At 37.0% G+C, this 72,089-nt stretch overlaps 2 pseudogenes; both read right to left on the minus strand.

The window, feature by feature from the left end:
• Positions 1-629: 629 nt before the first annotated feature.
• Positions 630-19,502, minus strand: LOC149262564 (developmentally-regulated G protein 3 pseudogene; annotated as a pseudogene).
• An 8,888-nt stretch (positions 19,503-28,390) lies between these two features.
• LOC149262565 (developmentally-regulated G protein 3 pseudogene) lies at positions 28,391-31,112 on the minus strand (annotated as a pseudogene).
• Between the last annotated feature and the right edge of the window lie 40,977 nt (positions 31,113-72,089).

Raw genomic sequence — 72,089 nt, forward strand, 5'->3', positions numbered from 1 at the left:
CAAAATGAATGTTCATTCAAGCATCACAACTCTGCGCATGAGGCCTATCGAGAGAGAAGATCTTCAATGAAGCAGAATAGAAACGGTTGACATGTGGCTATGAATACCGGCCCGTAGAGGCTTCATCTTCTTTTCGGTCTTCTGCTCACATGTGGGCTTGTGGGGTTTGTCTTCTTATTTCCAACCTCAGAATCGAGGACGCTTGCTGTAATCATAGACAGGTGCAGCTATAGCTTGTCCTTGGGCCGCTGGTTGGAATGTAGCTGCTATACCGACAGGTTGTCAAATCTGTGTTTGTTGTGATGGTTTGAGAGCTGTAGCAAAATGGAGTCGATTTCTAGTGTCCAACGCGTTGGAGAGAAGTTGATCTAATTCATAGACAAAGAGAAGTATCGCAACATGCTTTTGAATTTCTGAAAATTTAGTTGGATTCATTTTCTAGATTCATGATCCGTTGAAGGCTGAAGGTGATCAATTATTTTCTTTCTGTTGAAAGCTTTCCAGTGGGGTTTACGCAGGCACCAATGCTTCTGGAAATTTATTGCAAGGATTTAACGCGTTTCCATGTTAAGGTTATGTTGGGCAGAGACAAAGCTGTTTCGTCTGATTTTCCAAGGATTGAAAACATTCTAAGTCCCCGTTGAAGTCTTTAATGTAGTTGTCAAAGGGTACAAAGGAGGCAGAGAGCTAACGCCACTGGACCATAAAGTCTCAAACGTGACTGTGGACCTATGAGAAGTTTTGGACACAGTTGAGCTCTCTTTGATGACCCAGCCTGCTACAAATCGTTCACCAAGTGGAGGCAGTGCAGATGCCTTTGACATCATTTTTTCATATACTTTCTGTGGAAATAAAATCATATCTCCAACATTAACATCACCTGTGCAATCAACCACAAATGAATCCATTGGATATTTGCATTTCTCTGCCATATATTCCCACTTTGCACAGAACCTTCTAACTGATTGCATGCCATGTACCGGACTGGCCACCCAGTCTCTTCCATTGAAGACTTCTCCTTGCAGTTGGGTACTCCCCAACGGTGGCTTGAATTGTACAACACTGGGAACTGAAGAATACAAACCGTGTTGTCTTACAGTTCTGTTGGAAGAATCACCAACAAAAGCAGCGATTGGGGAGAGCAGCTAGTGCCTGACCGTGAGTCTGCTGCAACAACATATATTCCTGCTGCGTTCTAAAGCGCCCTTCTTCCTCCATACGCTGCCATGATGGCTGCATTCTATTGACTTGCTGATGCAGATCAAAAACAGAAGGCTGGCATGATTGAGGCTGCATGAATGGTCCAATTGAAGGATCAAAGTAATAATGCTGCTGCAAGTTGCTGTCAAGAGACATAGAAGGATTTTCCAAAAACTGATAGCCTTGGATTCCAGGCACTGGAGGTGTTGCTACAGAATTCACTGGAAATGACTACTGGAAGTCGAGTGATCCCAATGAAGATGTTTTAAATGGAAATCCCAAACCATTCATGTATGTATCTGTGTGATAAGGATTTTTGTTTCAAAACTTTATTCATTGTCTGAGTTTCTGTAATGGGCAATATTCCAGTCCCTACGCATTGAACATCGCCATTGCGGTGATGGTTTAACTGGGAGGATTGATCAATACCATATGGCACAGTTCTTTAGGAGCTAAAAGAATTAACATCCACATTCAAGTGCATTGGCAAGGTGATTTTCATGTAATTATTTTATGTAATTTGGAGAGATAAGAGATAAGGTGTGAGAGGATTATCATAAAGGTTAGAGATAAAGTGTGAGATTCTCATTATTTGAGAAGACTCCATGATGACCTTTTCAAAGCGAAAGATGATGTACTCCAGTAATTAATAAAGACATTTATTTTGGGTGCTCGTGTCCTAGATCCACCTGAAATTGAATAAGGGGATCTTAGGTACACTGTGGGTTGTGAATATGCTTGCATGATTTGAGTCAAATTTGTAAAACACTCTTTTTTTCTTATGCTTCAACAAAACAACTACACACACATAAGAAAAGTTTACATATGCAAGTCATCAATCAAGCTCTTGAAATTAACACTCTTGTAATCACTTAAGTTCATAAACACAAAGCGTCACATCATCGACTTGATAAAAGCAATCTTTTGCAACAACATTTCACAACAGCTAATTCATGCCATCAAGTTAAGGACGCTACACACTCAAGCATTTCAAGTCCAAACAACATCAACATTATGAACACTTTCTGTATCACTTGCAATGTTTTAATTGAATTGTCCAGGTGCATTTTCGGTTGTAATCGACACCCTCATTTGATTTGTTAAAGTGCATCATTAAGTCAAGTTAGTTGTTACTTGAAAATTGAATTTATCATTTGTCATTTGGGTGCATTTTCGATAGTGTTCAACACCCATCATTTTTCAACACATTTAGTGCATCACTAAGTGTAGTAATCACGCAAGATTTCAAGACAACATGTGTTTAAATCAAGTACAACAATCATCAACAAGCGAGCATGTCATTAAAAACAATCAAACAATCAAGTAAGCAAGCGTGTTTATAAAATAATCAAGTAAGCAATCATCATCAAATGAGCGTGACTTCTAATCTTCAAGTAAGGATCAAAACAAGCATGTGTCTACAGCAAGCGCACTAAGATCAAGTGAGCGTGTCAAGTCAAGTGTGACAGTTCAATGCACAACAAGCGAGCCTGCGTAAACTTCATTACAATATTCATAATGTTCCTTTCAAGCAAAGTGATCGTCATCAAGCGAGCGTCAAGTTAACAATTCAAGCAAGTGTTTAAAGCATCAGCAATTAGCAAATAGTACAAGCGAGCCTGTCATTTCAGTGATCAACTCAAGTGAGCAATTTTCAAGCACGAATTATACACCAAGCAAGCCTGACTTCAAAGTAAGCAAGGAAACATGTCGACACATATTTAGTTGTCCCAAATTATTAACAATTTAATGTTATCATCAGCCGACGACATGGTGCACATCAACAAAACCACTCTTGCTGACATTCAAGTGCATCTTCAACATGCACATGAAATGATTGAGTTCCTTCAACTAGAATCGCAACTGCAGAGAATTGAGTTGCAAGAGAAGCATGTTGCTTCCAAGTCTTTTCCAGATACAACTAATCATTCGAACTCATTCATCCAACCAGATTCAAGTGTTGAAGTTGTTCCAATGCAACTTTCTCCAAACCCATCATCAAGCCATGGGAAGAAATCCAAAGTAATCGAAATCAACGCAACTTAGGATATGTCGAAGATGACGACAACTTACATATCCCTGATTATTAAAATCCCATTCAGTTCATTAGTGCCGGATTACTTGAACATATCACCTCAGCAAGTTCTCTGCAAGTTGCAGACAAACATCAATGCACACAAAATGAAAATGCAGACAAACCGAAATGCATGCAAACTCAAGTTGCAGACAAATCGAAATGTTCTCATTGTCAAAGAACCAGTCATTTGGAAGATCAGTGTTTTGATCTCCATCCTTGTAGCCATTGTGGCAAGTCCAATCATACATCAGAGAAATGCTGCAACCAACGATAGTCAGCTAGATTGAAGATAAATTATTCGTGGATTGATCCCTGGGAATGGTCATCCACAACCAGAAGGTTGTACAAGTTTTACAATCGGATTCACTCACACATATTGCAGCCAATAGTCAAATGACTATGGTACTCTCGTGCAGTTGAACGGGGGAGTACAACAATGAAACTCTCCTACACCTGAAGGGGGGGAGTTCCGATATCAAATGCAGATGATTGTCTCTCCTTTCAGCTGACAAAGGGGGGAAAATGTCAATGAAATTGACAAGTGGTTGTCAAACTGAAAGTCTCGACAACATCAACGAAGTAGCTAGTGGGCATCTTCATCAACCAGTGGGCGGTCATCATCAGAAAATATGCCAGTGGGTGTTCATCGATTTTTGTCAATGGACACCGGATGTTGATTTCAAGAAAAGGATAGTTGGATCCTTTTGCAGCTTGGCATGTGATGGAGTTGTCAAGCGACATTCAGAGATGAATCAGACATGCAGCTGATTCATGTTCTCTTCAGATTTGAGTTTTTTTCAGCATCCAGCTTTGGCGGTTTTTCAGGCAAATGTTTTTTGAGGATCAACTTGAGGACTTGGAAGATGGTTCCTTGTTCGTTTTGGATTTATCATTGAGGGGGGAAATGTTAGCCTCACTCTCTTAAAAAAATCAATAATAAATCCAATTATTAAATTAAATCATGAGAATTCTTCAAACTAAGGAATCTAGTTTGGATGAGAGATTCTCTCCAACTAGCTCTCCTAAATTAGTGTGTAAGTTGAGAAATTGTCTCAACCAAGTGAGTCTAAGATAGACACACTTTCTTAAGACCACTTTCTCATGTATTTAAATGTATTATTAAATTATTTGAATAAAGAGAGAATTACATGAGCATGAGAGGCCACAGGATGGCTCTCTGCCTTTTCCACCAGTTTTGTTCTGTGTGTTAATTTGCTGTGCATATGATTTTATGGCTGTGTGATTTTCCTTCATGGGCATATAAACAAACTTACACATCCCCTCATACTAGGTTGTATAATGAGCCCCTTGGCTCAATTAACCACCAATCCATTTTCCTTGGATTATAATACAACCATAATTTCTTAAGCAGAAGTACAAAACCATGGTCAAAACCACCATGCACCACAAATTATTTTTAGCAAAAGCTGTGTGTCGAAAAATGTTAAAAACAAATGAAAAAAACTACATTTTTTTGTTTTCATAGTTTCACCCCCGAACCTTAGCACAGGGGAGAAAAACAACCCCCCTAAACAAGGTGGGGGGTGGGGGGAGGGGAGGGTTTGTTGTTGCCCCCCTTATGACCCCCCTGCTGCACATCACATATTTTTATAGTGCATAGGGATTGTCGTGCAAAGAATATAACACATCCAACAAGTACCTCCATAGATACCCCTTATTATCCCCTAGCTACACTACATTTTGATAATGCCATGTTGGAAGTCATGAATCAACTAGGATTCAAAACCAAAAAGGCATACTAGAACATGTTCGGTGTTGATTTTCTCAAGAGGTTAAATTATGCAATATGCATTAGGGGAGTTTTGAGGTCTAAAATGGGCTCCTAAGGAAATTATAAGACAATATTGGAAATAATAAAATAAGAATAGATTACATCATAAAATTTTAGAGGGAAAAAAGAAAAAACACTCGTTGGATGCATAATTTGATTTATCATCCAAGGAGTACCCATTTTGCATACTTTCGAAGAACCATGTTACACGAAAAATGAGAAATACATGAAAAACATGATTGCAATCATGTTTTTTCATGTATTTCTCATTTTTCATGTTGTAGGGTCCATCAAAAGTATGCAACATGGGTAGTCTTTGGATGAGGAATTAAATTTTTCATTCAATGAATACTCCCACTCGAAAGTTGAGTAAAACCTTAGGGAGATAAGTTGAAAAAGTAGTTTTATTATTTTATTATTTTTAATCTTTTCACTTTTTTACTCAAAAAATGGCAAATCATCCCCCATGGTTGACGCCATCATCTTGAATCCTATTGGTTCTTATAAAGTTTATTTTGTTTGTACATTTTTCTAAGGAGACCCATTTTAGACCTCATAATTTACCTAATGGATTAATGATTTGAACGTTAGGCTTGGATTATATCTCGATAGAGCAACCTGTATGGAAGTTGCAATGGTTGATGTTCAAGTGATGAAGCTAGAGCTAGGATTAGAGTTGTTTTAGGGGTTATTCTTTCTTCTCCTCTTTTTTGTTTGATCCTTTTCTCATATTACCTTGAATTTGATTGTACTAACAATGTTGTTAAGTATGAAGAATTAATCCTCAAGCTCAATATTGACATGGTAATAAAGTTGTGAGTGTTTGGGGATTCAAATTCAATTATTTAACTGGCCAAAATTTATCTTTGGCTTAAAATTAAAAATTAAAGCATTATCATAGTGTAGTTTTGGATTCCTTTAAAAATTTTAAACGCAATTTCTATTTATGCTATCCTAAGAGAACAAAATATGCAGGTAGATGTTATGGTAATTTTAATTGTTAATTTTCGACCTTCTACTTCATATTTCTTTTGCAAAAATGAAGTATAGGTTGTATTTAGACCAATTGTATTGGATAATGTTGATCTTTGAGAAGGCTTTGATGATCATGCACAAATTTTAAGGTTCTTGATGAATTGAAAAAAATTATTTTCTTAGAAAATAAATTGGCAAAAAGATGATGACCCAAGAAACAATTCATGCACAATTGGGCGTTAGAACATTGTGCACTTGAAGACAAATACAATTCCAAAAGGCTTGATGCCATTTAAAAGAATTTTTGATAGGAACAATAGAGAAAAAATACCACTAGGACACTGATGACACAAAATTCAAGAAATTAATATTGTCTCTAAAATAATCCCAAAGTTAATTAATATTAACTAAGCATGCAATTTGAACAAAAAAAAGCAAATTGAAGCTTTGATAAGGGAATTAAAATATGCTTTTCCTTTTTTCCCTCTCCCAAGGAAAAAGTCATATGACTTTATTTATAGAAATAGAATTAAATTATTAAATATTTTAAAGCATATATGTTTTCCTAATAAGGCTTGTGGCATATGATACCTATAACTTCTCCCTTATACATGAGCAACTAAAAACTTTATTCATGGTGATATTACATTATTCCTTAAAAAATGTTTCCTTCATTTTTTTTTGGAAATTATATATTTTTCTTTAGTGCAAAAGGTATTAGATATCATTCCTTATTTGTTTCAATCACCACCCATGACACGCACTCACTTGCGCGCGCACACACACATGGAAAAAATCAACCTCCCTTTGAGCACAAGGTCTAGAGTGAGGTTGCTGGTACTAGGCTAGCCCACATGTATATTCACTTAAGAGTTCACAAGGCTCAAAGTTTATACAAAAATATTCATAGGAACAAAGTCATTACAATAATCATCATGTTGGTAATAGGGATTTGAACTTGGGTGGGGAAGATAACAATCATTTTGACCAACCACCCGAGATAACCCCAATTGACACCGCCCATGAAATATACTTGGGAAGTGACCCAAAAAGTATGTTGTATGAGTAAAAATTATATCCAAGGATCATGCAAATATTCAGATTTTTTCCTTCCATGATTTTTGAAGACTTTCTGGACTCCTCTATTCATTGCTTACCTTGCTTTTGATAAACCATTTGTTGTCTTATTTATGTACCTATAAACATGTTCAAAGGAAATCTGAGTGAAGGCTGATTGTAAAGACATAACATTAAGAAACAAATGCTATTGTGTAAAAGTTCTTAGGACTAAATTTTGTTTCATCTAGTGACTTACAAGGAGTGAATCCATAAATATTTGAATATGTGTTAGTCCATGTTCTCGAGCTAGCACCAAAACCACTTAGAGAGACATTGATTCACATGGGTTATTTGATGCTTGGCCAACTCTAGATTTGGAGGATATACTATGGAAGGAATAAAGATGAAGGATTCCTCTTGCCCCACCCTTAGGAGGGTTTCTTTGAGAAGCACCATTAAATAATTTTCATGGAAAATATTTATTAATTACTTTTTCAACTCATTGTTATATGTTGTGTTCTTTTCCTTAAATTGAGGAAATGTAGATACTATATTTAAGTTTGGACAACATTAGAGGTAAATCATATTTAACTTCAAACAATTTTGAGTTTTTGGCCAACCATACTCCCCAGGAAAGAGTGAAAGGGAGAGATATATACCTTCTACTTTCCCTATTGGTGCACCAAGTTATTAGAGCCTACTCATTCAGGTTATTCCTTCCACTTTGTTCCAATATTTCTTTGTAAATTGGCATGAAAAAATTAGATACGAGTTTGTTTCTTCATCTTGTGTCCCCCAAAATTCCTTTTTTGAATATTATCCTAGTTTAAATCTTTGTTATTTAGGAGTAACTACATGAATATTCTATATTTTGTTTAACAATTAAATATTATAGACTCGTTTACACTACTAGACTTGGATATTCTCTTTTCCCTCACCAACTATAACTTTATGTCTACTGCTTGGCATGTAACCCCTAGTTGGATTTAATCAACATATAATTTAATCCTAATAATATCTCACTATAACATAATGGGCTATAAGATTTTAATATAAATTTACCAAGTAACTGCATCCTCCTCCCTTAGATTGATCTCCCTCTAGGATAGATAATGCTATTGCTATATAGTTGTCCTATCACATCTAGCAAATTTTCATGAGTGTATAAAAACCATTATCTCTTATATTTTGAATCAATTATGGAGGAAATATATGAAAGATACTACTTATAATCCATTCATCTAGCCCAATTTATACTTTTTATTCCTTTCCTAAATGCCACACTAGTCGATTCCCAACCAGAGGAAAAGTTGTAATGATTGCTTTCCATATAATTTAGGTGTTTTGGATTCTCTTAATAAGGTTTCTTATCCTTCCAACCATTATTTACGGAACTACGACATTTTCCTTGATGACTTTATTCTATAATGCATAACCTTGAATTAGTCTCCATAAATTCTTTGGAGATAACCCCTTAATGAAAATGAAGATATTTTTTAACCCCCATCCTCCTTGAGCCTTTGGTATTTATATGTTTTCAAAGAAACCAAAATAATTCCTTTTTTTACCTCGCTTTCTTGACCAAATAAATTTGTAACTTAGACACTCGATCCTTTGTAACACTCCTTTGGTTATCCATGTGACGAACATCAAATGAATTGGAATGGGCTTCTAGAATTGCTTTCACGAAAACTAGTCGATCCCTTTTAGATAGCCCTCAATTACACAAAGTATTTATTTTTTCCCTCTACCTTTTTTATCAACCATTGCTAGACCCCTTTCTATACGTGTTAGCTTTTAGTTGAAATCCTAAATATTTCAAGCTAATTTTTTGTTGTTGTAAGAAAACGTATTTACATTATATTAACAGGAAAAAAATGTACATAGTTTACATCCATGAGAGTATTCTCCGCCTCGCTACAAGATGAAAATATATGCCCCAAGAAGGTGAAACCAGAGCTCAAGAATTTTACATATGAATTGGTAGTTATCAAGATGCAGAGCATGAGACCTGACATCTTTCTATCGAGCATTTGTAAACTAAAACTGATGCGGAACAAAAAATGCACTAGTGACCCTCATGGCTCTGTGCCACTTACTTGCAAACAAAACCATAATAGAAATTGTGTGGTGGTTACCACTGAGCCAAAACAAGCTGAGGATTACCAACCTAAGGGTCTTCATGGAGCTAGGGTATTATAGTTTATCACATTGAAACTGCATAGTCGCCTTGCTGGAGCCACATTGAACTTGAGCGCTGCCGTGAGCCTATATGTTGCTAGAGTATGTAGGAATTTCCTCCAAGATGTAATAGTTGTAGGAGCTCAGGCAGGGAGGTGAGTTGGGGGGAGCTTCAACCACTAGAGTAGTGAGGAGATGAGGAGTCGAGTCGGTAGAAGAGGGGTCATAAGAGCACTGGTAACAGGAGGAGATGAGGAGTTGACTAGAGGGGAGTGAGAGAGAGAGAGAGAGAGCGGGGGAGGAGGGAGACAAGAAATTTGGAGGAAATTTGATTCTGAGATCTATGGCCAGGCGCTTGATAGAGGAGAAAGAGTGGCTTTGGAATGTAGATAGCTCAACAATCCAACTAAAGGATTTCAATTTCAAATGACCTCTCTCCTTGAGCTGGAGAGAAAGTAGGTTTTGGAGGGTCTAGAATGTCAAACAACCTCTACGAGTATCTTCCTCCTCCAATGTGAGGGCCTCTCTTTTGATGGAATCATGAATGCCATAGTCGAAAAGGGTTGCGATAGAGGCTTCATCAAAAGTTGTGTGTGGATATCCATGACCCCTACCACTAGGAGGGCATCATCCACTGCCTCTATTGCGATTCACCATATGGTGGCAGAAGAGAAATGTCACAAAGTCGGAGCTGGGGGAGAAGGAGGGAACCTTGGAGAGAATGACTAGGAGAAGTGGCCTAGAGGCCATCATCTTTGTCTCTTTATTACTGGAGCGAGCGAGCGAGAGAACCAGGTATGGGGACTGCATGTGTCAACAAGAGAATTTAAGAACCATGGATTTCACTTGTTGAAGGAGTTTCTCTAGGTGGTAATCGCTGCTGATGGATCTAGGGAGTTGTGCTGATCCTCCCACAAGCACTCGAATTTGGGGGATTTCAAGCTTACTTCTTATTTAGCACCATTGAAGGAAAATAATTGGTTGAAAAACACTTTGTAGCTCTCAAGGATACCCAAAAGGTCATTATTTATTTTCTTGTGTTTATCTTCATGTCTTTATCCATGTAGAAAAGGTTAATGATTTCATTGAGCTTCTCACCTATTCTTGTAGAGCCTTCATACAAAATAAGGATAATGTCAACAAAGAGTAGGTGGTTGACGTAAAATGATTTCCAAACATTTATCTCTTTGCAGCTCCCATGCTTGCTAGATTCCTTTAGTGATTTTCTCAAACCTTTTGCAATGAGAAGGGGAAGTATTGGGGTTGGGATTGGGGTGGCGGGGGGGGGGGGGGAGGGGGGAGAAAATTGAAACTATTTTCTAAGCCCTCTTTTTGGAATGAAGAAGGAAGATGTTGCACTACTTATAAGGATAAAAAAATATAAAATTGATACAATTCATTATCCAAGAAACGAAATGGGGACAAAAACCCAGACGAATAAGGGTTAACCTTATATAGAGCCAACACACCTTGTCATATTCTTTGGATAAGTACACTTTTATTGCCATAACTTCTAACTTTTTAAACTTAGTAGAATGTAATCCATTTTGTGCAACCTCCATTACCTTTTGAAATTTTCTTCCCTCCAAAAATCCAAAATATTCAAGAATTTTTGAGATAGGATCCCTTTCAACCTTCTAGAAAATATCTTTGATATGATTTTATAGATGCATTTACATAGTGATATTGGTTGGAAATTTTTAACTAGTTAGCTTATCAATATTAGAGATCATGGCTATGAATATTTTGCTAAATGCTATTATAGTTTTTCTATGGCTCTCGATGACTCAACCACCCGCCCACTAATAAAAATTGAGCCAATTTTCAATGGCCCTTTGTTGTTCTTGCAATGACGTTTCACCACTACAACGACAAAAGGAGGTTTCACTAAGTGTTATTTTTGGTACAATCATACTATCAACGTTTTTTACAATCATTGTAATTTCGACGCTTGTTATTCGTTAATAAACTGATGGAACAATGGTTTTATGATCTCATACAATTGACGATAATAGTCATCAGTCTACTAAAGAAAGTGGAGATCCTTCGAAGAAACCAATCATCGTAAGTCTGAAAAGAGTTGGATTTGGTCTACCAACAACCTCATGCACAGTCGTCAGAAGACCAACAAAATAAGAAACATCGGTCTCTACCAACGAAAACATACATCTTTCAATGAACTTGTAATGTCAAGCATGCTTGTCTTGCGATAGTTATATATTACCTATCATCATATGACCGATGGGTCTGTCTTGTCGGTCTTCCAGCAACGTCAACCTCCTTCGTCAGAAGATCGACGAGACAAAGTATTTAAAAAAAATTAATCCAAATCTTTAAAAAATTAAACAAGATGATGTTATGAAAGTAATATCATATGTTAATAGTTTAATTATATAGGTAAGAATACAAAGACGATTGAAGAACAAAACATTATGCTACATAAGGTCTTTGAATTGATAGATTTTAGTTGAATCCATTATTGCATGGAAATGAAAGTATGGCCAATGGATGGGAACATTTTAGTGATCCAATCTAAGTATGCATCGAATATACTAAAAATATTTAATATACCTGATTGCAAGTTAGCACTACATATAAATGCAAGGTGAAGTTCCATTGAATTACAATTTATTGAGTAATAATGCTCCTCCCTATTAGAGAGAATTAGCTCTGTCAATGATAATTGGGAAGTGAATCCACATGTTGCATGTGGATCAAGTCCGAATCAAGTCCTTTTAGAGACTAGAAATGGGCACTCTTTATGGAAAAGAAATGGAGGTACCATCCTAGTCACACAATTTTTGTGGGTTTTTATGCATATAGAACAAACATATTGTTAGTAATAACATATCTTTAAATACCATTCCGATAATCTTATCCCATTGAAATACTAGACAATAAAATACTAATGCCATCTCTTAAGTGGATAGGAGGTGGAACTTTAATGTCACCTTGTTCCATTGGAAATAGTGTTATCAAGTTCGAAGCTAACTTGAATTTTTATGGTCCAAACCAAAACCTGAATTGAAATTGACATTGGTTTCAACCAATTCAAGACAAAACCAATAGAACTAGCCAAGTCCAACGCAAACTGGTTTTGCATCAACAAATCTAACCCACGGTGCCTTAAGGCCCCCAAAAAAAAAAGAAATAAAAAAGGAAATTATAGTCTATATTTACCAAACCTAGCCGAATAATTAGTCTGAATGACCCACTAGAATATCTAGTCAATTTGACCCATTCATCCAAATCTTGGAAAAACCTAGTCAAACCTAGGTTCACAAGGTCAAAACTGACCTATTGGTAATTAGTAATCAAGTAATCTCATACTCAATAAAAAAATTCCTTATTTTGTGCGACTTGCCAAATCAAAGCAAAGTCAACTCACCAGTGCATCTTTAAATACAAATTTGTGGGTCACTTTGAACATTTTGACTCATTGCTTCAAATTGGAGAGGTTTTCCAAGCTTCTGTTTAAAACAACAACATAATAACTATATTGTGTAGAACACTACTAAGGTTTGAAGTTGAATATTATACTAGGGCTCATGATCCACTATCTAGCTAAGATCATTCTTACCAACAAAATAATTTATGTGAGATATAAAGGTATTGTGAAGTAACTTATCTATTCTAGAATAGGCCTAACACTTTCTCAATTGTGAATATTTAAAAATATGTTAACAAATTTGTAACCCACCAATTTAATTGTTATATATCAAATTAGATCTCCAATTTCCAAGATAATTCACCTTCAAGATTTGTATATCTCCATTTACCAAGAAAATTCACCTTCAAGATTTATATGATCTTCATTTACCAATGTTGCTCATCTCCAAGTTGTTCTTAGAGTCCTTATTTGGTTTTTATGATGTTATGTAGATAAGTGAAGTCTTGTTAATAATGGTCATCTTAGAAACTACAAATGAAGATGGTAAATAATTAGGTCAAGAAATAGATGTAGAACATTTATCTAAGGCCAATTTTCCTTGGTCATAACAACCTTCCACAAAATAGTTAGGTTTGACAAGAGTGTTTATATATTAATTGAATTCACCTTTCTATAAAAATATTCATGTCAAAACCATAGTACAAACACGTTTTACCATTCATTTTTTGGTAGGTTGGAGATGCACACAAAAACACAAATCATAAAAAAATCATTGGAAAGGCTACCAACATTCATTCCATAATAATAATACAAGATCCTACGAGGAATGAGTTTACAAAAGAATATTTAAAGAAAGAAAGAACGGACAGAAAAAAATAAAGCAACAATGTGGAAAAATTTATATAGTAGCAAAGGAAAATTGCTTACAAATCTTGAGGAAGTGTTGAATCATTAATGCTTGAATATAAAAAAAATGAATCACCACTTTTAATGCTCAAAAACTTGAATGAATCTAGGTCCGTGTATTCATTTGTAACAAAAACTATAACAATGGTGACACAAGCTTGAACAACCACAACAACTTGTGAAATGCATATTAGTATATATTGGTCTTAAAGATCAACATCAACCAACTTTGAAAACAAACAGAGATTTGAAACAAAGTTACCAGATCCTTGTAAAATGGAGTCTATTTTGGAAGCAATGCATGGTATGCATCTTCACCTTTGCTGGAATATTGCTCGCTATAGCGTATGGTGTCCAACTATCCAATGCCATGGACAAGGGGCTAGATAAGAAATAAAATACCCTTTCTGCATAAATTTTCCAAATTACCCTTACCAACTCTATCTTGGTGTTTATCAGATTGGGTAAAAGGCTAGTTAACAAAAATATGAATGAAGTGGATGTTAACATATACTTCTAATGTATAGAAAATTGTACATAGATGAGGTGTTGATGAAGTAACAAGCTCATATTTCAATACGGTAGTCTATGATATGCTTATACATTAGGGACTTGTGATTACTATTCATAATATGTAAGCACTCATATTACATACAACTATGTTCCTTAACTGATCACGTGTTCATTATGCTTAGATTAGTGATGAGTATAAGTAATGGAAATCATAGGTAGTTATAGAGCTTCATATCACAATATAGAGTTTGAAGTAAGATTATACAAGTACTCATGTAAGTTAATGGTTGTACTTCATCATTAGGGATTATTATAACCATGCTTTAACATAACTTAAGCAAGGGTAATCATACTAGTTTATGTACATAACTCTAATTGTGTTACTAGTAAGGGTCATTACTGCTCTGTGGAATAGTTGTAACATGATGCTTCTAAGAGCTATATGAGTAATAAGCCTTGTTTAGGGATAGATGTATTATGCCTTATAAGTATAACACTGTTTATGAGTTGAATGGTGATAAAAATACTAGTAATACCATTATAATCAATATAGATATGCTAGTAATCACTGGTACTCAGATCAAGAAGTTTGTGTACTCAATACAACAATAGAATCACAATACTATATCAATGATATTGGATACAATGTAATCATAGTATGTTAAATAAGACAACCTAAGCTCCGTGGTATCTAATTTGAATCACCACTTGTATCATAATAACTCCTATCGATTTCCCATATTCATATTTCAGATTCATTGGGTTTTCTAGTCCTTTTACTTGGATGTGGTAAATATGGGTAAATAAATACCATTGTATTCATAAGATGATGGCTATTATACTCGTATATCTTCCTTGTTTGATCAGTTCCATTACTTGATTAACCGTGTTCACATGAACTAAGGGGAATCATTGGAATGGTAACCTCAATGGAAGTACTAATCATAACTAGTATATCATATTCACTAGGGTAAAAACATGACGAAGCAAAGCACACATACCATAGTTATTCATATGATAGTGAAAACCATTACCCTTACTAACACTAAGTTGGATATAACTATTATATGGATACCACCAATTTTCTTATTACTAGTATTCACCCTTATTGCTCATGTAATCACAATAATTAAATTCACTCTAATATCGTGATTACAAGCTACTAGTCCGATCTCCATGTAAGCTCGCAAGTCAAGCATAGTTCAAGCTCATGTGTTTGATACTAGATTCTTATTCATACCACTTTCTTATCACTTATTAATAAACCTTTATTAGGGATATGATTATGACATCATATAAGTTAAGCTATTAGAGTAATCTTAAGCTTATAAGGCTAACATATACTCATACTGTAATCAAATGTTATATGAGCTCTAAGCTGAGTGATTAGAGAACATACTACTATTCCCATTATATTGAGATCTCATGTATGGTGTTATATGTTGGAAAAGTAACTAGGTTCAGAATTCATAATTGTATTTGTATTCATGTCATTATGTATATCTTATGTAACAAACAAAAGAAGAAAAATAAATTATTATCTTCAAGCATGAGTTTCATGCTTCTTTGGATTCGTTAACTAGGTTAAGCACATTATTCATGATTCTAGGGTTTTTCATGTCATTTATCATGAGTCAAGAGAGTTAATATTAATTGTATAAGACCCATTTGGGCAAGGTGTAACATGTAAAAGAATTTATTTTTGAGTATAGAAATTCAAGAAGACTTCCAAGACCAAGTCAGCCTAACTCAAGAACAAGTTGGCCTAGAAGAGGCCTTTTCGACCACATGTGAAGGGTATATAAAGGAGATGAATTCCATTTATTTGAAGGAACTACTGAAGTTTGATCTGAAGCAAGATAAGAAGGGAATTCAAGAGCGAAAGTCAAGGAAGAAGAAGAAAAATCAAGAATAAGAAGAAGATTCATCTTTTCTACTCATTTTAGCTCACACGTGCGAGGAATATAGGTTTCTGTAATTTCCCGGGGCCAAAAGTTTCAGGTTGTATTACAGACCTAAATTGTAGGACCAAAACTTTGATTGAGGCATATTTTGGAGAGTTTGACTTACATTGACTTTGAAATAACTTGACTTGTATGGAAGGAGATCATTTGAAGGGATGAATTGGTGCTTGGAGGAGGTTTGAATTTAGTCTTTTGGTCTTAAAGGTCTAATTTTGATATGATCCAATAAGAAGATAATTGTTTTGGTTTTCCCCAGTTGTGGAGTTTTTCCCTAGCGTGGAGCCTATATCTTGTTTTCTTTGTGTTTCATGATATTCATGTTTTGCTAATTTCTTGACGAAGAAGCGAAAAAAATAATAAAATTCCAACTAATATCACAAGTGATTATCACGTAAGGAGAATCAACTTTAATCTTCAACTACATTGATTTTCCAACATTATAAGAGCTATACTTCCCACTATATGCTTAGTATGGACTTGGAATCATCATGCTTAATAAGGATGCTTCTAATCCACTCTGTTTATTGAGATTGGTTAACTAGTAATGACCACAAGTATTAGTGAGGCTCATTACCTTGTTCATGGAAAAAATAAGTAAGTCTAATGATTACCATAATAAATGGGGTTTTTAATCTATATATAACATATTACTAAGCTTGATTACTCATTTCATTATCTTAGCTCTTATATCCATAATGCAACTGAAAACTTATTTCCAATCCTCCCATCAAACTATTTGGCGTTTCCATTAGCAAAAAGGACACAACTCACTAAATTGGAAGGAAGGTCCGAAGAATGTAAAAGAAAGAATGAATAATTGGAGTATGTTAATGGGAAGAAATGTCCCGACAATAGTTAGAGAGCCTCCATGGTGTGAAGTCCCAATTATACCTCACTTTATTTTGGATAGAAGCCCCATCTGGTATATGGGCTGAACTACCACCATAAATGCTCACTCCTGGCTGCCAAATTTGGATATGTTAGAGTGAGGGAAAGAATGAGATGCTAGAAAAATGGGAAATGGGTCATCTCATGATTGATAACATGTAGAATGGAATACATGAATGTAACAACATGAAAATAAGAAGAAGCATTCCTTACGAAGCGTTTGTGAGCTCAAACCATCTCAGACATTCATAAAGAGGAAAGTGCCATAAGTTAATTGTAAATTAGTTCACAATAACTTACTGGCATAACATGAGATAGGAAAGCAAGGAATCATAGAAAACATGCAAGCAATAAACCAAGAATTAGTTCATTAACATATCACCCACATGAAAGCACATATACAAACACAATGGAAATACATGATAGCCAATAAAACCACCATAAAGATGCATGGGAATCAATGCAAAAGTGAATAAATTATTATTATCCATGTTGCAAATTAAATTACATATTCAACAAGTACATCAAAACCCAGTGGTGGAACATGGGTTTCTAATGCCTTCTTACAAAGAAAAACCTTAGCCTCACCACAACTAACCCTACTAATTTCCAAGAGATGAGGGCCTCTAACTCCTTAAGTATAAAAAAAAACTATCTAATTCTAGTCCTAACTTAGGTGCTAAAGTCCCCTACAAATGAGGCATTAGGGTATCTTTATAGAAATGAGGTGATTGTTCACCTACCATGACCTTTCTCCTATCCTCAAGACTCTCTCATGTCTAATGACTATTACATGCTCAATCGATTTTTGCATAGCTGTTAGCATTATGATAAGAAAAATTTACATTATGATAGAAGGAAAACCATGATGAGAGTAGAGATGGTTATTGGAAAACATAGAGTACTTATTTCTAATGTTGTTGCAAAGTCATGGAGACTTGCATGAGTTGATGAGTAGGGTTATGATGTTAATTTGTTGTATGGAATGTCTATATTCCTGCTACTACATATGCCATCAAGTAGATAATTTTTAGGAATGATATCAACACCCCACAACTTAGTTGACATAGTGCCTTGGGCATCTATATGGTCCTAAATCATGTATGGAGGAAATTCGCCTGCATGTAGGAACCCTAGTTGCACAACATTTGTGAGAAACCCCTAGTTGAAATCAATGGCCCACATCATTCTTAGCTTAAAAAATATGCATTGTAAGATAGTTTACTGGTTCATTGACAATATCAGAGCTTATTTCTCTCAACTTGATCCTATCTTCCTTTTAATAGGTCAACAATTTTGTTTCCTCCTTTTACCTGCAAGAAAATCATATGGTCATATATATTGTAGTCAAAGAACAATACTAAAGAAATAACATATTAACTGAAATCAAGATGTTAATCTGGACCCCTGTATAGTCCTTTTCTGCACTGCAATATTATCAAGGTATGTATAGCTCATGCATGATCATTCTGAGCTTCCCTAACCTTGTTTTGGAAGAAGTCCCTTGCCAAAAATCATGTCCTTCTTTAAAACAAACAAAGACAAGGTCTTTGAGATCATCCTCATCCTCTAATTCATGATCCTTCCCAACTCTTTGCAATTTGTGTTTTGTGCTAGAACCCTATACCAATGCATATTTAAATTTCTTCAACATATCCTTGTGGATTTGAGTACAAAAAACTTCAATAGTTCATGATTTAGATGAAATAATAACAAAATATTCATAGTCCAGATTCACTCCCTTGGGATTTGTATATATTCAGGTCAAATTTAAGTACTCCCATATCTTCTCCAATAGGTCATCCAAATTCCATTCTAGGTGGGCACTGACTGGGTAGTAGTGAGGCAATTTATCCAAAATCTCCATTGATTCTTTGAGGGTTATTTGGTCAATATTGTTAACAACCATAAATGCAAGGAATATATATGCAAATACCTTCAATCACATCAATAAGGTCATCTACAATTTCATCACATTGAAGAGAAATATTAGCATTGTGAATCTTGTATCTCCGGAAATAGCCCTAATAGTCTCAAGGTCTCGGTGTGTGTTGGCTGCAATAAATGTGAAATTTGTTTCACCCTTGTACCTCTTCCTAAATTTCATATTAGGAGGTTCCTTGTTCAACCTAATTCCAAATCCTTCAAGCTCTTTTTCCATAATGTGCTTGTGAGTAATGGGCTTGTTAACATCAATAACTATCAAATTACAATCGAAAGTTCTTGAGATATTGATAACTTTCCTTCCTCTCCCTTTACCATCTTTTGCACCTTCAATGTTTCCTGGAAGGTTTAGTAACTACAACTTTGCACCTTTATAATGGATAACACCAAGAATTCATGTTAAAGTGGTGAATTCATATGATGCCACCTCAGAGAAGGTACCTACCAACTTGTTTAGAAGAGTAAAATTTTCAACTAATGGAAACCCCACAAGTCCAACACGAAATATCCACTTGTAGGAGGAGAAATAATTTCTTGTTGTAATTTAGCAAGCTTGGCCTTTAGCAAACCCAAATGATGGGATGTAGGTTTGTTTTTATGTGTTTTTTCCATATTAAATGCAACAAGTAGTGTAAGGTATCTTTCAAATTCACATAAAGGTTCTTGATTGATTTCACCACTTTGCTTGCTTTGCAAAATGTGGTGGATTAATTGACAAGAAACCTATTTGGACCATAGAAAATCATTTTGTAGGAGTGGGAAAAGATAAATGGTCCATATGGAATTGCATCAATTTTCCTTTAGGTGAAAATGTCCTACGACCATTATTTTTTGTAGTTAGAAATCCTATGCATATGAATCATGCATATTGAACTTGAAGTAAAACTATTCTTAGAAAATGATGTTTCCCGAAACTCACAAGTGCTAAATGGTCCAACACTTCCTGGGTGCTAATTCTGGAAAGCCTCTAATCTCATTGTAGTCTTATGAACCCCATTTACTATTTCTTCGGAACAATGGATCAATCTTGTTTTCTCCGTTCTCTAATTGGTGAATAGATTATAAAGACCCCAAGGCATACAAGAAGCTTAAAAAAGGCTCGTCCCTACATTAGATTATTCCCATTGCATGGGATCAAGTCATAGTGTGTTAGTTATTTCTAATATGGATCTACAGTGAAGCCATATATATTAGTTATATCACACATGGAAAGTTCTCTTTCTATAAACCATATCCTGATTGTCTCTTTGTTTGGTGATCTAACTGCATGAATATCTATTGAAAGTATTTATCATATGATCAATGTAGCGCAACCTTTCAACAATATGTATGTCTGTTATGGTGTGAGAAAAATTGAGGCGTTGAGCATATTGGTAATGCTGGTGATTGAATCACAAGAACTGTTATCATATCAATGAAGCTAGTTTTAAATCACATTTACAATGTTGATGCGTTTGGAAATGTGATTAATGAATTAAAAAGAGACCAATCCCATGCTAGTCATGGTCTTTGTCAACGTGAAATCACAGTTTGGAGTTATAGTACAAGTGAAGATTGCAAATGCGCTTTAATAATTAATAGAATAGGTAAGAAGGGCCAAACGCAAGTTGCATTGCTATGCCACAGGGCTGATAAGGACTGTGAATGTGATTTGCAATCTTAGCTTTGTCGCATCTCATGTTTGTAGTGCAAGTTGCATTTTGGAATTATGCGATAAATTTATCGCACATGTTGTACTCAGTGAGGTGGTAGGTCACAACCTTAGAGTGTAGAGATGAATTGTTGCAAATGTAAAATGTGATTTGAATATAAGTGTGAGAGGGGTTTAGGGAAGTTCGCAAATCACAAACTCAGTGGCTAGTGAGGCTGCCACTACACATTGCGATTGTGGTTTGCAACTTCAAAGGTTCTTGAGACAAGCCATCATGTGGTACCTTTTCCTAGATTATTATCAATCCTCTTTGCTTTGCAATAAAATCAACATTAAATAGGTTCACAAAAGTATCAGATATAGGTTCAACAATTCCTTTGGTAACCATAACATAAAGAAACCCTATATCTAAGTCATCACCAATTCTAACAAAGGCATATATCACCTTCACTAATTTCACAATACTAATTGATGAGACTAACTACACAACAAGCTTTCCCATGCTTTTAACCACACTTATATAGGGGGAAAGTGTAGAGAGAACCTCAGGAGATACCATGGGAACATGAATAGCTGTTACAGAGAGCTCACACATCAGGGATCCAACAACAACCTCAACTATTTCTATATCTACATCTTCCACATCTAATCGATAAACACCAAGGCTCTCCAATGGTAGACACAAATGGCTATCTTCATCCCAACCAAATGAAGGCTCTTTAATTATCCAACCAAGGAAATTTGTAGGTGACATCGAATTATCTTGGATTGAAACAAGTGGAGAAATTAACTTTGAGTATGGGTCTAAAAGAAAATGCCTTGCATGAAATCGATTACCTTTGTACCAATTAATATCTCCCCTACAATGATATCCATAGAATGTATAATAACTCAACATATCCATTAAAACATGCCAAACATATTTGGTCCAATTCATATAAGGATCCAAGTCCATCTCTAAAGAAGGATCGATTCTTGTGGCATTGAAGAGGCATAAGACAACATTCTCTGCACTCCTTCAATATAAAGCAAAGTTGGCAGACCTATCCCTATCCATTGGAAATGTAAGAGGATCCAGATTTCCTCAACCAAAGCTAATAGGAAGACAAAAATTCTTACCCAAATGAGTCTCGACCCATCATTGGGACTATTTAATACAAATGTAAGAAATAAGGTGCTTGGCTTGAATCAAATGCCATGTATAGGGTATGGGAACCTGTAACATATTGCTAGAATGGAGTTTTCATAAATTTCTATTTATTTACGGTCATAGACATCATGCCATCAAGAACACTCCTAGCTTCCAGAACTACCAATATTGAAGAATTTTCCTAATATAAACCCCAATGCAAACAAAAATCATGGTCCATATTACCAAATATTCATGTTAGCAAAATCAATGGTTACTTTGTACACTGTATCCACTCTTCTAACAGATGCTTTTACCTATGATTCCGTAGATCCATATGTCCATCAATTTCTCTTTCCACACTCTCTGCCCTTCAATTTATGTAACCCCATAACGCTTGAAAAATCTTCTTTCAACAATGACTTCTTGCTCTTGGACTTATCACATGCTTCTCCGACTTTCTGATTTCTTTTTTCACGGATGAACTTGCAATAGTGATCATAGCTTTTGATTGCTAGACCTTGAGATACATGACTTAATGGAGTCATGCCTTCATTATCCTTGGAATTTATATCTACCCGATCGTGGAGTAAGGCCTCAATTGTTGATAAATCTTCTATTGGGAAGGAATGCCAGACTACCAAATGCAAAGGGGTCATCCCATTGTAATAGAATTTTCTTCCCGTTATGAGATACTTCTAGTGGCGATAAGACTTATGAGATAGTTGCAGTTTGATCCAAACCTTGGGCATACAAAAGACACACATGAGAATAGTTTTTGAAATTTATTAAGAACCCTAATTTATTTAATTTACTTGAAAATAAATAGAGAGGCAATGATGAAACATTATCTGTAAAACAAATGAATGAAAAATGCCATAAATCCTAGTGTAAAGGTTGAAGTCAAACATGTAAGCATAAGCAATGTTCCTCATGGACATATGAGCACATTTAACCTCGATGATAGGAGTTTGACAATTACAATCGACAGGGATATCTATGAAGACGTTGAAAACCACAAGGGGGCCCGAATTTTAGATATACAGGCCAAAATTTTGGGTGATGTTGTAGCAGCTACAACAATTGGCGAACAACTGGTAGAATCTGGTATCTCTGCCTGCATCCTTACAAAAAATAGAGTCGTGTTAATAGTGTAAGTAAGTATTGAATAGTCACTGTCGGTACCCCTTGGGTTAATTGACCTTTTACATATATTCCCTTCCTTTATTTCCCTAGCTAGGTCCTATCAATATTTACACACTAAAACAAGATCTCACACATGTAAGTATTCAATGATGATGCATAAAACATGACATAGGGCTTATTGTATTCAAATATTTAAAGTGTTTTTTTGGTGTTTCTCCACTGCCAATAAGCCTGTTTAGTACCCTAGCGGAGTCACTTAAGAAATCATAAGCATTGTTTCACTACTAGCAGGCCTGTTCAGTATCTTGACGAAGTTTCTTGCATCACCTCTCTACACAAGAATCCTTTCTCAATCATTTACCCTTTGTTTGATTGATTTTATTTTGCATGCACATTGACATCATTTATTAGGTGTTCATTTTGCCAGAGAAGATGAGGGATCCAACTTATTTTATGGGAAAGAGAGGGTTTTCCTTGTTTAAGAAAATAAAGTTTTTTTTTCTGACTTAGTTCTCCCTCATGCCACATTACTACATCATATCTCCAACTGTCAAGTGGATAGTGAAAACATACCATTAAAATATTCAAGACTATGCCAGAAACAAGTTTTAGGTTACATATATAGGTCATATGAACTAATTAGGGTTCCTCACGAGCGCCTCTTCATATTTTCCTCGTTAATGGGTCATACTCATACGAAGAATGTTTAGGACAAGATTTTAATAATTAGATCTATGAGAGGTTTCCTCTTGGAGAAACCATCATAGCCACACAACCATTTGTTTAGGTTTTCAACATTAGGGTAAAGTGACCAAAGAATCTCCTATAGGGTTTCAATATGTGCAAAGAGGCATGTAGGAATCTCACCACAACATACAAGGTTTGCAGGGAGTGTCCATAGAATAAGGCTTCGATGAAAGTGTGAAAGATCATGCAAAACCATGCAACATAGTAAAAAAATGCAATGTTAGGTAATTAATAAAAAAATTCCATGCTAAGTGTAAAAACAAAGCATGACGCAATGCAATAAACAAAGGTACATGTAATATTGGGAAAAATAATGCGGTGCATTGCAATGTAATTCAAGAAAGATCAACTAACTACAACTAAGAGAGCCATGCCATGCTTATGTAGACAATTCGTAAATGAAATGTAAGAAGATGAGTGACAAATAAGTGGATAATATTATAAAATGAACAAAACTACCCGCAATGGAGAAAATTCCACAAAATCATGTCAAAAACCCTAACTAATCTATACCTAAAACCCTAACAATAAAACCATAATAAGTAAACCCTAACTAGTCTAAAACCTAATTTAACTAGATAGGAAATTAAGTCAAGTGAAGTCAAACTTCCAATGCAGCCATTGCAACTTTTCCCAACCTAAAAAAACGAAGTTGTTAACGATGAGACCCAGTACGAAATATTGTGCAAACTTAAAATTTTTTACTTGTAAAACATACACAAGAGCAAGAAGGTCACGTCTGTTGGGAGGAAAGCTTTCCAAAAACGATTGTTCCAACCATGCCACAATTTTTTCCTGATAAAAAAATGATAAAATTGAAAACCTTGAGAATTTATCCTTAGTATTCATTCATTTATTCTTAACCCTAAATCTAGCACAAGAGAGACAAGATGGCGACTGCTTGTAGAGGCATTTTCCAGATAAAGATCTTCTAGGCAGTGACCAATCCTATCATGGTATTCAATATGAACAACTTGAAAACCATGAAAATTTTCCAAAGATGGGCATCCATTGGGTGTGACTCAGATACGAGAAGAATCTAGCATGGTGACCATGATTTAATCTTGTTTAGGCTTTTGTCAAGAACATGAATATCTGACATAACCATCAGCAAGAGTTGAAGTGCCTCATTGCCTTGACAAAATTTTGAACCCTCAAATGGTAGATCATCAAATATCAATGGCCTTGTATGATAAACATATGAATGCATATGGTCATTGTTAACTGTGACAATAAAATAATCAATAACTATATCATTAGTTTGATCATATGTTACAACATTGATAAATTGGTTGCTCAAGGCATACGATTCTTTCAGTGTTAAAAATATAGATGGATAAACCAGATGAGTTTCCTGAAAGAGATGAATCATGTGAATTCTTACCTGACATACAGTGGATTTCCAATCAGAGAAAAGATGGGCAAGATTATTATTCTTTTCCTCTTCATAAGGTAAGATAGCACAAGCTTGTACCTGATCACAATTTGCACTATCTAGTTGAGAATATGGAGAATTTCAAATAATGGTTGGTGTGCTCTCTTAAGAAAACAAATCAGTACAAGGAGTGGTGAATAATGGCTGATAGAAGATGAAAATATTCTCTTGAATGAACATCACCCAGATCAAAATCTTCCAAATATAAGATTTCATCCATGAAATGGCGTTGAAAGGAGAATCACGTGAGGAAATCCTAATCTCACCTAGTTTTGGGATATCATTAGGATCATGAAAACTTAGCATAACCATTAATGAAAGTTGAAGTGCCTCAATTTCCTAATGATTACTTGAACCTTTAGAAGGAATATCAGCAAATTTTAGTGGCTTAGTAAGATCAACAAGTGAATATGAAAAACTATCATCATAGGTACCAATGAATATGTTGTCAATAGGATGGAAATCATTAATGCCACTAATTTGATCAGGTTTGGCACCTGACACATGAGCATCTTCAAGGATTAAGAACGAGGATTTGAAACGATGAGAGGAGTTACTTGAACCTTTCTAGATGTAGAATATTCCTCTTCACCTATTAAATATTTCAAATTGAAAATATCATGAGCAATGGATTCAATATTTTCACATTCTGATTGTGAGACAACACCATTATGGCATCTAATTGCAACCAAAACTATTATGATACATATTTAAAGGGTTTGGAGAAACCGATGGTGTGGTGGACTCATCAAATAAATAAGGGTAAATAAGATGAAAATACCTAAGTGAAGAGGCATCTATTCGAACAAAAATTGATTCAAGACTTGAATCGTGCACATTATTGTTAGATTGAGGAAGAAATGGATTAACATGCATTTTATTATTTGTGGATTTGACTATGGCGTTAGTATAATTCGAGACATGGCATCACTCATTGCAAGAAGGTGAATGTGGGATCATACTACGAGGAGGTTCATGAATAGATCCTGGGAGATGTTCAATGGGATTGACTTAGATCTCATCAACAACTTGATTTTTAGGTTGTCCCTTTTCGACAATATTTATGGAAATTTTGAAAGTAAGAAAACATGGTTCCTTTTCTTGTAAGCTCTCTTCACTACCTATATTATTAATGGAAAAAATTTCACTAGGTAATGAAGCTGCAGGAGGATGAGAAATTTCACAGGTGGTAATGTTCTCCTTAGAGGGTTGAGATTTTTCCTGACTCATAGAAGCTGGAAAGAAAAAATTGGGGATAAGATCTCGCTGATTTATAACTTATAGATTACCAAAATTATCACCGAAATTAGTGTTCATTTTAGATTCAAATTGTTGCATGAGAAAGGAAAACCAATCGCTGGAAATGTTCCCCCAAATACATCCAATCCACATCTCTCTTAGGAAATTGATAACAATGATGGAAAAAACTATCAAAAAAATATTCAAATGATTCATGTGGTTTCCATATTAGCTCATTGAAATTTTTAAAGAAACTTTGAAAATAATACCTGCCAAAAGTATGATGAATTTCCTTGATGAACTACTCGAAAGAATGGATAGACATAATTGACAATGTTTTGCATCATTCCTTGACGCGACCTCCATGCATAAGGGTGAAAATTTTTCAAGTACCACCTTCACAATGTACTTCATTAGAAACTCTAAACTGAAGAAATTGATGTGTATGTTCAAGCACAAATATTTCACCCTTGCCATGAAACTTATTCAACGATAAGTGATGAAAAATTTCCATAGGGATTCAAATATTTGGATTTAAAAAAAAAAAATCCAGGATAAATATTTGGGATGGATCCATTTGAAGGTATGATGTTTTGATATAGGCTCCATGGGCTCAGGTTGTCATCTATCCCTCCTTCTAGCACAAAACATATTTTGGGGAAGAAATGTCTCGACACTAGTTAGGGGGTCTCCTGGTGTGAAGTCCCAATTAGATATCACACCATATGGGATAGGATCCCCATCCAATATGTGGGCCTGAATACCACCATGAATACTTTTCTCCTAGCTGTCAAACATGGATATGTTAGAGCGAGGGAAAGAATGAGATGCCTAAAAAACGGGAATGGGATTAGCTCATGATTAATAACATGCAAAATGGAATACAAGAATGTTAAAACAAGACGATAAGAAGAAGCATGCATCAAGATGAGTTAGTGAGCTAAAACCATCTCAAACATATATAAAGTGGAAAGTTCCATAATTTAATTGTAAATAAATTCATAATAAGTTACCTACATAGCATGAAATAGTAAAGCAATGAATCAAAGAAAACATGCAAGAAATAAACCAAGAATTAGTTCATTAACATATCACCCACATGAAAAAACACATAAAAAATACGGAAATACAGGATAACCAATACAACCACCATAGTGATGCATGGGAATTGATGCCGAAAGTGAAGAATTTCTTATTATCCATGTTGCCGATTCAAGTACATATTAAAAATCCCATCAAAATCCAGTAGTGGAACATGGGCTACTCATACCTTCTTATAAAGAAAAACCCTAACCTCACTAAAACTAACCCTACTAGTTTCCAAGAGTTGAGGGCCTCTAGCTCCTTAAGCACAAAAAAACTATCTAATGCTAGTCCTAGCTAAGGTGTTAAAGTCCCATTAAATGAGGCATGAGGGTATATTTTTAAAAATGAGGTGATTGTTCACCTACTATGAGCTCTTTCTTATCCTTGTGACTCTTGAACTTCCTCACAACTCTCTCATGTCTAATGACTATCACATGATCAAACGATTTTTTCATAGCTACTAGCATTATCATAAGAAACATTTACATTATGATAGGATAGAGGTCATGAAGAGAGTAGAGACCATTATTGGAAACCCTAGAGTACTTTTTGCCAATGTTGTTGCAAAGTCGTGGAGACTTGCGTGAGTTGATGAGCAGGTTGCGATTTTCATTGGTTGTATTGAATGTCTATTTTCCTCCTACTGCATCTTCCATCAAGTATATTAGTTTTTAGGAATGATATCAACACCCCACAACTTGGTTGACATAGTGCCTTGGGTATCCATATTTTAGAAGTCTATATGGAGCCAACTCACTTAGTTGTCGAAACCCTAGGCACACAACCTTTATGAGAAACCTCTAGCTAACATCAATGGCCCACAATATTATTAGCTTATAAAAGTTGCATTGTAAGACAATTTACTGGTGCATTGACAATATCATAGATTATTGCTCTTAACTTGATTCTATCTTCCTTTTCATAGGTCAACAATCTTTTTACCAACAAACAAATCACATGGTCATATATATTGCAATCAAATAACAATAATAAAGACATGACATATTAACCAAAAGAAAGATGTTAATATGGACCCAAGTACAATCCTTTTTTACATTGCAATATTATCAAGATATGTATAGCTCGTGCAAGATTATTCTAATCTTCCCTAACTGTGTTTTGGAAGAAGTCAGTTTCCAACAATCATGTCCTCCTTTCAAACAAATACAAGCAGGGTCCTTGAGACCATGCTCATCCTCTAATTCATGATCCTTCCTAACTATTTGTGTTTTTTTTTTTATGCTAGAACCCTATACCAATGCATATTTAGATTGTTTCAACATATCCTTATGGATTTGAGTAAAAAAAACCTTCAATAGTTCATGATTTAGATGAAATAATAACAATATCTTAATAGTTCGGATGCACTCCCTTGGGATTTGTATATATTCAGGTCAAACTTAAGTACTCCCATATCTTCTACAACAGGCCATCCAAATTCCATTCCAGGTAGGCACTGCTGGGTATTAGTGAGGCAATTTATCCAAAATCTCCAATTCCTCGAGGGTTATTTGGTAAATCTTGTTAACAATCATAAATGAAAGGCATATATATGTGACTAATTTCAATCACATCTATAAGGTCATTTTCAATTTCATCTTATTGAAGATAAATATCAAGATTATGAATCTTGTATTCTCCATAAATTGCCTTAATAGGCTCGAGGTCCAAGTGTGTGTTGGCCACAATATATGTGAAATTTATTCGGCTCTTGTCCCTCATCCCAATTGTCAAATTAGGAGGTTTCTTGTTCAACCTGATTCCAAATCCTTCAATATCTATTTATGTAATGTGCATGTGAGTAATGGGATCGATAACATCAAGAATTATAAAAATACAATTGCAAGTTCTTGCAGTATTGATAACCTGCCTTCCTCTCCCTTTGCCGTCTTTTGCACCTTCAATGATTCTTGGAAGTCCTAGTATCTATAGCTTTGCACCTCTATAATGAATAACACCATGAATGCATGTTAGAGTGGGGAGTTCATATGATACCACCTAAAAGAAGGTACCTACCAAATTGTTCATAAGAGTAGACTTTCCAACTAATCGAAACCCCTCAAGTCAAACATGGGAATATCCACTTGTAGGAGGAGGAAGAATTTCTTGTTGTAATTTAGCAAGATGGGCCTTTAAGAAACCCAAATGTATCCTTGTTTTTCTGTGTTTTTTCCATATTATATGCAATAGGCAGTGCAATGGATCTTTCAACTACACATAGAGGTTCTTGATTGATTTCGCCACTTTTCCTTGCTCAGCAAAATGTGGTGGATTTATTGATAAGAAACCTTTTTGAACCATAGAATCTATTTTTGTGGGTATGGGGAAAGCTAAATGGTCCCTATGGCATTGCATCAATTTTCTTTTAGGTAACGATATATTGCCACTATTTGTTGTAGTTAGAACTACTATGCATAAGACTAGTGGCCACTGAACATGAAATAGGACCATTTTCAGAAAATGTCTTTTCCCAAAAATCACAAGCACTAAATGATCAAACATTTCCTGGTTACTTATTCTAGAAACTCTCTAATCTCATCGTAGTAGTATGAGCCTGAATTACTATTTCTTGGCTAGGAACAATTCACCAATCTTGTTTTCTATGTTCTCGCATTGATGAATGGATTCTAAAGACCCCAAGGCATTTAAGAAGCTAATAAAAGGCTTGTCCTTGCAATGGATTATACCCTTTTCATGGGCTTGATAAAAGGCATGTCCATTCTAAGTAATATGGATCTATAGTGAAGCCATATATATCAACCATATCACACATGGAAAGTTCTAATTCCATAAACCATATCCCAAATATCTCTTTGTTTTGCGATCCAACTGCAGGAATAACCGTTGAAAGTATTTCTCTTGTTATCATCAAGTGCAACCTTTCAACAATATGTATGTATGTTATGGTGTGAGAAAAATTGAGGTGATGAGCAGTTTGGTAATGCTAGAAATTGAATCACAAGCATGATTATCATATCACTGAATCTAGTTGCAATTCACATTTATAATGTCGATGCATTTGGAATTGTGACTAATGATTTTCCAAGAGATGAATCTCGTTCTCATCACAGGTCTTTGTCAAAGCGCAATCACAGTTTGGAGTTATAGTACAAGTGAGGATTGCGACTTAATAGAATGGGAAAGAAGGGTTAATTTTAGGTCATTTGCTAGACTATAAGGATGATAAGGACTGTGAATGCGATTTGGGATCTCATACGAGTCACATCTCATGGTTGTAGTGCAAGTCACATTTTGGAAGTGTGTGGTAGATTTCACATACATGATGGACTTAGTGAGATCGTAGGTCACAACCTTAGCAGAGACAAATCATTGCAAATGCAAATTTTTATTTGCGACTAAGTGTGACAGGGGATTAGGGAAGGTCGTAAATCGCAAACTCAACGGCTAGTCAGGTTTCCATTACACATTGCAATTGCAATATATGACTTCAAAGGTTCTTGAGACGAGCCATGATGTGGTAACTTTTCCTTGATTATTCTCAAGCCTCTTTTCTTTGCAATAAAATCAACTTTGACTAGGTTCACAAAAGTATCAGATATAGGTTCAACAATTCCTTTAGTAAGCACGAGGCAAACTTGTATCCAATTCAACACTAGTTTTAGCGGAGGCATATATTACCTTCACTGATTTCACACCACTAACTGCTGACACTAACTGCACAACAAGCTTTCCAAAGATTTCTGCCACACTTACGTAGGGTGAAAGTTCAAAGAGAATCCTAGGAGAGACCATGGGAGCATTAACAGTTGTTTCAGAGAGCTCTCCCATGAAGGCTCCAACAACGACCTCAACTATTTCTATGACCTCACCTTCCACATTTAATAAATAAATACCAAGACTCTCGAATGGTAGACATGGATGGTTATCTTCATCCTAATCAAATGGAGGCTCTTCAATTAACAAGGCAAGTTAATTTGTAGGTGACATCAAATTATCTTGGCTTGAAACAAATGGAGAAAGTAACTTTAAGTATGTATCTAAAAGCACACGCCTTGCATGAAATTGTCTACCTTTGTACCGATTAATATCTCCCCTACACCGATATCCATAGCATGTATAATGCACCAACATATCCAATGATAAATTCCAAACATCTCTAGTCTGGTTCATATAAGTGTCCACATCCATCTCTAAAAAAGGATCATTGCTTGTGGAATTGTAGAGGCATAAGAAAACATTCTCCACACTCCTAATATAAAGAAAAGTTGGCAGATCTACCCTTTCCCATTGAAAATCCAAGAGGATTTGGCTTTCCTCGACCAAAACCAACAGACAAACACAAATATTACCAAAATGTGTCTTGACCCAAAGATCATTAGGACACTTTAATACAAATGTAAGAAATAAAGGTGCTTGGCTTGAATTAAATGCCAATTCTAGGTTCTAGGAACCTGTATAATCTTGCTGGAACAGAGCCTTCACAAATTATTTTTTATTTAGAGTCATAGACGTCGTGCCATTAGGAACAATACCAACATCTAAAACTACCAATATTGAAAAAATTGTCTGATATAAACCCCAACACAAACATAAATCATGGTCCATATCACAAAATATTCATGGCATGAAACTTCAATGGTTACTTTGTACACTATATCCACTCTTCTAACAAATGATTTAAACTATGATTTTGTATATCCATATGTCCATCATTTTCTCTTCCCAACACTGTCTTCCCTTCAATTTATGCAACCCCACAACTTTTGACATCTCTTCTTGCAACAATTACTTCTTGCTCTTGGACTTCTCACATGCTTCTCTAAATTTATGCTTTCCTTATTCATCGAGGTAAACTTGCAATACTGATCACAACTTATGATTGCAAGGACCTTGAGATAGATGACTTAATGGAATCATGCCTTCATTACCCTTAGCATTGATATCTACCTAATTTTGGAGTGAGGCATGAACTATTGAGCAATATTTTGTTAAGAAGGAATGATAGACTACCAATTACAATAAGGTCATCTCATCCTAACAGAAAATGCTTCCCATTACGAGCCACTTCTAGTGGCGATAAGCCTTTTGAGTTGGCTAAAGTTTGATCCAAACCCTGGGCATACAAAAGACACACATTAGCATAGTTTTGGAAATTTATTAAAAACCCTAATTTAAACACAATCAGAGAGGCAATGATAAAACATTGCATGTAAAACAAATTAATGCAAAATTCCATAAACCCTAATGTCAAGGTTGAAGTCAGATATGCAAGCATAGGAAGGGTGCCTCATGGACATACTAGCACTTATAACCTCTAATAAAAGAGTTTGACCATTACAATTGACATGGATATCTGTGAATACCTTAAAAAGCATAAGGGGACCCACATTTTAGATATATAGGCTACACTTTTGGGTGATATTATAGCGGATACAACAAAGTCATATATGGCTCACCTCAGAGAGGTAAAACTGCTAGAGAATGAATTGGATAAAATCAGAGAGCCTATAATGTAAATAAAATCTTTATGTAATAGTTTTCAGTAGACATCCAATATAATTGAAATATTATTTTCCCTTAATATATCTTTTCATAATTCAAACCACACAATCACTAATATTGACAAAAATAGGCAAGAATGACATACCTAGAATAGGTTCATGCCATCTCCATTCTAGACCTGGACTCTTTATTTTTCTCCATTGAAACTTGATTTAGCCTTTTCTAAAAATACATGCAACACAACAACATCGCAATATAAAAATAAATGGAATGTATACTTGAAACTGAAAATTAAGTTGTCACTTATAGATTATGCATTGAACATAGAAAATACAGACAAGATCAAGTGCTATAGCACAAGTATTTGAATATTTTAACATAGTAATAAACAATTTAGTTTATCTTAGGTAGGAATTATTATTTTAACCCAACTGGATTATATTAATTAACATACCCAATTAGGAGGTTGTTCCATGTAGCTAGCATTATGTTGACAGTGATGGATACCACTAACATACAAGGGATCTCCCCGATATGAGGTCTAAATTAGACCTCACAACGTTTGGTGTAGGGTTCTATTGACACTGCAATCCCTACACTTGAATTTTGGAGCCTATAGAGGATATTACAATCTGTCATCCTATGGTTACTCCATGGTCATTTGATGTTTTCTGAAGAGTTTAATTCTTCTTCCTAGTTTTAAACTGTCAAGTCACTTGCACACACATGATCAGTCTTTGATGAGTTCATAAGCACACTTCTTGTATGAAAGCTTGAACATGCATAACACCATCCATCAAGACAGTGCCTATTTGATGTTCAACTCATATCGATAGTCAGTGCATGCTTTTATTGACAATCACCCCTCACTTTTTTTGTGTATGTACTTATATTTTGGTGAGTCTTCTCAACTGTCATCTTTTGCACACTTTCACTTTCACAAATGTCGCTTTCACATTCACAGCTATAACTTTTGATTGTTTTAACTTTAATAAGTGTCATTTTCATGTTATCCACACTTTATCATGTGTCACTTTCAAGGTCGTTCAAACTTTCAAGTCTCACCTTATGTTTTCCTCATGTTGCAAGTGTCACTTTTGTGGTTTTTAGTCCTGAATGTGTCTTGCTTTTTCACATCTCCAAATTTATCTTTGGCATACTCTTTTGTACTAGATGGTCTTACATATCATTAGAATATGTCCCTAAAACATTCCTATAGGTTACACGCCTTTTGGTCACAATCATCACTTCTATCGTAACTTGTGTTCTAAGTGTTGTAATGTGTCGTTTGCACTATTGCACTTAGAAATAAGTGTCACTTTGCTGTCATTTCAAGGTGTGGTTGTTCTTCATGAGTCTTGCGTATCCTTCTGTATTATATTGATGGTTTATATATGTGATCCATTTTTGAGTCGTGTTAGGATGAATTTATCTCCTACTATGCTAGTCCCACACTGAACCATTTTGGGAGCCCTTCTTGGTCATCCTACTCAATGGAAGCTGTAAAGGCATAAATCCTCTTACTAGGTCATGAGTGCAACTTATCCATGAGCCTCATTGATGTATCTTTTCCTCCCATACTTGTGCACTAAGTATTTTTTAAGGTATCCTCCCTCTCATAGTGCATTAGTACCTCCTAGGTTTAGTGACCTAACATTTTTCTGCCTCCCTTAGTGAAAAGCGCAGCCCAGATGAACAAGCAGCCATAGTTGGAGAGAATTGAACCTCCCAAGCCTAAGCTCACTTCATAAAAATAAAGCACACTTCAAAAAAATGAAGCGAACTTCAAAACAACGAAGCACACTTCAGAGCAATGGAGCACACTTCGGAACAATGAAGCACACTTTGAAAGAACAAGGCCTTCTCTCCCTTTGAGCGCATGGAGCACTCACAAAGCATGAAGCCTTTGAGTGCATGGAACACTCATGAAGCATGAAACCTTTGAGTGCATAGTACACTCATGAAGCATTAAGCCTTTGAGTGCATGGCACAAACACGAAGCACAAAGCCTTCATCCTTCCCTTAGGGCACATTCTGCACTCTTGAAGCATGAAGCCTTCATCCTTCCCTTAGGGCGCATGGTGAACTGTTGAAGCACGAAGAATTCATCCTCCCCTCTTCCCTTAGGGAACATAGTGCAGTCACAGATCCTGAAGCCTTCATTTGAGCACACTCCTTTGACTCGAAGAACCGCGCCCTCCTAGTTCCTATTGAGTGCACAAGTGCATGGGAAGTCTTGAAGCCTAATCCCTTGTTCCTTCATTGTGTGCCCTTGTGCCCTCTTATGTCCCTTGAGTGCACAAGAGCACCCTAAACCAACAAATTATTCTCCTTCGTGCTTCAAACCTGTGCCTTGTGATGAGCCTTAGTATTGCAACAATAATGCTGCAACTCCCAAGGCTACAAAATTTAATTATCAACCCGGGGTTCTTAAAAACTTAAGAGGTATCAAAACTAAATGTGAAACATACAATTGTCCCTCCTTTTCTGTCATGATTTAATAGAGTGCATGTAATGAAATCAAATCCTAACTAGTTGCAAAAATGGAAATGCTCGAAATGGAAACCTTAACCTATTGCAAGAAAGAAAATACAAGGAAAAAATATTCTAATTACACAAAGTAGAGATCATTAAATAAATATTAATAATTATATTTCAAAGAGTTTAGATCCATTGACAGATTTCATTGATGTGGCTATCAAGAAAATCATTATTGTATTATCCAATTCATAAATTTGTCCATTAACCCAATTCACTAAGATGTTTTGCATGGGCAAAAAGGAAAGTCATAAGTGGAGTTTATTCCTCATCAACCATTGAGTTAGAGCCTAGGGGTTATTATTCAACCCTAAGGGACACAAACCAAACTTTTTGTGCAAATTTGGGCAAGTATATACATGCTGGAATAGTGCTATATGAATTTGCTACAGGAAACAGGTTTGCTACATGAAGATATAATTAACCAAATGAACAAGAAAATCAAATAAAAATTAGATGGGATTTTTTTTTTGTTTTTTGTTTATTGAATAGGATGTATTAGGTCTCCATTACAAGTTAAATCACTCAAAAATACCCCTGTTAACACATGATAAAAAATAATAGAAAATTACTAGTCTAAAATTTAGAAATTAGAGAACTAGTGAGCTAGTTAATCTATCAAATGCCTAACCTAATCAAGTGAGAATGAAATGGGGTGAATTTTTTTATTAACTGAACACTTTTTGTGATCTAATTCAAGTGGAATAAACTTTATTGAATCTCGTTAGCATGTTATAAAAAATAGCAGAAATTTACTACTATTTGCCACAAGGGACTTCTAGAAATTTAGTTTTGGGAATGAAAAAACTAATCCAAGTAGCTGAATGATTATTATGACCTTCCAAAGCTGTTAAAAGGATGAAATAATGATTTTTATCATGCAAAAGAACTTAATTCAACGATTTGACCCAGTCCTACAACAAGAAATCATCAATACTAAATGCAAAAATAGAAATAGACAAGAACAAGAGATGCATGTGAGTAAGAAGTGAAAGGAAGAAAATTAAATGATACAAAAGGGATCTGAGGCTCTTGGGATGGCCAAGACCAAGTAAAATCAGATTCATATGAAGGAGACCAAGATTTAGACGCTGAACATGGCACCAATCTTCATTATTTCCATCAATACAATTACCTCCCTACAAGAAATGAAAGTGGACTTGCAAAAATAAAAGTGTTCTCCACAAGAAGACTAAGAAAAATCCACCCCTAGAGGAAAATTCGAATTCGTACTTATACAAAATGATTAGGAAGAATTTTCCTTGAAATGAGGAAGCTTTCCCCTCCAAAATCAATCAAATATTGGATTTGGTTCCCAACACTAGGAATCTGCATTAAATGAAAGGGAACACATTCCTATATTTTCTCAATCATTGGCGCTCCAGATTTTGTGCATGATTTCATGATATATTGTAGATTTATTATTCAATATTTATCCTCTTGTAGTAGGGAGCAAGTCCCTAAATTATCTCACCCTCGAAATCTTCATAATCTTCCCAATATTCTCACAATATTCCACAAAAATAAATAATATTAGGCACAAATATGCAATTATCCATAAACCTTCCTAATGAACATATTAAAGTTAAAAATACATTATCTAATGCAAAAAGAGAGGTTTAATGTGATGAAGGATGGTCAGATAGGCCTTAATTTATGTCTAATTTGGAGGCCCATCATACCCCCCACTGAAAGTGTTGCTCATCTTTTGACAAACTTAGTGACCTCATTATGTCTCATTTATGTCCCTAATGGCCTCTCTCTTGTACATTCCTGCCTTTCTCCCCTTATGAAATATGGGTTCTTGAAGATTTTTCGGTTTGGAAAGGTCTTCCACATCCTTTTCCAATCTCCTGCTACCTTTTTCCACCATTTGGACACCTCTGAAACCCTCAAAACGCCCTTAGATGAGATCCTGTAGCAACACAAAGCATCCTATAGCAGACCTGTAGTATTATGTAGCACATCACAAAATCTATCAAATATTGACCAAAATTGCACCTCATGCTTAATTTTTGCCTCTTACCTTTCTATAACATCTTCTAGGCCTTGGAAAAAAACTAGAAAGAGATTAGAGACCTCTTGGAAAGCCTCTTTTCATTACTGCGGTTTGAGTTCTATTTTGATGGTGAATGCATTCTTGCCTTTTCTTGCCTTCTTCTTCTCTTTTGTGGCCTAGATGATTTCCTAATGGGATTTGGAGTTATTTGTTTGGTTAGGTCTCTCTTAGGCACTGCTATTTTGGTTTTTAGCACAATTTGTTCCTTTCTTCCATCTTGTAGTAGCTTTCTTATATTTTCTAGAGGAAGGATCATTTCATGCTCACTCAAAAATAATTACAATTCCCCTTGTTATCTAGCTCAATTCAAAGGAAGCATCCATGTTTCATTTTTTTATTTGTAAAATTTTATCAAAAATTTTCCATAGGTTGTACTATTGAAAAAAAATGCAAATTTTGCAGGCTTCTTGTTCACATATGGCAAGGAGAAATATGTATTTACACTTGATTTGGGTGTTTTCCTTTGAATCCTAGGGTTTGGGAGTGAAATTACTTTAAATCAGGTCTTTTGCAACGACTTTCACCTTCCTGTAGCATCTCTATTTTTCCTGTAGCACACAATCTATCTTTCCTGCAACAACCATGTTTCTCCTGTAGCAACACTTTTTTGTTTTGTAGTGACGCAAAATCATCTTGCAGCTAGTCAGTATTGGCTCCCTAGGTGTTTGGCTTTCTCTATGAGGCTTGGATTGCTTCCCTTAGCTTGGAGGGAGGTTATTCCTTTAATCTGCTCCTTATTTCCCTCTAATTTTTCCTTTTTCTAATAGTTCAATTTCTTAATTTGAGTATGATTGTTGAGGGAGGTTGAGGCTTCTGACCCATCCTTAGCTTATAAAACCTCATCTCTCATGCATTGACAACAAACTTCTAGTTATAATACGCTCAAGAGAAGAGGTGATGAATATTGCATACTTGTACCTACCTAATGGTTGCTAGAGAGGCATGCATAATGCTATTGAGTTTCCGATAGATCCATGCTTCCCTGGAGGTGATAATTTTCTTTGTTTTCTTCTGCATAGATCTTCATAGCTCGATGATTCTTTGACTGATAACTAGCTCACAAAAAGATAAAAAGATAGATCAACGCCTTACAATTCAGCCTCTTCAAGGGGGCAACCTCCTTTACATTACACAAATGAACAATTCTTGTATGATTCAAATGACAAAACCTCCTTTTCTATATATAGGAGTCTAAGGGGACACAATATAACCAAGCCGGCCTAACAATAATAATATAAAGGCACAAAAATAACAATAGTGGGATTCTATGGGGCACAATAATAACAATACGGGAACAATAGGGGCACAACAATAACAATAAGGGATACAATGACAATAGTAATGGGGGAATCACTAGTATTATAGGGACCTAACATGCCCCTCTCCTTCAAAAAAGTGTTGTCCTCAATGCTTGAGTAGTTTTGGGTGCTTCTGTATAAAATTCTCACCCTCCCATGTGGAATCTTCAACGAGTAAGTTCTTCCACTTGATGAGATACTCTGAAATTGATCGATTGCGTAGCTGTCGAGTTCTTGTTTCTTTGACTGCTTTAGGTTCCAATATGATTTTTTCTTCCTCATCAAGTTCTGACATTATTGTTTGAACTGGAATATTGTCACCTATAACCTTCTTTAAGCATGAAACATGGAAAATTGGGTGCACTAGGGAAGCTGCAGAAAGTTCCAATTTGTATGCCACAGTACCTATCTTTTGAAACACCTTGTATAGATCATAATACTTTGGTGATAATTTATTATCCTTATTAGCTTGTTTGAGGGAAATTTTTTTATATGGTTGTAGCCATAGGAATACCCAATCACCTACATCAAAACTTCTTTCGCTATGATGTTGATCTGCCTGTTGTTTCATTCTATTCTGCGCCAAGGTAATGTTATCCTTTAAGAGTTGGAGAACTTGTTGCTGATGCTCAATGTGATCTTCCACTGCTTGAACCTTAGAATTTTCTCTTAAATATGATGTGATGGATGGTAGATGATATCCATAAAGTGCCATAAGTGGGGTCATTTTTGTTGCGGTATGGAAGGAAGTGTTATACCACCATTTAACCAAAGGCAACCATTTGACCCATTGTGTCTATTTATCAGATACAAAGCAATGAAGATATCCTTCCAAACATTTGTTTACTATCTCAGTTTGCTCATCATATTGAGGATGATAAGATGAGCTATGAGCTAATTGAGTCCCAAGATAAGAAAATAATTCTGTCCAAAAATTTCCAGTGAAAATGGGATCTCTATCACTTACAATAATCTTTGGGTTTCCATGTAGCTTTTGAATTGTTTCCATAAATGTAGTAGAAACTATACTCGCTTTAAATGGATGAGATAATGCACAAAAGTGTGCATACTTGGTAAGTCTATCAACTACCACCATGATAACACTCTTTCCTTTATACTTGGGTAAACCTGTGATAAAATCCATTGAAACCTCCTCCCAACGTTGGCTTGGAATAGATAAGGGTTGTAATAGTCCTGGGGTCTTAATTGTTTCAACTTTATTTTGTTGGAAAACCAAACATTCCGCCACAAACTTTTGAATATCCGATTTAATGCCATCCCAAAAAAAATCCTTCTTAACCCTGTGGTAGGTTTTTAGAAATCCTGAGTGCCCTCCTAAGGGAGAGGTGTGCAATTCCCTAATAATATTTTGTTTGAGTTGGGAATTCTTACATAGGTATAACTGATCCTTGTACCGCAACGGATCATTTTTCCAGCTAAATGTATCAGATGTACTCGGATCTTGTTGTATCTTTTGAATGAGTGCCTACACTTCCTCATCATTCTTTCATTCATCCCTTGCTTGGTTTATCTAATCTGGTTGGATAATAGAAATGGCGCAAAGAAATGCTTCCACATCCTCATCCTTTCTTGAGAGTGCATCTGCTACAACATTTTGCTTCCCTTTTTTGTAGATGATTTCAAATTCATACCCCAACATCTTTGTGACCCATTTTTGCTATTATTCTGAAGATAATCTTTGTTCCAAAAAGTATTTAAGACTATCATGATCTATTTTTACCTTGAAGTGTCTTCCCATTAGGTAGGGTCACCATTTCTTAAGTGCATGTAGTATTGCCAACATTTCCTTCTCATAAATAGCTTTGTGTAAATACTTTCCTTCGATTGAATGACTTTCGAAAGCAATGGGTCTTTTTTCTTGCATTAAAATGGCACCAATTCCATTTCCTGAGGCATCACATTCCACAATAAAGGTTTTTGTGAAGTCCGGTGTAGCTAAGACTGGTGCTTGGCACATTTCCTCTTTAAGATGTTCAAAGGCCTTTGTTGCTTCTAGAGTCCATGAGAATGCATCTTTCTTCAATAATGTTGTTAGAGGTGCTGCTATTCTCCCATAATTCTTAACAAACTTGCGATAATACCCTGTCAACTCGAGAAATCCTCGTAGATGCTTTATGGATGTGGGGATTTTCCATTCCTTAATGATTTTAATTTTTCTAGGGTCTATCTTAACACCTTCATGAGATACAATATGACCCAGATATTCCACATCTTGTACTCCAAAGAAAAATTTGGACATTTTTGCATATAATTGTTTCTCCTCCAATAGTTTGAGCACCATGTCAACATGTTGGACATGATCCTTCCAAGACTTGCTGTAGATTAGTATATCATCAAAAAATACTAACACAAATTTCCTAAGGAAGGGTTTTAAAATGGAATTCATCAAACCTTGAAATGTAGAAGGTGCATTAGTAAGGCCAAAAGGCATGACCAAAAATTCATAATGATCCCTCATGAGTTCTAAATGCTGTTTTTGGAATGTCTTCAGTCTTCATTCTGATTTGACAATATCCTAAACGAAGATCCAAATTGGTGAAGTAAATTGATCCATCCAATTCATCCAATAATTCATTAATGACAGGAATGGGAAATTTATCTTTAGTAGTGAGGTTGTTGAGCTCCCTATAATCTGGACACATGCGCCATGATCCATCCTTCTTGTGAACCAATACTACTGGAGCAGAGAAAGAACTTTGACTAGGTTGAATTATACCAGCCTCCAGCATTTCTACAACCATATGTTCAATTTCACTCTTTTGGACATAGGGATATCTGTAAGGCCTGATGTTTGGAGGAACACTTCCTGGAACCAAATTGATAGCATGATCATGATCACGAATAGGTGGGAGGCCTTTGGGAGTCTCAAATACCTTGGAATGATTGTCCAAGACTTTTTGGAGATATGGAGAAATGGATGATTTTGATGTGGGAACCTCTAGTGAACATAATTGTGCAATTATGCCTCATTGTTCTTTCTTTAGAAGCTTTTTCATTCCATTAGAGCTGATTATCTTTCCCGATTTCCCTACGATACCCCTTAATTCAATTTCATTTCTTTTTGAAGAGAATTTCATGAAGAGTTCTTGAAAATTAAAAGCTATTGTACCCAAGGATTGTAGCCATTGGACTCCTAGTACAACATCAACACCAGCCATTGGAATGGAAAGCATTGGGCTATTCAATACATATTCTCCCATGGATAGCTTGATATTATGGCACTTTCCTGAGAAATTTATGGTTCCTCCACTTGAAACCATCACTTGACACTCTGGTGCTAGATATAGGAAGCAATTCAATTCTTTGGTTATCTTATAATGAATAAAATTATGGGTACTTCCCGAATCAATCAACACTATTACCCTTTTCTTCTTGATATGCCCTTCTATCTTGATAGTTTGAGGAGTGGTAATTCCAGCCGATGCATTACAAGATATGGTCATATTCATTTCTTCTTTTTCTAGGGTTTTTTCCTGGTGTATATCCTCTTCTTTTTACGTTTCTTGTTATTTTTCTTCCTCCTCTTCATAATCTATGTAAAATAATTTCTTCTCGACACACTTATGACCTTTAGTGTATTTGCTATCACAACTGTAACAAAGCCCTTTTGCTCTTTTTTCTTCCAATTGTTGTGGTGTCAACCTTGTAGGTTGTGGATGGCTAGGGGAAGCAACACTTCCATCTTTATGATTGTGAGAGGTAGGCTTCCTTGTTGCCATAATTTTGCTTTCCATTTTTCTTTCCAACTTGAATGCCTTCTCCCATGAATCTGGTTCCCAAAGGCGAACCTCATGCTGGATGTTATCATTTAAAGTCCCTATGAAAATATCAAACCTATGCTCGTCTGGAATATATTTTACCCTTATATTCAATTTTTGGAAGTCCTCAATGTGCTCCATCATTGAACCCTTTTGTTTGAGATTTATCAATTGGCTAAAAAAAGTGTTTCTTTTTGTATCCTCATAATGTGCTATCATTTCATCCATAAAAATAGCCCAAGTGACAATTTTTTTACAAGAGCAAAGCCATCGATACCATACAAACTGATTTGGTTCCAAATATAAAGTTGCAATCCATGCCTTTTGTGTGTTTTGCACATTATGGAGATCGAAAAATTGCTTCATCTGTAGTATCCATGTTCCAGGATCCTTGCCATCAAACTTCCTCATATCAATCTTTGGAACATGGTGGTTCTTCGATCAAACGTTAGAGTCTATGAAATCGTGATTAACATTTATTTTGTTCTCATCATGAGTTTCCTTTACTACCCTTTCACCATTAGTAAGCATTTCTTGTAGAAACTTTGTCAAATCTGTCTTCAAATTTTCTATGCCTGTCTTCAAATTGTCCATCTTAGCTTCCACGCCATCCATCTTAGCTTCCACGCCATCCATCTTAGCTTCTACGTCTTTCTTTAAACCATCCATCTTAGCTTCCACACCATTCATCTTAGCTTCTATGCCTTTCTTTAAACCATCCATCTTAGCTTCCATGCCTTTCTTTAAACCATCCATCTTAGCTTCCACATCTTTCTTTTCCACATTTGTTGTACTTGGTCTTGTAATTTCGATATATCATGTTGCGTTTCTTCCTCTTCTTCATGAGTCATGCTAGAGATTTCAGGTTGCTTACTAAGTGTTTCCATTTTATTTCTTCGGGGCATCAATTACCGATAATAATGCTTCACTATGCCCTCTGAATTCCTTCAAACTAATTTTTCAAACCAAGCTTATGCAAAAATTGAAAAAAAAAACTACACATCTTTTTTTCACTTTGTAGGACCCTGATATTGAATTTGATTTATTTTTGTAATTTCAACTCTTCCAATTCTAAAATCACGAGCTATTGTAGCCCTCTGTGTCCTCTTTCCAATGCCACCAATCTGATCAAAATTGGATTCTCTAAGAAATATTTATGCACAATCTCCCAAGATGTCCTCATTATATACATTTTCAAAAGAGCGAACTTGTATGAAGTGCCATGTGTCACTATTTTGACCTTTGGATGTAAAAAATATACACAAGAAACTACTTTCCATCCTCTTTCTGTAACTTCTAACGAAATTCCAATATGATGCTCAGAGAGACAATTATGACTATTTTCCCACGGTGACATGTTTGGAATGTAATTCGGGGGTCTGCACAAACCCTAACTTCCTCAGACAATATCTCCGAAAATATAGCGATACAGGATCTAAAATTTGGAACAGAGGTTCAGAGTGATTTCTTCTCAAATGGGTTTTTGTTTTAGCTTCTGAAACTTCGTAGTGAAAGATTTATAGCGAAAATCCCACGATGACCTGTTTTAGCTTAAATTATGGAGCTTGCAAAAACACTAACTTCCTTAGATAATATATCCAAAAATATAGCGAGACAAGATCTGCAATTCGGACCTGAGGTTCAGCGCGATTTTGTCTCAAATGGGTTTTTGTTTTCACTTTTGAAACGTCGCATAAAAAAAGTTATAGCGAAAATGCCATGATGATCTATTTGGAGTAGCGAAACTATAGAATCCAAAGCTCTGATACCAAAAGTTAGGAAACCAACTCACAAAAAGATAAAAAGATAGATCAATGCCTTAGAATTCAGCCTCTTCGAGGGGGAAACCTCCTTTACATTACACAAATGAACAATTCTTGTATGATTCAAATCACAAAACCTCCTTTCTATATATAGGAGCCTAAGGGGACACAATATAACCAAGCCGACCTAACAATAATAATATAAAGGTACAAAAATAAGAATAGTGGGATTCTATGGGGCACAATAATAACAATATGGGGACAATAGGGGCACAACAATAAAAATAAGGGATACAATGACAATAGTAATGGGGGAATCACTAGTATTATAGTTACCTAACAGATAAGGTTGTTGTGTCCAAGTTTCTTTTCAATTCCCAATCTGCTGCTGGTGGAGTGGATGAGTGATGAAAGCAGTGTTGGGGGACCTCTCTCAACCTTCCCTAAAGAACACATGACATTTTGACCCATTTCTCTAAGTGGATTGACTCCTGTAGCTTCTTCTTGGCCATCCTGTAGTGCTACATGGCCTTCCTATAGCAATTCAGAACAACCTCCTGTAGTAGACTTGTTTTGTCCATATATCCCAAACTGTAGACTGGATTGACCTAAAATTTTCTAAGAATGTTTCCATCATCCTTATGCATCTCCCCATAAAAAATATTGGCCAATGGATGCACGAATAACGAGAAAAAATAAAATGTTTGTAGGTGATGGAGGATGGTTTCTCGAAAAGTGTGCACTAAAATTTTCTAAAATTTCTTGAGCATGTTACCATCATCAATATGCGTATCCCCGTGAAATAAATTGGTAAATGGATACACGGTTTTCAAGATATGACAAAAATAATTTTCTGCTATGTGTATTTTGGCTTCCTGTAGCAAAACAAAGCCTTCCTGTATCATTTTAGGACAACAAGGAAAATGAATGGGAAAATCTTGGGAATGATGGGTGGATGGTGGAAATAGATGACGGTGATGGATTAGCATGGCCTTGGTCCTTCTGGAGAATCTGAGCAAAGGAGGAGAAAGTCCAAGTTTGACTTCCTTTGACTAACTTTTTTTCTTTTGGTGCCACTTGTTTTTGTTGCTTGCAGAGGTTGAAGAGCACCCGCATTCATGAGAGAGAGATACATGAAGCAAAGATTTTTTATTTTTTATTTTTTCTTCTTCTTCTAAGCATACTAGCCGCTTCAATGAGATTTTCAACTAGTAGGTCTACCTAGGCACTTCAAAGGAGGTTTTCACTTAGAATATTTTATTTTTTCTACCTTTTTCTCCTTTTCCAACCCATTGACCGCCTCATGGAGGTTTTCAATCAATGAGCCAATTTGAAGCGCCTCAAAAGAGTTTTTCAGCTGAGAATTTATTTTTTCTCTTATTTTTCATTTTTTATTTCTTTTCCTATCCTACTCTACTTAAAAAAACAAAATCATTTTCAAGTGTAGGAATACTTCCAATGAAACCAAATTTACATCAATATGACAAATAAACTAATGTGTAGGCTTGAAATATATGCTTTTACATGTACCTAAGTTTCAAAGACCAAATTATTTGATTGAGATGAGATCAGGAATTGTTGAAGAATAGTGTTTTGCTGCAACTTAATGACTGTTTGGAACCATATTTCAATATAGTTGTGATGCCCCTGGTCCACTTGATGATTTGGATCATTCTTCATGTCTTCTTCTACCATGACATTCAAATCTTCCTCTTTTTGTAGATTATTCTCTTGAACACATGGAAGATCTGATGGTAAACGTTATCACCCCAAGAAACTATCCTAGGTTGTATCTCAAAGATGCTCAGGAACATTACAAACTCAACAAAAATGTTGGAAAATGGTGGATGAATGGAAGGAATGAAAGGCAATCATGAGAAGTTTGATGCTTTCTGGATAGAGCCTTTCATCATTTCACAGATTCAAGGGAACAACACCTTAATACTGAAAAGTATGGGAGGAGAGGCAGTTTTTGATGGCCCAGTTAATGGGCACTTTCTAAAAAACTATGTGGGTTTAAGGTCTTTGGCCTTAAAAGTTGTAAATATTTTGGTTTTTATCAGTTTTGTGTAGGCAAAGTAGACTCCATGCCCAATGGAACACTAGGATTTTTTGGTTAATTTGTTTTCAACTGGAAAGGCATTGATCTGCAGGTTCTTGAGACCTCACAGGGAGGATCTCATCCCCAGAAGGAGCCAGTGTTAGCTCTACTATAAGACTAAGCATTTGATGGATAAAAACAAGTTGGGCAGTGTTGATTTTGGTTGCAAAGGGCTCGCAGCGGATTTTCCCTTTTCTCCTCCATTTTTCCCTACACTTCCATAAACCCTGCTATCCTTGTTTTATACCAATATTTAGTATAAAAGCTGCGTCTCCTTAGCTACTGGGTGATGGGTTTAAATTTTAACCTCCCAATAACTCTATTTTCTTCTAAATTTCTCCACAAAACCATATTCCTCAAACACCCGGTGCTGAGGTCTTAACCTTTATAACCACATGCATACGAAAAATCCCCGACTCATAGCTGTCTCGTCACATCAGTTAAAATGCACATGCTTTTAAGTCCGCCTTCTGATCCGCCACCTCGCGATCCAATGATATACGCTACTCCCACGCCCGTAAACTTCACGTACTATAGCCCGCGGGGAAAGCAGTTTCCCGCCGGACCCACCAGCCACGTGTCGCTCAATGAATGTGCTCGCACCCCCGCATAAGGAAACCGCCTGCCATCCCAAAGCAGTGCAGGGAAACCGCTAACCGCCTACCCGTACGACCCCCACTCGTTAACGCTTGCGCAACTCCCGCTCCTGATAGCCATCGGATCTGCCCGACCACGATCCGAAGACCCACTCTGTCTCCGCCTGTTTTCCCCGATAGTTCCCTCCGATCCAATCTCCGCCATCCATCTGCCAGATCTAACAGCTTACATTCAATTGCACCTCCATTTCCTCTCGACGCCGCCCGCCAAGATATCTTAGCCGTTTGTCTGTGCCATCTAATGGCTAATATTCATTCCCAGGCCCTCGTCCATTTTCCATGCAGTTTTCATGTTTTTGGCCTGTCATGTGCACCCAAAGGAGGAAGGAGGCCATGATCCAGCTCTCTGCACATTAAATCCACAACAACCGCATTCAACTAGTAGCACGACCAGGGAAGGAAAGGACGATCCTCGAGCAGTTAAATTCCTACAACAGTTGTTGAAATTTATTCATACAATACTCCACCTGTTCAGGAAGGACAACAAAGTACCAGTGAATATAAAATTGATTTATTAAAACACACAATTTGTAGCAGAGACCCATATTAGATTGTAAATGTGGTTGGTGGTCAGTTATGACCCCTCCACGCATAGCATAGCAGATTTTTTGTAATCAACCTCCATATATGACCAGAAAGAAGATGTAATGAAGGTTGATGGATATTGTATTGATGTAAGGTTCAACTTCTGGAGACTGTAACTACTGTGATACCTACAACATCTGGTCTTCATTTTCAGCTAATATAAGCTTCTTTTGCTGTTAATTGCTCACTTTCCACTTCTTCTTTGTTCCAGGCTGTTCCTGTTATGCATTTTCATGTGCTCTTGATGTTTAGCATTAGAGGGGCTGTCATCAGACCTCTTTACTGGTTGCAGCTGGCCATCACAGGGTCCTGTGCATCTGCTGGTGTGATCAATATTCTCCATTTCCACTTAATCCTCAAACTGTGAGTAATTGGTGGTCTAAAGCATTGTAGTATGGGGGTGTTCACCCATGTCTGGTGTTAAGCATAGTAGAAGTGGTTATCTGGCTTGAATATGCATCATTCCTTCCATTCATCCACCATTTTCCAACATTTTGTTGAGTTTGTAATGTTCCCAAGCATCTCTGAGATACAACCTAGGAGAGTTTCTTGGGGTGATAACATTAATTGGCGCCATTTCCAGGGAGAGGAGATTGAGGCTCAACTTCCCTAGGAGAACCACACAGTTCCAGATTTTGATGATAGACAAGGTCTGGGCACATTTCTAGTTGTAATCATCTATCTGGCAACTCCACTGGAGGAAGACCAACCTTTGGCAACTCCACATTGAAGTTTTGGCTCAGTTTTTGAGACATACTCGAAGAAATCCTCAGAAATCACCAGCTGAACCAGTGCCTGACTCTGAGAAGATTGTTAAGTTGAAGAAAACATCACAGAAAGGGGCATCAGGATCAGGTAAGCCCAAGAAATCTTATTTGTCTCTGCATGAGGAGTTTTTAGTTGAAAATACACAATTTGAAGACTTGGAGCCTAGTGCTGCTAGTGGACAAACACCTGCAGAGATTAATAGAGCCCCTTGTCCATCCAATTCCCCTTTGAATCTCAGTCCAAAGAAAGTTTCCCATATAGTCCAAAACATCCCTTTGTCTCTGCCATCCATCACATTACTTCCTACCATTCAATCTGCCAGTATCCTTCCACATATCCCAATCATGGCAAGTCAGCAAGCACCTACGAAGATAGAAATAATTTCTACTACTAGATATGGACCTTTGGTCTTGCCCGTCCCTTTGAATCCTATGCCTGTGGAAGAATATCAGAAATATATGCCCAAGTTTACTGGCACAGAGGGAATAACAGCAGAAGAACACCTAGAAGCTTTTTACAGTTATGCTGATAACCTAGATATAAGTGAAAATGATGTGTGGATGAGAGTTTTTGTCCAGAGCCTTGATGGAGAGGCCAGGAAGTGGTTCAGAGAATTACCCCAGAGATCTATAACAGATATTGAAGCCTTAGATGATGCATTTTTGAAGCACTGGGAGATAAAAAGGACTTGTTGTATTATCATACTGAGTTTGGTAACCTGAAGAGGGAAAATGGGGAATCATTGCCTGATTTTAATAAAAGATTCAATCGTATGTATAGTAAGATACCAGCTCAGGTAGAGCCTACACCCACCTCTTCCAAACTCACTTATGCCAATGCTTTTGACTCTGATTTCTGCCTATTGTTGAGAGAAAGGAGATGTGCAACTCTGGCAGACATGCAGGATGCAACCCTAGAAGTAGAGTCTAATATTATGGATGCAGAAAAGCTCAAAGGTCAAGCTGACAGAAGGAGGCAGAGAGGTCAAGTTTCTACCTCTTCTACATCATCTTCAGAGCCTAAATTAGACAAAATGACTAAGATGATAGAGTCATTGGCTGTTGAAATTTCTAAGCTGAAGGTTGCGCAGAATGCGGGAAAGACAAGGCAGCAGAACACATTTGCTCCAAGAAATCCCAATCCATTCAGAAGAGCAAATGAGTAGTTACAAATAATTTAGAGGGGTGAAGAATCAAAAGAAGAACAAAAAGTTAAATCTCCTTTCCAAAATGTAGTCATGGAGGAGGAACAGTTTGAAGATGAGGATGAAATTCACTGCATGGAAGATAAAGGCAGTGCTGCATTTTTGACTTTGGCTGCTTATGAAGAATCATTGCTGCAAGAACAAGACAATGAGGAGTGGGATAGAGAAGCTATGCTACAAACTGAGGAGCAACAAAGATATAACCTGAGGTCAAATGCAAAAAATGTCAAGGAAAATACTGCCCAAAGAGCTGCTATCCAAACAGAGCCACAGAATATCAAATAAAGAAGACCAGCAACTAATCCCGCCATCCTCAAAGCACCAGTCCAAGAGGTAAAAGGTTCTAATAAGTTATCTTCTTCTTTCAACTTTGAGTCAGAAGTTCAGAAACTGAAAATATCTGTGCCTCTGGTAGAGTTGGTAAAGAGTGAAGTATTTAGAAAGCCTATCCTTGAAGCTCCTGAGCTGGAAACTACACAAACCTCCACTGACTCTGTCAATTTGCAAGATGACGAACCTACTATTGTGCTTAGCCCCATGATTGAACCTGCTGATAATAGTTCTCCATCTTTTTATGTCTCCTTGACCATTCATGACAAAATCCTCCACAATTACCTGCTAGACACAGGGGCCAGCCACAATTTAATGCCTAAAGCTGTCATGGAAGAGTTAGGCCTTGACATCACCAGACGTTATCATGATTTGTTTTCTTTTGATTCAAGGAAGGTGAAATGTCTGGGAGTGATCAAAGATCTAGCCATTACCTTAACTCAATTGCCAATGAAGAGTACGATGATGGATACTGTGGTAGCAGATGTTCCTCCCAAGTTTGGCATGCTGCTATCCAGAGGGTGGATTAAGAGGCTAGGTGGGACATTACATAATGACCTATCTTATGCCACTGTCCCAGTTTTTGGAGGGGAAAGTAGGAGATTGTACAGAGAAGCACAATTGGCATACATCATCAGTGATGAGAAGAATCCTACTAATCATCCCATATATGCAGTGGACATTGATTTTGGAGCATGTATTCTCCAAATAGAAGAATCTCAGAAGGCCTCAATGCAGATCAGGAAACCAATTGTTCAGGTCGAGAAAGAGCAAGGAAGTCGAGTTTGGGAGACGTTCTTTGATGGAGCATGTTCTAGGGAGACTGGAGGAGCAGGGGTGGTGCTAGTATCTCCAGAGAAAGAAAACACACAACTGTCTTTTAAGCTAGCTTTTCAAGTTACAAACAATATAGCAGAGTATGAGGCTCTATTGTTGGGCCTTAACGTAGAAAAAGACAGAGGAGTTAGGAACATAAAAGTGTTTGGAGATGTTGATTTGATCATTCAGCAAGTAAATAAAACATTTCAGGCAAAGCACCCAAGGCTAAAAGCGTACAGAGATGAGGTATGGAGACTCAAAGATTCCTTTGATTATTTCTATATTTCATATATCCCTAGAGCCAAAATTAGCTTGTTGATTCCCTTGCTGTTTCTGCTAGTCTATTTATCCCTCCCATGCCTCCTAGACTAGTATATGAAGTCCAAATGAAGTACAAACAATCCTTACCTGAAAATGTCTAGTATTGGAAAGTTTTTAATGATGATGATGAGATAAATAGGTTTCTTCAAGTCATTGATGAGTTTTTTGAAATGCAAATTGACCAAGAGAATGAAGCCTTGTTAGAAAGCCCCAAATCCTAGCTTAGAAATAAAATTGGCAAAGAAAGCATTGTCTAGCTTCCCAACAATCATATTTCAAAGGGTCTAATTCCTCTTGAAAGACTGTTTGACCAAAATGATGTGCCTTACAAGGTTACCCCAAAAGAAGATCAATCTGTAGTCTGTAAGCATGATATAGGAAGTCCAGGTCAGCCTAGATAAATAAATTTGTCCACTCATCTGTCTGTTGATCAAAGTGCTGAATACTGCAATTTAATGAGGCAATTTGCTGATGTGTTTGCCTGGGAGTATAGTGATCTGAAAACGTATGATAAAAACATAATCCAACATAAAATCCCTTTGGAGAAAGACACTATTCCTTTCAAACAGAAGCTGAGACCAATAAATATTATGCTTCTTCCTCTAATTGAAAGAGAAATTAAAAAGTTGCCGGCTACCAAGATTATAGTCCCTCTCAGATATTCCAAGTGGGTAGCCAATTTGGTGGTAGTGAGGAAGAAAAGTGGAGGAATTAGACTGTGTGTTGATTTCAGAAACTTGAACAAGTGCTCAAAGAAAGACAATTATCCCCTACCGAAGATGGAGCATTTCTTGTAGAAGGTCTCAAGAGCTAAAGTGATGTCTTTCCTGGACGGATTTTCAGGGTTTAATCAGATTGCTGTGCATCCAGATGATCAAGAGAAGACTGCATTTACCACTCCTTGGGGCACTTTTATGTATGTCAAGATGCCTTTTGGGATGATGAGTGCTGGAGCCATCTTTCAGAGAGCTATGGATATAGCATTTGTGGGAGAGAAGGATAAATTTGTCCTTATCTACCTTGATGACATAACAGTTTACTCCAGCAGCCATCAAGACCATTTGCAGCATTTGAAAAGGGTGTTCTTGAAGTGCAGAAGGTTTGGGATTTCAGTCAATCCTAAAAAGTCACAATTTGCTTTAGAAGAAGGCAGGCTGTTAGGACATGTTATTTCTACTGTAGGTGTCCGAATTGATCCAGAAAGGGTAAAAGCAATACAGTCCCTGGCTGTTCCGAGATCAAAGAAAGATATCCAATCATTTTTGGGCAAAATAAATTTTGTGAGGAGGTTTATTCCAAATTTTGCAGAATTGGTGAAGCATGTAACCTCCATGTTAAAGAAAGGGTCAGAGGTTAGATGGACTGATGCAGCAAGAAAATCATTTGAGTCTATTAAAAAAGCTATTATGGAGGCTCCCACTTTAATAAGCCTAGATTACAGAAAATAGTTCCATGTATTCTCATTTGCATCTGAAGACACTATTGCAGCAGTTCTATGGCAAGTAGATGAAGAAGGTTTAGAGCATCTGGTGGCATTTTTCAGCAAGAACTTAAGGGATGCTGAACTGAGGTATGATATTATTGAAAAACAGGCATATGCTCTTATCAAATCCTTGAAAGCTTTCAGAGTTTATATCTTGCATTCCAAGATAATTGCATATGTACCATCTGCTGCAATAAAAGATGTCTTAACACAACTTGATGCTGATGGAAGAAGGGCTAAATGGATTAAAAAATTGATTGAATTTAATATAGAACTGAAGCCCACCAAGCTGGTCAGAGGTTAGGGTCTTGCCACGTTATTGGCTGAAGAAAATTGTAGATCATTAGACATTGATTTCCTGAGCACAAATGCAGAGATTGGTCAGACAAATGAAGAAGAGGAAGCAGCTGAACTAGACAGAAAGCAGTCAGTGGCCGAGAATCTAGCTTCTTGTGATTGGTATGTTGGAATAGTTAATTTCTTGCTGAAGCTAGAAATTCCTTCAGGATTTACTCAAAGTCAAGCCAAAACTTTAAAACTTAGGGCAGAGAAATATTGCATCAATGAAAATCTGCTCTACTGGAGGGATCCATCTAGAGTGCTTTTGATTTGTTTGGACAAAGAACAGTCAAAAGAAGTTATGCAGTAGTTTCATTCCAGCATGTGTGGAGGGCACCATTATTGGAAAACTACTGCCCATAAGATTCTCAGAGCTGGGTACTATTGGCCCACTTTGTTTTCTGATGTATTTGCTTTTGTTAAATCTTGTGACAGGTGCCTAATATTTGAAGGAAAATAGCGGTTGAAGTCCCCGCCCCTAAAACTAATACACGCAAAAGGACCTTTTTAGTAGTGGGGCTTGGATTTTATTGGAGAAATCAATCCACATTCCAGTGGCCAGCACCGGATATTAGTAGCCACTGATTATTTCACCAAGTGGATTGAAGCAATCCCTACCAGGAAGGCTGATCATAATGTGGTCATGAAGTTTTTGACAGAGAACATCTTCAACAGATTTGGTTGTCCACATAAACTAGTCACAGATAATGTAGTAGCTTTCAAGGCAAAGGAATTGGTGGAAATGTGTGATTCAATGGGTATTAAACTGGTTCATTCCACCTCATATTATCCTCAAGGAAATGGTCTGGCAGAATCCTCTAATAAAAGCTTGATAAGGATAATTAAGAAGCTGTTAGAGGACAATAAAAAGAATTGGAATTCAAAGCTCAAGTATGCACTGTGGGCTGACAGAGTGACCATTAAAAGATCCACAGGGAATTCTCATTTCAAGCTGGTTCATGGTGCTGAAGCTGTATTCCCAATTCAGTTAACTCTCCCTGTGGAGAAATTCCTTCAAGAAGAGTAGAATGAGGAAGAAATGGCAAAGAGGATCACTGATTTAACAGAGGTACATCAGATTAGAGAACAGCTGGTTGAAAAGGCTGCAGCACATCAGAAAAAGATCAAGGATGCCTTTGACAAGAAGGAAAAAACAGATAATTTTTAGATTGGAGACTTGGTCCTGAAATGGGATGCATTGAAGGAAAAGAAAGGCAATCATGGGAAGTTTGATGCTTTCTGGACAGGGCCTTTCATCATTTCACAGATTCAAGGGAACAACACCTTCATACTGAAAAGTATGGGAGGAGAGGCAATTTTTTATGGCCCAGTTAATGGGCGTTTTCTAAAAAACTATGTGGTTTAAGGTATTTGGCCTTAAAATTTGTAAATATTTTGGTTTTTATCAGTTTTGTGTAGGCAAATTAAACTCCATGCCCAATGGAACACTAGGAATTTTTGGTTAATTTGTTTTCAACTGGAAAGGCATTGATCTGCAGGTTCTTGAGACCTCATAGGGAGGATCTCATCCCCAGAAGGAGCCAGTGTCAGCTCTGCTATAAGACTAAGCATTTGATGGATAAAAATAGGTTGGGCAGTGCTGGTTTTGGTTGCAAAGGGCTCGCAGTGGATTTTCCCTTTTCTCCTCCATTTTTCCCTACACTTCCATAAACCCCGCTATCCTTGTTTTATACCAATATTTAGTATAAAAGCCGTGTCTCCTTAACTACTGGTTGCTGGGTTTAAACGTTATAACCCTAATAATGTGACTGTACACCATAACCCACCCTTTCCTCATCACTTCGCTTACACTCTTATACCTCTCGATAACTCCATTTTCTTCTAAATTTCTCCACAAAACCATATTCCTGAAACACCCGGCGCTAAGGTCTTAACCTTTATAACCGCATGCATACGAAAAAGTTCCCAGCTCGTAGCTGTCCCATCACATCAGTTAAAATTCACATGCTTTTAAGTCCGCCGACGGATCCGCCACCTCGTGATCCAACGATATACGCTACTCCCGCGCCTGTAAACTGCACGTACTATAGCCCACGGGGAAAGCGGTTTCCCGCTGGACCCACCAGCCACGTGTCACTCATTGAATGTGCTCGTGCCCCCGCATAGGGAAACCGCCTGCCATCCCGAAGCGGTGCGGGGAAACCGCTAACTGCCTACCCGTACGACCCCCGCTCGCTAACACTTGTGTAGCTCCCGCTCCTGATAGCCATTGGATTTGCCCGACCACGATCCGACGACCCACTCTGTCTCTGCCCGTTTTCCCCGATAGCTCCCTCCGATCCAATCTCTGCCGTCCATCTGCCAGATCTAACGGCTTACATTCAATTGTGCCTCCATTTCCTCCCGGCGCCGCCCGCCAAGAGATCTTAGCCGTCCGTCTGTGCCATCTAATGGCTAATATTCATTCCCAGGCCCTCATCCATTTTCCATGCAGTTTTCGTGTTTTTGGCCTATCCTGTGCACCTGAAGGAGGAAGGAGGCCATGATCCAACTCTCTGCACAGTAAATCCACAACAACCGCATTCAACTAGCAGCACGGCCAGGGAAGGAAAGGACAATCCTCGAGCAATTCATTGCCTACAACAGTTATTGAAATTTATTCATACAATACTCCACCTATTCAGGAAGGACAACAAAGTACTAGTGAATATAAAATTGATTTATTAAAACACACAGTTTGCAGCAGAGACCCATATTAGATTGTAAATGTGGTTGGTGGTCAGTTATGACCCCTCCACGCATAGCATAACAGATTTTTTGTAATCAACCTCCATATATACCCAGAAAGATGTAATGAAGGTTGATGGATATTGTATTGATGTAAGGTTCAACTTCTGGAGACTGTAACTACTGTGATTCCTGCAACATCTGGTCTTCATTTTCAGCTAATACAAGCTTCTTTTACTGTTAATTGCTCACTTTCCACTTCTTCTTTGTTCCAGGCTGTGCCTGTTATGAATTTTCATGTGCTCTTGATGTTTAGCATTAGAGGGGCTGTCATCCCACCTCTGTGTTAGAATCTAGTAAGTATTATTGAATTTGTATGCAATGTTGAGAATACAACAAGATGATGGAGCTCAGTGGAAAGAAGTTTCCTTCACTTAGTGGGCCCGCAGGCTATTTTTGGCGCAAAGTCTATTTTTAGACATATGGATCATGGTCTATGAGTTGCAGGATGCTATTTGTGGATGATTGGTCATGTGGGTAAAAATAGATGGACTTCTATTTTTAGACATATGGGTGGTTTCTATTTTTAGACTACCAGGCTAAAAATAGAATAGTCGAATATTATTGCCTCATAATAATATTTGGACTATAAACATTATCTTATCTTCTTGGAGCACTTCAGTTTGAGCTACAGATGTGACACATGCAGCTGTCATAAGGAAATATGCTTTTCTTGTGGGTTAGTTGAGCTATTGCATGTAGGACTTCAGTTAGAACTCATGTGGTTGAGTTTCGGTGGAGTTGATTGTGGAGTTGATGGAGTTGTGTTCAGTTTGACTTGGTTGAACTAGTTGTATTTTAGTCTAACTAAAGAATACACTAGTGATGAGTTGTGTGAATTAAATATTAATTAATTCACTAATTATTAACTCATAAAGCAACTAAAGAATACATCATTTAACTTAGTGCATGTACAGTTCAGTGGAGACAGGTGTTAGAGGTTGAGATTTCTATTAGTTGTGACTATAGTTGTGCATGAGATTTGCACATGCATGGATGGAGATTTCCCATGAGGCTTGTGTAGTATAACCAAGGGAATTTGAATTCACAGAGTGATTGATTCTCTTGCAGGATTGCGCAGTGGAGGCAGGAAAACAGTGGAGGAGATTTGAGGCATCTGATCTGAGCTAGTTTGTGTGTAACAAGTGGAGATAGTACTGAGTACTTGTGAGGAGTATTGTACTATGTACTTTTACATGTTCTCTATCATTATAATATACAGATAGTGTGGGGTTTTCAGCTGTATGCCTTCCCTGGGTTACATACTGTGTTAATGTGTGCATGCGATTGATGTTTCATTGTTTTTAATGCTGCTAAATTGATGATCAACATAGAGGAGGTTATGTATTATGCATGTATTCCACAATAGTGTATAATCGGGATAATCTCTATGAATAAGTGTCATATTATTCAAAATTTCTACATGGTATCAGAGCGGTTGATCATTAGATCTTTTATTCAGAAAGTGTTTACATTTTATTTCTTCAAGCAGAGTCTGTAAACGGGCGAGGTAGGCTCTGGATTCATCCTTCCTTTGGAAGGTGAGATATCCAGTAAAAGCCCTTATAGTCAATCTCTGTAAGAGAAATACTTTGTTCTCATGAATTCTAGATCAGAGGCGGTTGAGTTTTGAGCTGGTGGAATTCGAATTTGCAGCAGTGTTTTCTTGGTGTCAATGTTGCAATGTCTTTCAACAGATTGCGATTGGAGTATGCTCTTGAGGGCAGCTCAAACTATATTGCATGGAAGGACAGGATGGAGGTGGTGTTAGATGATAATGGGCTGAAGGAGTTCAGAGAGGCTGATATCCCAAAGCCTACTGATACTGTGCAAGTTGATGCTTGGCAAAAGAAGACAACAAAGTGTCGAAGGATTCTGTTGGAGGGCGTGAAGGATCACATTGTGTCCAGCCTGCATGGAAAGGCTTCTCCATACTTGATGTGGAAAGCGTTGACAGATCTATTCCAAAGCAAGAGTGATCAAATGAATCTGGCGCTTAAGGATAAACTCAGAAACATCAAATGCGAGAAGGGAGACAATATGCCCAAGTATCTCACGAAGTTCACTCAGTGTAGGGATGAGTTGGGAAGTGTGGGGGTGACTGTCGATGATGAGGAATTGGTGAGCTTGGCTCTCCTTGGTCTTCCGAAGAGTTGGCATTCCTATCAGGACTCTGTCAATGGTCGCGAGAAATTGCCAGGATGGGAGAGACTTTGGTCAGATCTTGTGCAGGAGGAGATCAGGCGGAATACCAGGGACGAATTTTCATCAAAGGGAACTGATGAATAAAATTGCACTTTGGCTGCCAAAGCAAAGAAGGGGAAGAACAAGAAAGCTTCTCATTCCAGTGCGAAAGGCAAGCAGCAGGACATGTCCAAGGTGAAGTGCTTTCACTGTCACCAGCACAGACACTATGCCACTAATTGTACGCAGAAGAAGAAGAACAAGAAAGCTACTGGATTTGTAGTAGGAGAGGCTCTAGCCTCGCAGTTTGAGCTTGATTTTTCATTGATCGCATGCTTGGTATCAAGTGTGATGGGATCGGTATGGTTCTTGGATAGTGGTGTGTCTTTTCACATGACAAGAGATCGAGATTTTTTTTTTGATCTGGAGGAGAAAGATCTTGGAGTGCACATCGAGATGGGCGATGATGGTAGATACAGTGTGACCGGTATCGGTACCATTTCCTTTGAGAGGGAGTCTGGTAAACCCTTTGTATTGAAGGAAGTGATGCATGTTCCAGGATTGAAGAAGAATCTTATCTCTGTGGTGATGTTAGAAGACAAGGGATATGATGTTGTTTTCAGTGAGGGAAAGGCTTTTCTGCGCAGTAAGACAACTGGAGAAACCCGGAAGATAGGGGTTCGAGTGAGGAACCTTTATCAGTTGCATGTAGATAGCTACACAGCAATGGCATGCAAGGCAGAAGGATTGGTGAGCCGTGATGATGGCAAGCTGTGGCACAGGAGATTGGGTCACCTTCACCATGGAGCCTTGAAGATACTACAGCAGATCACTACTGAGCTTCCTAAAGGCACTCTTGCATGGTCAGATCAATGCAAGGGGTGTACTTTGGAAAATTTTGTGAAAACCACCTTTCATGAGAAGGATAGTCGCGTCACGACGATCCTTGAGAGAATTCACACAGATGTGTGTGGACATTTCTCAGTAGCTTCGACAACAAAACACAGGTATTGTGTGATCTTTGTTGATGATTTCTCTCATAAGTGCTAGATCTTCTTCATGTAGAAGAAGAGGGAGACATACTCAAAGTTCTGTGAGTTCAAAGCACTGGTCGAGAAGGAGTCGAGGAAGAAGGTGAAGGCTCTTAGGAGCAACAATGGTGGTGAATACATCTTTGGTGAGTTCTATTAGTGTCAGTCTTTCCAGCCTTCCTACAGTGATCAAATGTGCTCTTACAAAGTGATTTTGAAGTGTCAAGGTCAAATTTTGTCATTTCAGTGAGTTTTCAAGCCAAAATTTGGTCACTAGGCATTAGGTCTAGGGTTTGCCCAAATGGCAGTCCATGTCACTATTCAGCTGAGTCTATCATCATTCATAGGGTTGTCATTATCATGTCAGTGTCTAATGAGTCATTCCCCACCTTGTCCATGCTTCATGTTGCGCCCAGGCAAGGTCATTTCCCTCTCCTAGGGTTTTGAAGGCAATTTCTCTTGGATGGTCAAATCACCGGCAAAACTTGTTTCCTGATGTTCATACACCTTCCCCTATCCTTAAAGTACCTTATCAAACACTTCCCAACACTCAGATCCCCCAAATTCCTCATTTTTGCACAAACCCTAGTTTCTAGCTACAACCTGGCAATTTTCTAGGTTGGGCCTGTGTTTCGCCCTTTTGGACCCCTTCCGCTCACTCAATCTCTGAGATTCCACTTTTCCCTGCTTCCTAACATCCCTCCCCACTCCCAAAAATTTCCCCAAGAATTTAGAAGCCCTCTATCCCCTTCATTTCGCTCCATTTCGACAAAATCCCTTGTTTCACACATCGGGACAAGTTGCACTCAAAAGCTGTTTCTGAGCAATAAAAGATGAATTTTGCAAAACTGAGAGAGGTTTTTGTCCACAACATGCCAAGGAATAAAAACCTCTTTCACTTTTTACACAGGTGTCATGGTTTGAGAGAAATGTCAAAAATACCGGCGAAAACGAAGGTGCTCCAAGGACGGTTGGCCAAAGCACAAAAACGAAGGAAAACACCCGATTCACTCCAAATTTTGGTCAAAGCCTCTTTGACTGAGCATGGTACTTGATTGGGGTCTCCCAGCCCAAATTTCAAGAAATTTGGAGAAAATTTTGTCATTTGTGAATTTTTTGTGAAAATTACAGGTTTTTCCCAAGAACTGGTCTCACCCCGGGTGAGACCAGTTTGAAGGGCTGCTCGGAATTTTGCAAACTTGGCATTTTTGGAAAGGGCATGCAAAGAGAAAAATTACCAATACTTGGGAGAAGCCTGATTTTGAGATTTGAGCCTCCAAAAGCTCAAAATACACCTAAAAAATGACTTTCTGCCCACTTTTTGAGTTGCAGAAAGTGACCTTGGGAGAAATGGTTTTTGAGGGGTCAAATCAACACTAAATTTAGAAATTCCACTTGGGATGGAAAGTAGACAGGCAAAGCTTTCCAATGAGCCATCTTGCACCTGATTTGGACCAGTGGAACCCACTCAAAAACAGCTGTGAAGGGGCGCGACCAGAACTTCCAGGGGCGCGACCAGAACTTCCAGATTTGCCAGAATTCACATTTTCGGTCAAAAAACACTGTTTTGACTATGGTTGACTATTATTACTTGTAGATGATGGATAAATGTAATATTTTCATGGCACTTTGGTAGATTTTATCTTTCTTTACCCTTCTAGAAGCTTCCATGATGTAAAAAGTGAAAAATTAATGCATGGATGAGTTAGCTAAGTAATAGAGGCAAGTTGTTTGGCTGCCTATTTTCTAGTTCTTAGTTTAGAATTTGTTCAAACTGCTCCTAGGAAGCTGAGCTCGACCCCTAGAGGTGGGGAAAGGAGTTAGATGGTCTAGATGGTCTATATTATGCTCTCTCCTTCTCATTTTCATGGTTGGACTCTTGTGTAAGGAAGCTTTATTGTATATTGTGCATCTATTTCTGCAATTGAAGGCAAGGAAAGCCAGGGTTTTACAGACATCTTTGAGGATTCTTGTGGATCTTATTGTTGATGGTGTGTTCTCTACATGTTCTTGTAAGTTTGTTTATGTGTTTCACATCTCTCTTATGCTTCTAAATTGGACAGATGAAGTGGTAAAGTTTGAATTCATGTTTTGACATGCTCAGCTTTTTAGTTTGTTCAATTTTAATGTTTTCTACTGTCTAGAGAGGATTCGAATTGTGTGTTTGCCCTCTTTAACTTCTCCTCTATCATCTCTGATCATCCATCTCAGATTAAGTCATCAGCACTCATTCCTACCTTGCCCCTTAGATCCCCCTGTGAAAACTGTGCTCAATCCCCGCACCTTGAATTGCACTTCCACCAATTGCCACCAAAAACCCCAAAAATCATTAAATCAACCCCCTTATCAATTTACTAGCCTAAAATCTTTATTATTAATTGGTCAGCCTAGTCATATTGAAAGATCTATCGAATCTGACCCGAGAGAGCCTTCTCATACCTCGTAGGGCTAGCTATGAGGTGAAATGGTTTGATGTAGCCTTGAGAGTTTGTCTATCTCAGCCTAGGTGAATTCCAAGCGCTAACAAGTTCAAGGACTTCTGCAGCGCAGAAGGGATTCGAAGACAGCTCATAGCTCCCCATAACCCACAGCAGAATGGGGTTGCTGAGCGAAAGAATAGAACGATCGTGGGTGCTGCACGGGTGATGTTACATGATCAGAGCCTACCCCTTCACTTGTGGGCGGAAGCATGCAATACTGCAGTATATGTGCAGAACTGTTGTCCTTACAGGATACTTGGCATGAGTACACCAGAGGAGGCTTATTCTGGTAAGAGACCTGATATTTCTCATTTGAGGATTTTTGGTTCTAATGTTTACATGCATGTGACGAAGGATGCCAGGAAGAAGCTGGAGCCAACCGCAGAGGTTGGGATATTTGTGGGGTACACTGATACACCCCACAACTATCGTGTGTATTTGCCAAACAGTGGTAAGATTGTTGTGCGATGGGATATAAAATTTCAGGAGGAGAAAGCCATGAAGTGTTCGCTTGAGAGGGAGCCACACTTGCATGCAGATGAGGAGCTATTAGTTCCTAAAGATGAGCTTCCGGACGTGGATCAGCCATAGGGCGAAGTTCATGGAGTGGAAGAGACCACTCATGCAGCACCAACCATCAGAGGGCGAAAGCACTTGAAAGAAGCTGAGCGACTGGCTCAAGATGCAGAGAAGGTTGTAGGACCACCTATAGCTCAACATAGATAGAGACAGTCACCAGATCGGTACACTGGATACATGGCTCTTGTGAGCTAATGTGTTGTGACTGAGCCATCCTCTTTCTAGGAAGCTGTGGAGGATCCCGCATGGGTAGACGCCATGGTGGAAGAGTATGATTTGATTGTCAGAAACAGTGCATGGGAGATTGTCCCAAGACCAGAAGGGAAATCAGTGGTGGGTTCGAGATGGATCTAAAAAGTTAAGCAGGCAGCTGACGGGAGTGTGGAGAAGTACAAGGAAATATTTTTTGCCCGAGGCTTTTCACAAATAGAGGGGATCGATTATGAGGAGACCTTTGCACTTGTCGCAAGGTATTCTTCCATACGGACGATTCTTGATCTCTCAGCGCAGATGGGGTGGCACATTCATCAGATGGATGTGAAGACTGCGTTCCTCAATGGAGTCATTGAGGAGGAGGTGTACATAGAACAACCCAAAGGTTTCAAGATCTTCAGCAACTAGTCGCATGTGTGTAGGCTCAAGAGAGCACTATATGGGTTGAAACAAGCACCATGTGCTTGGTACACACGGACAGACAGTTATTTCACTGGACTTGGATTCTCCAAGAGTGAGGCGAATCCTAACCTATACCAGATTGTGGTGGAGGGTAAGTTGCTTATCATTGTACTTTATGTAGATGATTTGATTCTAACAGGTGATGAGCTGTTGATACTTTCATGCAAGGATGATCTTGCTAAGGAGTTTGAGATGAAGGACTTGGGCCTCCTTCATTATTTCCTGGGATTGGAAATTTGGCAGCGCAGTGATGGACTATTTGTTTCTCAGGGTAAGTATGCTCGGGAGATACTGGAGAAGTTCAACATGCATGGCTACAAGCCTGTTGATACTCCTCTTCCTGGAGGTTGGAGGAAGGAGGATGCCACTTCAGCAGAAGAAGTGGATGCCACTGTTTATCGACAGTTGGTGGGGTCGCTTATGTATCTGGTCAATACACGACCCGATATATGCTATGCTGTTAACCAGCTTTCACAAGCTATGGTTAATCCAACCAAGCTCTTCTAGAAGGCAGACAAGCATGTATTGCGTTATCTCAGAGGCACATCAGGATATGGATTGTGGTACAGATAGGAGGATGAGGTGAAGCTATGTGGTTTCACTGATGCAGATTGGGCAAGGAGCCCAACGGACAGAAAGTGCACATCAGGAGGGGTCTTCAATATCGGGTTGACAACAATTTCTTGGTACAGCAGGAAGCAGAGATCCGTGGCACTCAGTTCAGTAGAGGCCAAGTATATGGCAGCAAGTTTGGCTGCATGCGAGGCTATATGGATGAGGAAGATCCTAGTCGGGTTGTTTGATTCATACTTGGAGCCTACTGTGATTTACTGGATAACCAAAGTTGCATTAAACTCTCAGCTAATCCAGTATTTCATGATATATCTAAGCACAATGACATCAGGTACCATCATATCAGAGATTGTGTGCAACAGAGAATCATGTTACTTTCATACATTCCAACGGAGGATCAGGATGCTGATATCTTGACGAAGGCGCTCACCAGGAGAAAATTTGAATGCCACCGAGGCAGGATAGGGGTTGCTGATAATCCATATCTTGTTGAGAGGGAGTGTTGAGAATGCAACAAGATGATGGAGCTTAGTGGAAAGAAGTCGCCTTCACTAAGTGGGCCCATAGGCTATTTTTGGCGCAAAGTCTATTTTTAGACATATGGATCATGGTCTATGAGTTGCAGGATGCTATTTGTGGATGATTGGTCATGTCGGTAAAAATAGATGGACTTCTATTTTTAGACATATGGGCGGTTTCTATTTTTAGACTGCTAGGCTAAAAATAGAATAGTCGAATATTATTGTCTCATAATAATATTTGGACTATAAACATTATCTTATCCTCTTGGAGCACTTCAATTTGAGCTACAAATGTGGCACATGCAGCTGTCAGAAGGAAATACGCTTTTCTTGTGGGTCAGTTGAGCTATTGCATGCAGGACTTCAGTTAGAACTCATGTGGTTGAGTTTCGGTGGAGTTGATTGTGGAGTTGATGGAGTTGTGTTCAGTTTGACTTGGTTGAACTAGTTGTATTTTAGTCTAACTAAATAATACACTAGTGGTGAGTTGTGTGAATTAAATAATAATTAATTCACTAATTATTAACTCATAAAGCAACTAAAGAATACATCAGTTAACTCAGTGCATGTACAGTTCAGTGGAGACAGGTGTTAGAGGTTGAGATTGCTATCAGTTGTGACTATAGTTGTGCATGAGATTTGCACATGCATGGATGGAGATTGCCCATGAGGCTTGCGTATTATAACCAAGGGAATTCGAATTCACAGAGTGATTGATTCTCTTGCAGGATTGCGTAGTGGAGGTAGGCAAATAGTGGAGGAGATTTGAGGCATCAGATTTGAGCTAGTTTGTGTGTAACAGGTGGAGATAGTACTGAGTACTTGTGAGGAGTATTGTACTATGTATTGTTACATGTTCTCTATCATTATAATATACAGATAGTGTGGGGTTTTCAGCTGTATGCTTTCCCAAGGTTACATACTGTGTTAATGTGTGCATGCGATTGATGTTTCGTTGTTTTTAATGCTGCTAAATTGATGATCAACATAGAGGAGGTTATGTATTATGCATGTATTCCGCAATAGTGTATAATCGGGATAATCTCTGTGAATAAGTGTCATATTATTCAAAATTTCTACATGCAGGTTTCTGTTGTTTTAATGCCAGAGAGCTGTCATATTGTCTGTGCATTAGGAAATAGCTTTATAGACCTCTTTACTAGTTGTATTTGGCCATCACAGGGTCCTGTGCATCTGCTGGTGTGATCGGTATTCTCCATTTCCACTTAATCCTCAAACTTTGAGTAATTGGTGGTTTAAAGCATTGTAGTCTGGGGGTGTTCACCCATGTCTGGGGTTAAGCATAGTAGAAGTGGTTATCTGGCTTGAATATGCATCATTCCTTCCATTCATCCACCATTTTCCAACATTTTGTTGAGTTTGTAATGTTCTCGAGCATCTCTGAGATACAACCTAGGAGAGTTTCTTAGGGTGATAACAGTAAACATGATGGAACTTTCCCAATCTCTGATTCCAATGTCTTCTCTTCGTCAAGTACAACCCATGATTCTTTGGTCTTCTCATTTGAATCTTATTTTTCTGCATGTTGTCCTTCAATTTATCAAGAGAATCTCTTTTTTCAATACTCTTCCTCAGCTAAGATGAATACCATTTATATCAAGAGGAGATGTTTGGAAGTGTTGTGCCTCATCATTGTAAGTGGGCTGAGCTACTTCCTTGTGTGGGCTTGGAAATGGTGGTACAGGTAGTTGAGTGGGAGTGGATATTTGAGATGGATGTGGTTGTGGTGGAGGTGGATGATAGGGATATCATAGAGTTGGGTATGGATGATATTGAAGAAAATATTGAGGATATTGTGGATGGCTCCCATAAGTTCCTTGCCAACCTTGTTGCCAAGATTGGTTTTGGGGTTGATATGACCAAGGTTTTCAAGGAAAGGGTGTGTTCCAATTACTTTGAGATGGATGTGCATAAGCTTGAAATTATGAATTAATCTCTTGCATCACATTATGTTGAATATGTTTCCATGGTCCTTTTAGAGCTACATCACATAGCTGCATTGGCAATTGACTTGCTCCATTGTCCTCTTGGTAAAATTCATTCAAACTTGGTATTGAGGGGCAACATTTAACATCATGTGATTCTGCATGGAAAACAGAAATATCATCATATTCATTTTTGTCATTTTGTATTCTTAACATTTCTACTTGTTCACTTAGATTGCTAAGAATTTATGTTTTAAAGTTATCAAGCAAATTTCTGAGTTTATCTTGACTTACCGATCTTGATGCTGATTGACTTACTCTTGCCCTTCCTCTTGATATGTGTTTGAATGTTTCACAAATTTCTTCAAATGATAATTGGTATACATCACGTCTACTCATGAGATCAAGGAGATCAATCCATTCATCCCTAATTGTTCTAAGTAAGAGGGTTTTTAGTGTGTTAGATCCTAAATGATTTAGTTTTTCCCTCTTAACATTATACATGAACCTCTCTATTAGATCCTCAAGGCTCTCATCTTCTTTTTGATTCATTCTAAATATTTTTTGTTTAATATCACGATCTTTATATTTTTCTAGAAATATCTTTTGCATATCATTCCATGATCTTATTGAATTAGTCCCTAAAATCATGAACCATTTAAGAGCTCTATCCTTCAATGTTGCCAGAAACAATCTCAATTTTTGAGTGTTTAATAAGTAACCATAAGATCTACAAACAATTTCAAATTCAAAGAGAAAGGTTTCCGGATCCTCTAACCTTGGACCGTGAAAGTTTGGAAGAAAAGATGGAGGGATGTTCTTCATGTGCACACTAACATAAATATATTGAATGAGAATTCAAGAGGATCTTTTTCATTTTCATCATCTCCATCCATTTATTCTACCTTCTCCATCACCTCTTCTTCTTCCACTTGCAAAAATGAATGGTGATGTGGCTCGTACAGCACCATGTGATCAAATGGAACGGTTGGTTTTGGAGAAGTATTTTAATTTTTTTTTTGAATAAGAATTCTAATGCAATGAAATTTTCTATTTTTGAAATGAAATATGCCTAATGCACAATTTTTGTTATTGCAGGAAAGTAAAAGAAATGAATATACTAGGGAAGAAAACAATGCATACTTTGGCACCTCCTTGACATCGACACCAAAAAGTGATGAGCCTCAGTATTGCAACAAGAATGTTGCAACTCCCAAGGCTACCAAATTTAATTATCAACCCGGGGTTTGTACAAACTTAATAGGTATTAGAACTATATGTGCAACATACAATGTGTCCTTCCTTTGTTGTCATGATGTAATGGAGTGCATTTAATGAAATCAAATCCTAACTAATTGTAGAAATGGAAATCTTAACCTATTTCAAGAAAGAAAATATAAGGAATGAAAAACTATTCTAATTTCATAAAGTAAAGATAATTAAATAAATATAAATAATTACATTTCAAAGAGTTTATATCCATTGATAGAGTTCATTGGATGTGGCAATCAAGAAAATCATTATTGTATTATCCAATTCATAAATTTGTCCATTAACCCAATTCGCTGAGATGTTTTTCATGGGTAAAAAGGCAAGTACTAAGTGGTTTTTATTCCTCCTCAACCATTTATTTAGAGCCTAGGGGTTATGATTCAACCCTAAGGGACACAAACCAAGATTTTTGAGCAAATATGGGCAAGTATATACATGCTGGAAGAGTGCTACAAGAATCTGCTACAGGAAACATGTTTGCTACAAGAAGATATAATTCACCAAATGACCAAGAAAATCAAATCCAAATTGGATGGGACAATTTTTTTTATTGAATAGGATGTCTTAGGTCTCCATTCCAAGTGGAATCACTCAAAAATACCCCTGTTAACACATGCTAAAAAATAACAGAAAATTACTAGTCTAAAATCTAGAAATTCGAGAACTAGTGAGCTAGTTAATCTATAAAATGCCTAACCTAATCAAGTGAAAATGAAATGGGATAATTTTTTTTATCAAATGGAATGAATTTTAGATATAATACAAGTGGAATCAACGCAATTTAATCTCATTAGCATGTTTAAAAAAATAACAGAAATTTACTACTATTTTTCACAAGGTACTTCCAGAAATTTAGATTTGGGAATAAGAAAACTAATCCAAGTAGCTCAATGATTATTATGACCTTCCAAAGCTATTAAAATGATGAAATAATGCTTTTTATCTTGCAAAAGAACTTACTTCAACCATTTAACCCAGCCCTACAACAAGAAATCATCAGTACTAAATGCAGAAATAGAAAAAGACAAGAACAAGAGATGCATGTGAATAAGAAGTGAAAGGAAGAAAAGTAAATGATACCAAAGGGCTCTAAGGCTCTTGGGATTGCCAAGCCCAAAGAAAATCATAGACCTATGAAGGAGACCAAGATTTGGAAGCTGAACATGGCACCGATTTTCATTATTTCCATCAATACAATTACATCCCTATAAGAAATGAAAGTGGAGCAGCAAAAATACAAGTGTTCTCCATATGAAGACTAAGAAAAATCCACCCCTAGAGGAAAATTCGAATTGGTACTTATAAAAAATGATTAGGAAGCATTCTCCTTGAAAGGAGGAAGTTTTCCCCTCCAAAATCCCTCAAATAGTGGATTTGGTTCCCAACACTAGGAATCTGCATTAAATGACACGAAACACATTCCTAGATTTTTTCTCAATCATTGGAGCTCTAGAATTTGTGAATGATTTCATGATACCTTGTTGATTTATTATTCAATATTGATCCTCCTATAGTAGGGAGAAAGTCCCTAAATTATCTCCTCCTCCAAATCTTCATAATCTGCCCAATATTCTCACAATATTCCACAAAAATAAATAATATTAGGCACAAATATGCAATTACCCATAAACATTCCTAATGAACATATTAAAGTTAAAATTACATTATCCAATGCAAAAAGAGAGGTTTAATGTGCTGAAGGATGGTCATATGGGCCTTAATTTATGTCTAATTAGAGGGCATGGGGTGCACTTTTGAAGAACAAAGGAGTCCTGATCAAGGCTTAAGAGTACGCCATGCACTCCTAGCCTCAATGGGTTATCTTGTGCAACCAAAATATTTCTAAGTTTAGAAGGTAGAACAAGGGTTGAAAATAATGACTTTAGACATGAAATCGGATGCAACACATACCAAATCATCAATAGGACTTAGACATGGTTGAAAAATGATATATAGACATCAAAATTCTAGTTTACAAACACTCCCCAAGTAAAATGAACAAAGTGTGTGCAACTGCAACCAAAAAGTTTCTTTTTACAACAACAAAGATATTATGACCATGAAATGCATTAGAGATGTAGTAAATAATTTGACAACACTTAAGAATGATCAAGAACACTTGAAACATGTGGAATGAATTGAGACGACACTTTAAGACCAAAATGACACTTGATGCGACAACTAGGTAGGCTCCAAAATTTGAATGTAGTGAATTTTGGAGGGTGTTGTAGTAGCGTTAATACATGGCGACACACTGGACGAACTTCAGCTTATCTGCATAGGTTTAGATTTTTACATTAGAGAAATTTTGAGGTCTAAAATGGAACTCCTAAGGAATATTATAAAATAACAGTGGAAATAATAAAATAAGATTAGATTACATCATCAAATTTTAGAGGGAAACATGAAAAAAACTACTTTTCCAACTTGTATTTTAAAATTATCTCCATATGATTTTACTCAAATTTCAAGCGAGAGCACTTGTTGGATGCAAAATTTAGTTGCTCATCGGAGTACCGATGTTGCATACTTTCAATGGAACTTTCTACACTAAATATGATTGCATTATTTGCAATCACATTTTTCATGTATTTCTCATTTTTCGTGTGGCAAGGTCTATCGAAAGTATGAAACATGGGTACTTCTTGGATGAGGAATTAAATTTTACATCCAAAGAGTGTTATCGCTTGAAATTTGAGTAAAACCATAGGGATATTAGTGGAAAATACAATTTTAAAAAGTAGTTTTTTATTTATTTTTTAACTTTTTTTAAATTTTTTACTTTTTTACTCCAAAATGGTGAATCATCCCCCATGGTTGTAATCATCATCTTGAATTCTACTGGTTCTTATAAAGTTGATTTTGGTAGCACATTTTGTTTTGAGGCCCATTTTAGACCTCAAAATTTCTCTAATGGTTTAAGGGTCCACCCTTAAGGAAGTATTGATTCACCAATTATATTTCCTTGACTTCCCCTCTTGACCTGGTTGTATATGTAACACCTCACTTAATTCCACTTGGTTCAAACACACTCAAAATATATTTTTCAATCTAGGAAAGGGTAATATACATGGAGAGTTTAAGATATTCATAGTATGAGTTTCATCTCTAGTGTTGCTTCACTGCCAGTAGGCTTGGATAGTACTCAACGTAGTCACTACAGGAGAATAAGTGTTGCTTTGCTGCCATCAAGCATCCCCAAAAAAGTCACTTGTTTCACCTCCTTGTGCTAGAAGCCTTTCTCTTTCTTCATCCTTTATTTTTTTATTTAATAGGATTATGCTTCGACACTTATTATTTTCAATAGGTAGAAGAGTGATCTCAACTTATTGAGAGTAGAGGGGGTTACCACTTCAGAGAATTATTTATATAACCTCTGATATTGGTTTGCTCGCTTTAGATTTTCCCCTTATCCTTTCTCTACTAGATTGGATAAGCATCTAACACACCAAGTAGATTTAATGCGAAGTTGAGGAGTTTGGATACTAGAATAGATGCGGATCTAATAGGTTGCCTCAAGGTTTTCCTTTTGGATATAATGTATTTTCCATCTAGACTTAGCTCAAACTATGACATCTTCCCAAAACAAATAAGATGAACTAACAAATAGCCAAGCATTGTGGTTGTCGCATTTCCTCCTTATTTCAACACAAATCCCTTATGAGCCATGGACTCTTTCACACAAGGTCTTATTTATGTACAATGACTAAGAAATAAAATAAGACATGAAACGATTTGACACGACACACATAGGACTGACACAGACAATAAAGGAAAAAAATACTATGTAGGAAACACAACGTAGAGTTGCTATTGAAAATAGTGTTTCAAATATCGACCACTAACAGGAAGAGGATCAATCCTCCCATCTAAGGATTTCATCTTGAAAGTATTGCGACCAAGTTTTTCTTTGATGGTGTAGGGGCCAATCCACAAAGGTTGGAACTTCACATGTTTTCCTTTCTCTTCGTGGGATTTATCCCTCTTCAATACTAAGTCACCCACATCAAAACTCTTTTTCCTTGCATATTGTTTGTTGAACCAACACTTAATACAATTTTGGTGTATGACAAATATTTCTTTAGCTTTGAGTCTCTCTTCCTCAAATTTTAGCAAAGTATCTATCTTGCTTTGAACTAGAAGGAAAGGTCTACCTTGGGACTCTTGGGAGAGTTTCAATGCTAGGAGATACAGGTTCGGAGGTAAGCTAACTTCTTTACTGTATACTAGAAAGTACGGTGAGGTTTTGAGGGAAGGTTTCAGAGTTACACGATTAGCCCATAATGCATTTATCAAAGCATTGTACTAGTTCCTTTGCTTAGAGAAAATGGTTTTCTTGATTATGTAAATAAGATTTTTGTTTGTTACTTTAGCTAAACCATTTCCTTGCAGGTAATAGTTAGATGCATTCTTTAACACAATACCATTTTATAACGAGAATTTGTAAAGTTTCAACAAAGAAAAATAAGTCACATTATCAAATACAAGAGACGCCAGAACACCAAACCTGGTTATAATGTTATGCATCAAGAAGTGGATGAATTCCTAGTTGTTAACTTGTCATAAAGGAATTGCTTCTATACATTGAGTAAAATAATTTATTAATGTTAAAATATATTAGTGTTGCTTTGACAAATGTGTAAATATTTCTCTGATAACATCTAGTCCCCATTGTTGGAATGGTTCCTCGACTGCTACTGGTAGTAGTGGGGTGACTGACTTTTGATCTCGACTGATGCATCTCTAACAAGCTAGGCCCTGGTGAACATAAGCATGATCATATTTGAATAATGTGGGCTAATAATAACCAAACCTCATTACTTTATGTGTAGTTGTATCACCCACATAGTGATCACCCTTTGGTCCGTCATGCATATCTCTTAGTACCTTCTCTATGTCTTGAGGCTCAAGGCCTGTTAGAAAGACATCATTATGGTTCTTTCTAAAAAGCACTCCATGAATGAGCTAATAGGATAAAGATTTAAGGAAAATTTCCCTCTTTTGTTTGTTCGATAAATGCATGGGCAAGGTGTCGTGCTCTAAGAATTTCCGTATGCCTGAATACCATGGCACTGTTGATTTTCTTTGGGGAGCTTGTTCAACATTATACAAATCTATTTCCTGCTCCCATCTTGAAATATATTTCTCTACGAAATCTCTCACTTCAATTGTTAATTGACATAGGCCATGATCCTTAATGGTATGAACTAGCTTAAATTCCAGATATTATTCTTGTAAACAGATCATCCGT

Source organism: Pinus tabuliformis, chromosome 6 (genome assembly GCF_031772625.1).
Source record: "Pinus tabuliformis cultivar Carrire ecotype Pingquan chromosome 6, CPIR1, whole genome shotgun sequence".
Lineage (NCBI taxonomy): Eukaryota > Viridiplantae > Streptophyta > Pinopsida > Pinales > Pinaceae > Pinus > Pinus tabuliformis.